The sequence below is a fragment of the Gnatocerus cornutus genome, chromosome 10 (assembly GCF_029298725.1).
Source record: "Gnatocerus cornutus isolate USDA-ARS CGAHR chromosome 10, icGnaCorn1.1, whole genome shotgun sequence".
Taxonomy (NCBI): domain Eukaryota; kingdom Metazoa; phylum Arthropoda; class Insecta; order Coleoptera; family Tenebrionidae; genus Gnatocerus; species Gnatocerus cornutus.
The window spans coordinates 64354-136442 of NC_142242.1; the positions used below are offsets into that span (position 1 = coordinate 64354).

The 72089-nt window shown below is 35.5% G+C and overlaps 2 protein-coding genes and 3 long non-coding RNA genes across 7 annotated transcripts; all 5 read right to left on the reverse strand.

Moving 5' to 3' along the window:
* Positions 1–21169: 21169 nt before the first annotated feature.
* LOC148166872 (uncharacterized) lies at positions 21170–22486 on the reverse strand. The gene is made up of 3 exons (XR_015770905.1): positions 22291–22486; positions 21996–22227; positions 21170–21944 (listed from the first exon to the last, which is right to left on the reverse strand). It is a non-coding gene; the product is annotated as an uncharacterized LOC148166872 (long non-coding RNA).
* A 7547-nt stretch (positions 22487–30033) lies between these two features.
* On the reverse strand, positions 30034–30605 carry LOC148166873 (uncharacterized). Its single transcript, XR_015770885.1, has 2 exons — positions 30398–30605; positions 30034–30334 (listed from the first exon to the last, which is right to left on the reverse strand). It is a non-coding gene; the product is annotated as an uncharacterized LOC148166873 (long non-coding RNA).
* A 9621-nt stretch (positions 30606–40226) lies between these two features.
* Positions 40227–42076, reverse strand: LOC148166874 (uncharacterized). Its single transcript, XR_015770908.1, has 2 exons — positions 40459–42076; positions 40227–40404 (listed from the first exon to the last, which is right to left on the reverse strand). It is a non-coding gene; the product is annotated as an uncharacterized LOC148166874 (long non-coding RNA).
* A 5115-nt stretch (positions 42077–47191) lies between these two features.
* LOC148166875 (kinase D-interacting substrate of 220 kDa-like) lies at positions 47192–48123 on the reverse strand. Of its 2 annotated transcripts, XM_088047995.1 has the most exons (3): positions 47897–48123; positions 47614–47842; positions 47453–47565 (listed from the first exon to the last, which is right to left on the reverse strand). In XM_088047995.1, exons 2-3 carry the CDS (start codon positions 47774–47776, stop codon positions 47543–47545), a joined length of 186 nt encoding a protein of 61 aa, XP_087904121.1. In that variant the 5' UTR covers positions 47777–47842; positions 47897–48123; the 3' UTR covers positions 47453–47542. The 2 variants fall into 2 exon arrangements, with proteins under 2 accessions (XP_087904120.1, XP_087904121.1); XM_088047994.1 differs by lacking the exon at positions 47897–48123 and having other exon boundaries at positions 47192–47565; positions 47614–47721.
* An 18463-nt stretch (positions 48124–66586) lies between these two features.
* On the reverse strand, positions 66587–67518 carry LOC148166876 (kinase D-interacting substrate of 220 kDa-like). 2 transcript variants are annotated; one of them, XM_088047984.1, is made up of 3 exons: positions 67292–67518; positions 67009–67237; positions 66848–66960 (listed from the first exon to the last, which is right to left on the reverse strand). In XM_088047984.1, exons 2-3 carry the CDS (start codon positions 67169–67171, stop codon positions 66938–66940), a joined length of 186 nt encoding a protein of 61 aa, XP_087904110.1. In that variant the 5' UTR covers positions 67172–67237; positions 67292–67518; the 3' UTR covers positions 66848–66937. The 2 variants fall into 2 exon arrangements, with proteins under 2 accessions (XP_087904109.1, XP_087904110.1); XM_088047983.1 differs by lacking the exon at positions 67292–67518 and having other exon boundaries at positions 66587–66960; positions 67009–67116.
* Between the last annotated feature and the right edge of the window lie 4571 nt (positions 67519–72089).

The following is a 72089-nucleotide window of genomic DNA, read 5'->3' on the forward strand; positions in this document are numbered from 1 at the left end:
TTTTGGGGTGATTTTCAATCAATGTTTTCAAAATGAAAATGACGTTTAATAGCTTTGAATTATATATCAGTCGAAAGAGGAGCTCAAAATCTATCTACTGGCTCAATTTGAGATCGATCAAACAAACGGTTTAGGAGTTATGCCCAAAAATAAAAAAAAATAAAAATTTTCATCGTTTGAGTCGCAATTTTTTTTCGCGAAAAATCGACTATCGAATTTTGGGCTTTTAAGCACTTTTTCTAACGTAAAATGAGCCGAGAAAAACGATGGCGCAAACCGCATCTCAATATCTCTAATAGTTTCCGAGATATTTAACTTTGAAAATTGGGAAAAATGACAAAAAATGAAAATCAACTATCCGAAACTTTGATCGGCCATAACTCAGTTATTTGTTGTCGGATCTGAATTTAAATCCCAGATTTGGAATCTGCGTAAAATTCTGCGTTCACTGATGTATAATAACTCGAGTTTACTCTAAAAAATAAGCGAGATATCGATATGAGAAATTTGGCCATAGTTTTAGTCATGAATTTTTGCGAAAATTTGCAAATTTCGACTTTTGGAAAATCTAAAAACGATTTCTTATGTAAAAAATCGCGAGAAAAACGATGCCGCAAACCGCATTCCAATATCTGAAATAGTTTTCGAGATATCGAGCATGAATTGTTTGGAACCTTCAAAAATTTGGCCATCTGGCGACAACCCAAAAATTCAAACGGCCATAACTCAGTTATTTGTTGTCGGATCTGAATTTAAATTCCAGATTCGGATTCAGCGTGAGATTCTGCGTAAAATGAGTCAAAATTTATTGAGTTTACCTACGAAATAAAGAAAGCATTGACCAAAAACTGTTTGGAAGTGGTCATTTTGGGGTGATTTTCAATCACTATTTTTAATGTAAAAACGACGTTTAATACCTTTGTATTATATATCATTCGAAAGAGGAGCTCGAAATCTATCTACTGGCTCAATTTGAGATCGATCAAACAAACGGTTTAGGAGTTATGGCCAAAAATAAAAAAAAATAAAAATTTTCATCGTTTGAGTCGCAATTTTTTTTCGCGAAAAATCGACTATCGAATTTTGGGCTTTTAAGCACTTTTTCTAACGTAAAATGAGCCGAGAAAAACGATGGCGCAAACCGCATCTCAATATCTCTAATAGTTTCCGAGATATTTAACTTTGAAAATTAGGAAAAATGAGAAAAAATGAAAATCAACTATCCGAAACTTTGATCGGCCATAACTCAGTTATTTGTTGTCGGATCTGAATTTAAATCCCAGATTTGGAATCTGCGTAAAATTCTGCGTTCACTGATGTATAATAACTCGAGTTTACTCTAAAAAATAAGCGAGATATCGATATGAGAAATTTGGCCATAGTTTTAGTCATGAATTTTTGCGAAAATTTGCAAATTTCGACTTTTGGAAAATCTAAAAACGATTTCTTATGTAAAAAATCGCGAGAAAAACGATGCCGCAAACCGCATTCCAATATCTGAAATAGTTTTCGAGATATCGAGCATGAATTGTTTGGAACCTTCAAAAATTTGGCCATCTGGCGACAACCCAAAAATTCAAACGGCCATAACTCAGTTATTTGTTGTCGGATCTGAATTTAAATTCCAGATTCGGATTCAGCGTGAGATTCTGCGTAAAATGAGTCAAAATTTATTGAGTTTACCTACGAAATAAAGAAAGCATTGACCAAAAACTGTTTGGAAGTGGTCATTTTGGGGTGATTTTCAATCACTATTTTTAATGTAAAAACGACGTTTAATACCTTTGTATTATATATCATTCGAAAGAGGAGCTCGAAATCTATCTACTGGCTCAATTTGAGATCGATCAAACAAACGGTTTAGGAGTTATGGCCAAAAATAAAAAAAAATAAAAATTTTCATCGTTTGAGTCGCAATTTTTTTTCGCGAAAAATCGACTATCGAATTTTGGGCTTTTAAGCACTTTTTCTAACGTAAAATGAGCCGAGAAAAACGATGGCGCAAACCGCATCTCAATATCTCTAATAGTTTCCGAGATATTTAACTTTGAAAATTAGGAAAAATGAGAAAAAATGAAAATCAACTATCCGAAACTTTGATCGGCCATAACTCAGTTATTTGTTGTCGGATCTGAATTTAAATCCCAGATTTGGAATCTGCGTAAAATTCTGCGTTCACTGATGTATAATAACTCGAGTTTACTCTAAAAAATAAGCGAGATATCGATATGAGAAGTTTGGCCATAATTTTAGTCATGAATTTTTGCGAAAATTTGCAAATTTCGACTTTTGGAAAATCTAAAAACGATTTCTTATGTAAAAAATCGCGAGAAAAACGATGCCGCAAACCGCATTCCAATATCTGAAATAGTTTTCGAGATATCGAGCATGAATTGTTTGGAACCTTCAAAAATTTGGCCATCTGGCGACAACCCAAAAATTCAAACGGCCATAACTCAGTTATTTGTTGTCGGATCTGAATTTAAATTCCAGATTCGGATTCAGCGTGAGATTCTGCGTAAAATGAGTCAAAATTTATTGAGTTTACCTACGAAATAAAGAAAGCATTGACCAAAAACTGTTTGGAAGTGGTCATTTTGGGGTGATTTTCAATCACTATTTTTAATGTAAAAACGACGTTTAATACCTTTGTATTATATATCATTCGAAAGAGGAGCTCGAAATCTATCTACTGGCTCAATTTGAGATCGATCAAACAAACGGTTTAGGAGTTATGGCCAAAAATAAAAAAAAATAAAAATTTTCATCGTTTGAGTCGCAATTTTTTTTCGCGAAAAATCGACTATCGAATTTTGGGCTTTTAAGCACTTTTTCTAACGTAAAATGAGCCGAGAAAAACGATGGCGCAAACCGCATCTCAATATCTCTAATAGTTTCCGAGATATTTAACTTTGAAAATTAGGAAAAATGAGAAAAAATGAAAATCAACTATCCGAAACTTTGATCGGCCATAACTCAGTTATTTGTTGTCGGATCTGAATTTAAATCCCAGATTTGGAATCTGCGTAAAATTCTGCGTTCACTGATGTATAATAACTCGAGTTTACTCTAAAAAATAAGCGAGATATCGATATGAGAAGTTTGGCCATAATTTTAGTCATGAATTTTTGCGAAAATTTGCAAATTTCGACTTTTGGAAAATCTAAAAACGATTTCTTATGTAAAAAATCGCGAGAAAAACGATGCCGCAAACCGCATTCCAATATCTGAAATAGTTTTCGAGATATCGAGCATGAATTGTTTGGAACCTTCAAAAATTTGGCCATCTGGCGACAACCCAAAAATTCAAACGGCCATAACTCAGTTATTTGTTGTCGGATCTGAATTTAAATTCCAGATTCGGATTCAGCGTGAGATTCTGCGTAAAATGAGTCAAAATTTATTGAGTTTACCTACGAAATAAAGAAAGCATTGACCAAAAACTGTTTGGAAGTGGTCATTTTGGGGTGATTTTCAATCACTATTTTTAATGTAAAAACGACGTTTAATACCTTTGTATTATATATCATTCGAAAGAGGAGCTCGAAATCTATCTACTGGCTCAATTTGAGATCGATCAAACAAACGGTTTAGGAGTTATGGCCAAAAATAAAAAAAAATAAAAATTTTCATCGTTTGAGTCGCAATTTTTTTTCGCGAAAAATCGACTATCGAATTTTGGGCTTTTAAGCACTTTTTCTAACGTAAAATGAGCCGAGAAAAACGATGGCGCAAACCGCATCTCAATATCTCTAATAGTTTCCGAGATATTTAACTTTGAAAATTAGGAAAAATGAGAAAAAATGAAAATCAACTATCCGAAACTTTGATCGGCCATAACTCAGTTATTTGTTGTCGGATCTGAATTTAAATCCCAGATTTGGAATCTGCGTAAAATTCTGCGTTCACTGATGTATAATAACTCGAGTTTACTCTAAAAAATAAGCGAGATATCGATATGAGAAATTTGGCCATAGTTTTAGTCATGAATTTTTGCGAAAATTTGCAAATTTCGACTTTTGGAAAATCTAAAAACGATTTCTTATGTAAAAAATCGCGAGAAAAACGATGCCGCAAACCGCATTCCAATATCTGAAATAGTTTTCGAGATATCGAGCATGAATTGTTTGGAACCTTCAAAAATTTGGCCATCTGGCGACAACCCAAAAATTCAAACGGCCATAACTCAGTTATTTGTTGTCGGATCTGAATTTAAATTCCAGATTTGGATTCAGCGTGAGATTCTGCGTAAAATGAGTCAAAATTTATTGAGTTTACCTACGAAATAAAGAAAGCATTGACCAAAAACTGTTTGGAAGTGGTCATTTTGGGGTGATTTTCAATCAATGTTTTCAAAATGAAAATGACGTTTAATAGCTTTGAATTATATATCAGTCGAAAGAGGAGCTCAAAATCTATCTACTGGCTCAATTTGAGATCGATCAAACAAACGGTTTAGGAGTTATGCCCAAAAATAAAAAAAAATAAAAATTTTCATCGTTTGAGTCGCAATTTTTTTTCGCGAAAAATCGACTATCGAATTTTGGGCTTTTAAGCACTTTTTCTAACGTAAAATGAGCCGAGAAAAACGATGGCGCAAACCGCATCTCAATATCTCTAATAGTTTCCGAGATATTTAACTTTGAAAATTGGGAAAAATGAGAAAAAATGAAAATCAACTATCCGAAACTTTGATCGGCCATAACTCAGTTATTTGTTGTCGGATCTGAATTTAAATCCCAGATTTGGAATCTGCGTAAAATTCTGCGTTCACTGATGTATAATAACTCGAGTTTACTCTAAAAAATAAGCGAGATATCGATATGAGAAATTTGGCCATAGTTTTAGTCATGAATTTTTGCGAAAATTTGCAAATTTCGACTTTTGGAAAATCTAAAAACGATTTCTTATGTAAAAAATCGCGAGAAAAACGATGCCGCAAACCGCATTCCAATATCTGAAATAGTTTTCGAGATATCGAGCATGAATTGTTTGGAACCTTCAAAAATTTGGCCATCTGGCGACAACCCAAAAATTCAAACGGCCATAACTCAGTTATTTGTTGTCGGATCTGAATTTAAATTCCAGATTCGGATTCAGCGTGAGATTCTGCGTAAAATGAGTCAAAATTTATTGAGTTTACCTACGAAATAAAGAAAGCATTGACCAAAAACTGTTTGGAAGTGGTCATTTTGGGGTGATTTTCAATCACTATTTTTAATGTAAAAACGACGTTTAATACCTTTGTATTATATATCATTCGAAAGAGGAGCTCGAAATCTATCTACTGGCTCAATTTGAGATCGATCAAACAAACGGTTTAGGAGTTATGGCCAAAAATAAAAAAAAATAAAAATTTTCATCGTTTGAGTCGCAATTTTTTTTCGCGAAAAATCGACTATCGAATTTTGGGCTTTTAAGCACTTTTTCTAACGTAAAATGAGCCGAGAAAAACGATGGCGCAAACCGCATCTCAATATCTCTAATAGTTTCCGAGATATTTAACTTTGAAAATTAGGAAAAATGAGAAAAAATGAAAATCAACTATCCGAAACTTTGATCGGCCATAACTCAGTTATTTGTTGTCGGATCTGAATTTAAATCCCAGATTTGGAATCTGCGTAAAATTCTGCGTTCACTGATGTATAATAACTCGAGTTTACTCTAAAAAATAAGCGAGATATCGATATGAGAAATTTGGCCATAGTTTTAGTCATGAATTTTTGCGAAAATTTGCAAATTTCGACTTTTGGAAAATCTAAAAACGATTTCTTATGTAAAAAATCGCGAGAAAAACGATGCCGCAAACCGCATTCCAATATCTGAAATAGTTTTCGAGATATCGAGCATGAATTGTTTGGAACCTTCAAAAATTTGGCCATCTGGCGACAACCCAAAAATTCAAACGGCCATAACTCAGTTATTTGTTGTCAGATCTGAATTTAAATTCCAGATTTGGATTCAGCGTGAGATTCCGCGTAAAATGAGTCAAAATTTATTGAGTTTACCTACGAAATAAAGAAAGCATTGACCAAAAACTGTTTGGAAGTGGTCATTTTGGGGTGATTTTCAATCAATGTTTTCAAAATGAAAATGACGTTTAATAGCTTTGAATTATATATCAGTCGAAAGAGGAGCTCAAAATCTATCTACTGGCTCAATTTGAGATCGATCAAACAAACGGTTTAGGAGTTATGCCCAAAAATAAAAAAAAATAAAAATTTTCATCGTTTGAGTCGCAATTTTTTTTCGCGAAAAATCGACTATCGAATTTTGGGCTTTTAAGCACTTTTTCTAACGTAAAATGAGCCAAGAAAAACGATGGCGCAAACCGCATCTCAATATCTCTAATAGTTTCCGAGATATTTAACTTTGAAAATTGGGAAAAATGAGAAAAAATGAAAATCAACTATCCGAAACTTTGATCGGCCATAACTCAGTTATTTGTTGTCGGATCTGAATTTAAATCCCAGATTTGGAATCTGCGTAAAATTCTGCGTTCACTGATGTATAATAACTCGAGTTTACTCTAAAAAATAAGCGAGATATCGATATGAGAAGTTTGGCCATAATTTTAGTCATGAATTTTTGCGAAAATTTGCAAATTTCGACTTTTGGAAAATCTAAAAACGATTTCTTATGTAAAAAATCGCGAGAAAAACGATGCCGCAAACCGCATTCCAATATCTGAAATAGTTTTCGAGATATCGAGCATGAATTGTTTGGAACCTTCAAAAATTTGGCCATCTGGCGACAACCCAAAAATTCAAACGGCCATAACTCAGTTATTTGTTGTCGGATCTGAATTTAAATTCCAGATTCGGATTCAGCGTGAGATTCTGCGTAAAATGAGTCAAAATTTATTGAGTTTACCTACGAAATAAAGAAAGCATTGACCAAAAACTGTTTGGAAGTGGTCATTTTGGGGTGATTTTCAATCACTATTTTTAATGTAAAAACGACGTTTAATACCTTTGTATTATATATCATTCGAAAGAGGAGCTCGAAATCTATCTACTGGCTCAATTTGAGATCGATCAAACAAACGGTTTAGGAGTTATGGCCAAAAATAAAAAAAAATAAAAATTTTCATCGTTTGAGTCGCAATTTTTTTTCGCGAAAAATCGACTATCGAATTTTGGGCTTTTAAGCACTTTTTCTAACGTAAAATGAGCCGAGAAAAACGATGGCGCAAACCGCATCTCAATATCTCTAATAGTTTCCGAGATATTTAACTTTGAAAATTGGGAAAAATGAGAAAAAATGAAAATCAACTATCCGAAACTTTGATCGGCCATAACTCAGTTATTTGTTGTCGGATCTGAATTTAAATCCCAGATTTGGAATCTGCGTAAAATTCTGCGTTCACTGATGTATAATAACTCGAGTTTACTCTAAAAAATAAGCGAGATATCGATATGAGAAATTTGGCCATAGTTTTAGTCATGAATTTTTGCGAAAATTTGCAAATTTCGACTTTTGGAAAATCTAAAAACGATTTCTTATGTAAAAAATCGCGAGAAAAACGATGCCGCAAACCGCATTCCAATATCTGAAATAGTTTTCGAGATATCGAGCATGAATTGTTTGGAACCTTCAAAAATTTGGCCATCTGGCGACAACCCAAAAATTCAAACGGCCATAACTCAGTTATTTGTTGTCGGATCTGAATTTAAATTCCAGATTCGGATTCAGCGTGAGATTCTGCGTAAAATGAGTCAAAATTTATTGAGTTTACCTACGAAATAAAGAAAGCATTGACCAAAAACTGTTTGGAAGTGGTCATTTTGGGGTGATTTTCAATCACTATTTTTAATGTAAAAACGACGTTTAATACCTTTGTATTATATATCATTCGAAAGAGGAGCTCGAAATCTATCTACTGGCTCAATTTGAGATCGATCAAACAAACGGTTTAGGAGTTATGGCCAAAAATAAAAAAAAATAAAAATTTTCATCGTTTGAGTCGCAATTTTTTTTCGCGAAAAATCGACTATCGAATTTTGGGCTTTTAAGCACTTTTTCTAACGTAAAATGAGCCGAGAAAAACGATGGCGCAAACCGCATCTCAATATCTCTAATAGTTTCCGAGATATTTAACTTTGAAAATTGGGAAAAATGAGAAAAAATGAAAATCAACTATCCGAAACTTTGATCGGCCATAACTCAGTTATTTGTTGTCGGATCTGAATTTAAATCCCAGATTTGGAATCTGCGTAAAATTCTGCGTTCACTGATGTATAATAACTCGAGTTTACTCTAAAAAATAAGCGAGATATCGATATGAGAAATTTGGCCATAGTTTTAGTCATGAATTTTTGCGAAAATTTGCAAATTTCGACTTTTGGAAAATCTAAAAACGATTTCTTATGTAAAAAATCGCGAGAAAAACGATGCCGCAAACCGCATTCCAATATCTGAAATAGTTTTCGAGATATCGAGCATGAATTGTTTGGAACCTTCAAAAATTTGGCCATCTGGCGACAACCCAAAAATTCAAACGGCCATAACTCAGTTATTTGTTGTCGGATCTGAATTTAAATTCCAGATTTGGATTCAGCGTGAGATTCTGCGTAAAATGAGTCAAAATTTATTGAGTTTACCTACGAAATAAAGAAAGCATTGACCAAAAACTGTTTGGAAGTGGTCATTTTGGGGTGATTTTCAATCAATGTTTTCAAAATGAAAATGACGTTTAATAGCTTTGAATTATATATCAGTCGAAAGAGGAGCTCAAAATCTATCTACTGGCTCAATTTGAGATCGATCAAACAAACGGTTTAGGAGTTATGCCCAAAAATAAAAAAAAATAAAAATTTTCATCGTTTGAGTCGCAATTTTTTTTCGCGAAAAATCGACTATCGAATTTTGGGCTTTTAAGCACTTTTTCTAACGTAAAATGAGCCGAGAAAAACGATGGCGCAAACCGCATCTCAATATCTCTAATAGTTTCCGAGATATTTAACTTTGAAAATTGGGAAAAATGAGAAAAAATGAAAATCAACTATCCGAAACTTTGATCGGCCATAACTCAGTTATTTGTTGTCGGATCTGAATTTAAATCCCAGATTTGGAATCTGCGTAAAATTCTGCGTTCACTGATGTATAATAACTCGAGTTTACTCTAAAAAATAAGCGAGATATCGATATGAGAAATTTGGCCATAGTTTTAGTCATGAATTTTTGCGAAAATTTGCAAATTTCGACTTTTGGAAAATCTAAAAACGATTTCTTATGTAAAAAATCGCGAGAAAAACGATGCCGCAAACCGCATTCCAATATCTGAAATAGTTTTCGAGATATCGAGCATGAATTGTTTGGAACCTTCAAAAATTTGGCCATCTGGCGACAACCCAAAAATTCAAACGGCCATAACTCAGTTATTTGTTGTCGGATCTGAATTTAAATTCCAGATTTGGATTCAGCGTGAGATTCTGCGTAAAATGAGTCAAAATTTATTGAGTTTACCTACGAAATAAAGAAAGCATTGACCAAAAACTGTTTGGAAGTGGTCATTTTGGGGTGATTTTCAATCACTATTTTTAATGTAAAAACGACGTTTAATACCTTTGTATTATATATCATTCGAAAGAGGAGCTCAAAATCTATCTACTGGCTCAATTTGAGATCGATCAAACAAACGGTTTAGGAGTTATGCCCAAAAATAAAAAAAAATAAAAATTTTCATCGTTTGAGTCGCAATTTTTTTTCGCGAAAAATCGACTATCGAATTTTGGGCTTTTAAGCACTTTTTCTAACGTAAAATGAGCCGAGAAAAACGATGGCGCAAACCGCATCTCAATATCTCTAATAGTTTCCGAGATATTTAACTTTGAAAATTGGGAAAAATGAGAAAAAATGAAAATCAACTATCCGAAACTTTGATCGGCCATAACTCAGTTATTTGTTGTCGGATCTGAATTTAAATCCCAGATTTGGAATCTGCGTAAAATTCTGCGTTCACTGATGTATAATAACTCGAGTTTACTCTAAAAAATAAGCGAGATATCGATATGAGAAGTTTGGCCATAGTTTTAGTCATGAATTTTTGCGAAAATTTGCAAATTTCGACTTTTGGAAAATCTAAAAACGATTTCTTATGTAAAAAATCGCGAGAAAAACGATGCCGCAAACCGCATTCCAATATCTGAAATAGTTTTCGAGATATCGAGCATGAATTGTTTGGAACCTTCAAAAATTTGGCCATCTGGCGACAACCCAAAAATTCAAACGGCCATAACTCAGTTATTTGTTGTCGGATCTGAATTTAAATTCCAGATTTGGATTCAGCGTGAGATTCTGCGTAAAATGAGTCAAAATTTATTGAGTTTACCTACGAAATAAAGAAAGCATTGACCAAAAACTGTTTGGAAGTGGTCATTTTGGGGTGATTTTCAATCACTATTTTTAATGTAAAAACGACGTTTAATACCTTTGTATTATATATCATTCGAAAGAGGAGCTCAAAATCTATCTACTGGCCCAATTTGAGATCGATCAAACAAACGGTTTAGGAGTTATGCCCAAAAATAAAAAAAAATAAAAATTTTCATCGTTTGAGTCGCAATTTTTTTTCGCGAAAAATCGACTATCGAATTTTCGACTTTTAAGCACTTTTTCTGACGTAAAATGAGCCGAAAAAAACGATGGCGCAAACCGCATCTCAATATCTCTAATAGTTTCCGAGATATTTAACTTTGAAAATTAGGAAAAATGAGAAAAAATGAAAATCAACTATCCGAAACTTTGATCGGCCATAACTCAGTTATTTGTTGTCGGATCTGAATTTAAATCCCAGATTTGGAATCTGCGTAAAATTCTGCGTTCACTGATGTATAATAACTCGAGTTTACTCTAAAAAATAAGCGAGATATCGATATGAGAAATTTGGACATAGTTTTAGTCATGAATTTTTGCGAAAATTTGCAAATTTCGACTTTTGGAAAATCTAAAAACGATTTCTTATGTAAAAAATCGCGAGAAAAACGATGCCGCAAACCGCATTCCAATATCTGAAATAGTTTTCGAGATATCGAGCATGAATTGTTTGGAACCTTCAAAAATTTGGCCATCTGGCGACAACCCAAAAATTCAAACGGCCATAACTCAGTTATTTGTTGTCGGATCTGAATTTAAATTCCAGATTTGGATTCAGCGTGAGATTCTGCGTAAAATGAGTCAAAATTTATTGAGTTTACCTACGAAATAAAGAAAGCATTGACCAAAAACTGTTTGGAAGTGGTCATTTTGGGGTGATTTTCAATCAATGTTTTCAAAATGAAAATGACGTTTAATAGCTTTGAATTATATATCAGTCGAAAGAGGAGCTCAAAATCTATCTACTGGCTCAATTTGAGATCGATCAAACAAACGGTTTAGGAGTTATGCCCAAAAATAAAAAAAAATAAAAATTTTCATCGTTTGAGTCGCAATTTTTTTTCGCGAAAAATCGACTATCGAATTTTGGGCTTTTAAGCACTTTTTCTAACGTAAAATGAGCCGAGAAAAACGATGGCGCAAACCGCATCTCAATATCTCTAATAGTTTCCGAGATATTTAACTTTGAAAATTGGGAAAAATGAGAAAAAATGAAAATCAACTATCCGAAACTTTGATCGGCCATAACTCAGTTATTTGTTGTCGGATCTGAATTTAAATCCCAGATTTGGAATCTGCGTAAAATTCTGCGTTCACTGATGTATAATAACTCGAGTTTACTCTAAAAAATAAGCGAGATATCGATATGAGAAGTTTGGCCATAGTTTTAGTCATGAATTTTTGCGAAAATTTGCAAATTTCGACTTTTGGAAAATCTAAAAACGATTTCTTATGTAAAAAATCGCGAGAAAAACGATGCCGCAAACCGCATTCCAATATCTGAAATAGTTTTCGAGATATCGAGCATGAATTGTTTGGAACCTTCAAAAATTTGGCCATCTGGCGACAACCGAAAAATTCAAACGGCCATAACTCAGTTATTTGTTGTCGGATCTGAATTTAAATTCCAGATTTGGATTCAGCGTGAGATTCTGCGTAAAATGAGTCAAAATTTATTGAGTTTACCTACGAAATAAAGAAAGCATTGACCAAAAACTGTTTGGAAGTGGTCATTTTGGGGCGATTTTCAATCAATGTTTTCAAAATGAAAATGACGTTTAATAGCATTGAATTATATATCAGTCGAAAGAGGAGCTCAAAATCTATCTACTGGCTCAATTTGAGATCGATCAAACAAACGGTTTAGGAGTTATGGCCAAAAATAAAAAAAAATAAAAATTTTCATCGTTTGAGTCGCAATTTTTTTTCGCGAAAAATCGACTATCGAATTTTGGGCTTTTAAGCACTTTTTCTAACGTAAAATGAGCCGAGAAAAACGATGGCGCAAACCGCATCTCAATATCTCTAATAGTTTCCGAGATATTTAACTTTGAAAATTGGGAAAAATGAGAAAAAATGAAAATCAACTATCCGAAACTTTGATCGGCCATAACTCAGTTATTTGTTGTCGGATCTGAATTTAAATCCCAGATTTGGAATCTGCGTAAAATTCTGCGTTCACTGATGTATAATAACTCGAGTTTACTCTAAAAAATAAGCGAGATATCGATATGAGAAGTTTGGCCATAGTTTTAGTCATGAATTTTTGCGAAAATTTGCAAATTTCGACTTTTGGAAAATCTAAAAACGATTTCTTATGTAAAAAATCGCGAGAAAAACGATGCCGCAAACCGCATTCCAAAATTACGAATTTTACTGCACGTGACCATCAAATGCACTCGTCTAAAGTTGGTAGCAGCCCCTAGGGATGTTTATTGGTAACAGTTAACGTCTAGCGCAGGTTTGCCAAAAACCATAAATGGAGAGAAAAGAAAACAAACCTTCCATCCTTCCTCAAACAAGCAGCGATGCATCCAGAATTCCAGATCTCGCGTTTTCAAAAAACCAATAAAAATTCTCTATAAACTTCCATTCCTTGATGTTTCTTTGACTTCACAAAATAGCTGACAAGACACCAGATGACCTTCAGAGCCTTTGTAGTATTTTCTTTCTTGACAACTGCATCTCGATGATACTTTGTTTCCGTTGGTTGAGTTCCTTTGAGCCTTCTCTGGAGAAACACTCGTTTTTTGCTCGTAGACTCATCAGGTTTGAAAACGTTGCAAACTTCGTGCTCCCGCAATGAAATCAGCAACACTCTGAACATTTCCCAGTCACTGAACGACATCTTCAACCACTGGAAAAAGAACATTTGACTTTGACTTAAAACATGTTTAAATTTAACCTTTTTCATCCACATTGCAGTAAAGCAGCACCTTTTTCATGATGTTATGCTCCTTGATCAATTCACTGTTCTCTGGGAGCACTGAATGGGTGGTTTCTTCAATTCTGTGCAATAACTTGCAGAGTCCTTTAGCGTTGAGCGACGACAACCGCCTTTTCGACATCTTAGGCTATGGGTATCATCCATCGATTCAGTCTCTTAATAATAAACTCTGGTAATGAAGTTGGAACCTGAAATACCACGAAACATTTCAAGGCTGGAATTCAAACAGTTTTCAGCTTACCTGCGTTTAAAAATTTCAATAAGACCCATCAATTTGTTGCAAATCAACTCCAACTAAAAATAGCTTCAAATGAACTTCTTAACTTGTGTAATTTCTTTGCTACCATGCCCAGAAGAACGAGAAAGTAAACAGTAAAGAATTCTGGTAGTCTCTTGTGCAAGCAGGATCGTTGTTAATCATTTGTTGTACTCTGAAAATAAGTTTAGTAAATCATGAACATAACCTCAATGTGTGCTGTCAAAATATTCAAGTTAAGACATACGTTAAGATAGAGACACAATACCATTTTTAAATAATTAATAGAATCGTAACCAAGTCGTGAATGTTAAATCAGACTTCAGATTCTTACTCCTGAGGACAAAATTAATAAAAAGAGTATTTTCTTGCTTTAATTTTCATCGAAAAACTGCAAGCCAAATAAAAGTTTCAAAAATTAATAAAAAATTAACGGAGCGTCGGATCGAAAAATCTTTGACGGATTCTTGTTCCTGAGGTCCAAATTGATGGAAAAAGTCGGTTTCAAAGAGATTTTATTTTTTGTCAAAATCGCCAAAATCCATGGATTAACCCCTTTGAACTTTTTTTGGCGAAAAACACGAAAGTTTTCAGATCGACACGAAACTTTGCACATGGCATAATTTGACATTTCTACATCCATTTCTGGTCTCCGTTCCTCGCTATCTGTGAGATTTTTTGAGAAAATGCAAATTAAAAATTTTAAAATTCAATTTCCCGCGTCAAGCAATCTGTCAACGAAGCATAGAAGCTAGGACATGCGTCAACAGTCTTTAGTCCATAAATAATATTAAATAAAATATTAACAAAGTCGTAAATCTTAAATCAAAGTTTTGATTCGTTTTTCTGAGGTTAAAATTAACAAGTTAAGTAGTTTATTGTATTTATTTACACCGAAAAATGAATGCATAATGTGTGTATAATTGGTTGCCTATCTACATTGCAAATTTTAAGTAAACTTATAATTACGTTTTGAATCCGACTTTAGAGTACAGAATCTTGTTCCTGAAGTCTAAATTAATAAAAAAAAATGTTTTAAGAAGGTTTCGATTAAATTTCAAATATCAGTCGCGAAGAAACCTGTTTAGTTTTCAACCAATCACACACAGCCCAAATAAGAACCGGCAAATTTAAAGAAATTTATTAATAACACGAACATTAACATGAATAAATTAATGAGTACAAAGTTTCTACTTAAAAACTACAACAGGACTTAGAAAGACGTTGAAAACCGCCTCGACTGCACTCCTTACATTAAATCTCGCTTCTTTCGGTCTTTTGACCGTCGTTAAATTGTTGTTACTACAAGCGAGACAGCCGATTTCGTCTAACCCGACTTGTACCTTAAACCCCCCACCTCGTTGTTGAAAAGTGTCCCCCCTTAAAATCCCCGCTTGCACTTTCGTGGTGATTTCGAACGTGTACAAGTTGTACCACTTGTCGATTTGATCGCGCTGTAAAACGAGCTGCACTCTTCGCGGACTGCTTGCGTGATCGAAGATGGTGCGAAAACTGTTCGAAACCGAGCGGATTTTAATATCGTTTTTCAGTTTTCTGGGTTGATTTCAGGAGGATTAGAACCGAGAAGACGACTTGGATGAAAGCCGTGAATTTCTTGTACCGTGTTTGGGCGGTGAGGACCACGAAGAGGCAGAGAGACTGAAGATGAGGCCGGTGAAAACGAAGAAGGGCTAAGCTTCCGCGGAGTCAACGTCACGTGCATCGGAAGTCGTGGAACTCTCGCTTCACCTGCAACATTTGGAACGTGACAACTTGTCACTAGCATCAGCACCACCAGCAGCTGCGTTTCTGACTTCGCCAAAAAGAAAAAGGCTAGGAACCATACCAACTTCAAGTACAAGATCTTAAGGGCTAGATGTGGGTGGAGAATCGACCTCTGGACGGACCAAAGGGATGTGATCCAAAGCCTTCAGATCAGGATGGGATTAACAATGGGTAAATGTCCGTGGGAATAATCCACCGTGGCCGATGGGTAAAATGATGTATAATAACGCAAGTTTACACCAAAAAACAAGCGAGATATCGATATGAGAAGTTTGGCATTGTTTTTTTAATCATGAATTTTCGCGAAAATTTGTTTCATAAAAATATTATAATCTTCTATAACTAGACATTTAACAATCGTAGATAATATATATTAAAGAGCCACTTTGGGGTGATAAAAAATGACATAATAATTAAGTAGAAGCGAAAATTGCAAACGATTTGAGCACTTGTTTAGAAATGATAAGACAACAACGCTCGAATTCTGTTTTCGTGTTTGACGATCATCGCCTTCAACTTTCTTATTTCGTCGGCGAATTCTGGCAACGTTTTCTCCTAAATCAACAAAATTAGTTTAAGAAAAACCACAAACCTAAACTTGTGTTTGGTTTTGAGTCTTCCCCGATTTCGAAGAGCTTCGACACAGAAATGATCGCTTTCGATTCCATCCTTGAGCGAAATCAACAGACTCTTCAGTCGACAGCGCGCGCGCGCGCGCGCCGCACTGTCACCCAAAGTATCTGGATAGTCCGGTCAGTCCGGAGTTGTTTAGCCTCTAAAACCTCGAGATTTCGCATCCTCTCTTCGGCATCATTCCTATGCCTGAGTTGAGTGTTGATGTAATATCACGCCTTCCACCATCTTCCTTCCTGCAAGAAGTGTAAAAAAGTTTCATCAAGAACATGTTTGTTTATCTCACCTGAAAAACTCTTCTTACTCTGTGCAGTCAATTGCTGTTTCTTCACGGCAAAGCTTTTAATTGCGCCTGCTTCTTGGCCAACAGGAAAGACAACAAAGTTGTGTTAAGCTGCAACTAAGAGATTAAGGTGAGACCATGAATGGAGAGAAAAGAAAACAAACAAACCTTCCATCCTTCCTGAACAAACAGATCTCGCGTTTTCAAGAAACCAATAAATGATGTTTCCTTGACTTCACAAAATAGCTCACAAGACACCAGATGACCTTCAGAGCCTTTGTAGTACATATTTTCTTTCTTGACAACTGCATCTCGATGATGCTCTGTTTCCGTTGGTTGAGTTCCTTTGGCTCTTCTCTAGAGGAGAATACTCGTTTTCTGCTCGTAGACTCAACATTGCAAACTTCGTGCTCCCGCAATGCAATAAGGCAACACTTGAAACATCTCCCAGTCACTGAACGACATCTTCAACCACTGGAAAAAGAACATTTGACTTTGAATTTAACCTTTTTCATCCATATTGCAGTAAAGCAGCACCTTTTTCGTGATGGATCAATTCACTGTACTCTGGGAGCACTGAATGGGTGGTTTCTTCAATTCTGTGCAATAACTTGCAGAGTCCTTCAGCGTTGAGCGACGACAACCGCCTTTTCGACATCTTAGGCTATGGGTATCATCCATCGATTCAGTCTCTTTAATAATAAACTCTGGTAATGAAGTTGGAACCTGGAAATACCACGAAACATTTCAAGGCTGGAATTCAAACAGTTTTCAGCTTACCTGCGTTTAAAAATTTCAATAAAGACCCATCAATTTGTTGCAAATCAACTCCAACTCTAAATAGCTTCAAATGAACTTCTTAACTTGTGTAATTTCTTTGCTACCATGCCCAGAAGAACGAGAAAGTAAACAGTAAAGAATTCTGGTAGTTTCTTGTTAAATCATGAACATAACCTCAATGTGTGCTGTCAAAATAGTCAAGTTAAGACATACGTTAAGATAGAGACACAATAATTTTTAATAATTAATAGAATCGTAACCAAGTCGTGAATGTTAAATCAGACTTTAGATTCTTACTCCTGAGGACAAAATTAATAAAAAGAGTATTTTCTTGCTTTAATTTTCATCGAAAAACTGCAAACCAAATAAAAGTTTGAAAAATTAATAAAACATTAACGGAGCGTCTGATCGAAAAATCTTTGACGGATTCTTGTTCCTGAGGTCCAAATTGATGGAAAAAGTCGGTTTCAAAGAGATTTTATTTTTTGTCGAAATCGCCAAAAATCCATGATGTTTAGTCTTTGAACTTTTTTTGGCGAAAAACGCGAAAGTTCGCAGATCGACACGAAACTATGCACATGGCATAATTTGACATTTCCACATCCATTTTTGGTCTCCGTTCCTCGCTATCTGCAAGATTTTTTGAGAAAATGCAAATTAAAAATTTTAAAATTCAATTTCCCGCGTCAAGCAATCTGTCAACGAAGCATAGAAGCTAGGACATGCGTCAACAGTCTTTAGTCCATAAATAATATTAAATAAAATATTAACAAAGTCGTAAATCTTAAATCAAAGTTCAGATTCGTTTTTCTGAGGTTAAAATTAACAAGTTAAGTAGTTTATTGTATTTATTTACACCGAAAAGTGAGAGAAGTTTTTCCATAAAAGCCACCTAGCGGAATAACGCCGAAGTTGATAGTTCACGCCTCCTCTCACCAGAGGGCTAAACTTTTGTTTTTAAAACTTACAATTTTTGAATCAAAACCATTTGCAGGAATAAGGAAGAATGATAAAAAACAATACCCTCAAATTAAACTAAAGGAGTATTAATAAAATAAAAAAACACAAACTCGACACTCTCCCTCCTTCTTGCAAAAAGTGTGAAAAAGTTTCATTAGTTTCATTCATGTTTGTTGGCTTACCTAAAAAAGACGAGGGAAACAATCTGAAATGGACGAAACTATCCATTCTTAATTAATGGTAATTGATTATTGCTCTAATTCCAACTGATCCAAGAGCCAAGAGCCAAGGTTAGTCCTTCGCAAGTGGCGCTTCCTCAAAAATATCTCATTTAACGACTTCTTCAATTCTTGTAGATCATTGTTGTTTTTATATGCTGATGTAACCGCAGCCAGCTTGTCGGACATTTCAGTGCTCATTTCTTTTTCCGACTAAAACAAACCAAATAGTTTTAGGTGTTCATCTTCCTCTGATACTACAAAAGCCATGACATCATAAAGACACTAAATTTAAATCCCAAATTTGCAATCTGCGTAAAATTCTGCGTTCACTGATGTATAATAACTCAAGTTTACTCTAAAAAATAAGCGAGATATCGATATGAGAAGTTTGGCCATAGTTTTAGTCATGAATTTTTGCGAAAATTTGCAAATTTCGACTTTTGGAAAATCTAAAAACGATTTCTTATGTAAAAAATCGCGAGAAAAACGATGCCGCAAACCGCATTCCAATATCTGAAATAGTTTTCGAGATATCGAGCATGAATTGTTTGGAACCTTCAAAAATTTGGCCATCTGGCGACAACCGAAAAATTCAAACGGCCATAACTCAGTTATTTGTTGTCGGATCTGAATTTAAATTCCAGATTTGGATTCAGCGTGAGATTCTGCGTAAAATGAGTCAAAATTTATTGAGTTTACCTACGAAATAAAGAAAGCATTGACCAAAAACTGTTTGGAAGTGGTCATTTTGGGGTGATTTTCAATCAATGTTTTCAAAATGAAAATGACGTTCAATAGCATTGAATTATATATCAGTCGAAAGAGGAGCTCAAAATCTATCCACTGGCCCAATTTGAGATCGATCGAACAAACGGTTTACGAGTTATGGTCAAAAATAAAAAAATTGAAAAATTTTTTTCGTTTGAGTCGCAATTTTTTTTCGCGAAAAATCGACTATCGAATTTTGGGCTTTTAAGCACTTTTTCTAACGTAAAATGAGCCGAGAAAAACGATAGCGCAAACCGCATCTCAATATCTCTAATAGTTTCCGAGATATTTAACTTTAAAATTCATGAACATAACCTGTTTGTGTGCTGTCAAAATAATCAAGTTCGGACATACGTTAAGATACCTGTCCTATGTTTAGACACTATAATTTTAAATAATTAATAGAATCGTAATCAAGTCGTGAATGTTAAATCAGACTTCAGATTCTTACTCCTGAGGACCAAATTAATAAAAAGAGTATTTTCTTGCTTTAATTTTCATCGAAAAAATGCAAGTCAAATAAAAGTTTCAAAAATTAATAAAAAATTAACGGAGCGTCGGATCGAAAAATCTTTGACGGATTCTTGTTCCTGAGGTCCAAATTGATGGAAAAAGTCGGTTTCAAAAAGATTTTATTTTTTGTCAAAATCGCCAAAATCCATGGGTTAACCCTTTGAACTTTTTTTGGCGAAAAACACGAAAGTTTTCAGATCGACACGAAACTTTGCACATGGCATAATTCGACATTTCTACATCGATTTCTGGTCTCCGTTCCTCGCTATCTGTGAGATTTTTTGAGAAAATGCAAATTAAAAATTTTAAAATTCAATTTCCCGCGTCAAGCAATCTGTCAACGAAGCATAGAAGCTAGGACATGCGTCAACAGTCTTTAGTCCATAAATAATATTAAATAAAATATTAACAAAGTCGTAAATCTTAAATCAAAGTTTTGATTCGTTTTTCTGAGGTTAAAATTAACAAGTTAAGTAGTTTATTGTATTTATTTACACCGAAAAATGAATGCATAATGTGTGTATAATTGGTTGCCTATCTACATTGCAAATTTTAAGTAAACTTATAATTACGTTTTGAATCCGACTTTAGAGTACAGAATCTTGTTCCTGAAGTCTAAATTAATAAAAAAAAATGTTTTAAGAAGGTTTCGATTAAATTTCAAATATCAGTCGCGAAGAAACCTGTTTAGTTTTCAACCAATCACACACAGCCCAAATAAGAACCGGCAAATTTAAAGAAATTTATTAATAACACGAACATTAACATGAATAAATTAATGAGTACAAAGTTTCTACTTAAAAACTACAACAGGACTTAGAAAGACGTTGAAAACCGCCTCGACTACACTCCTTACATTAAATCTCGCTTCTTTCGGTCTTTTGACCGTCGTTAAATTGTTGTTACTACAAGCGAGACAGCCGATTTCGTCTAACCCGACTTGTACCTTGAACCCCCCACCTCGTTGTTGAAAAGTGTCCCCCCTTAAAATCCCCGCTTGCACTTTCGTGGTGATTTCGAACGTGTACAAGTTGTACCTCTTGTCGATTTGATCGCGCTGTAAAACGAGCTGCACTCTTCGCGGACTGCTTGCGTGATCGAAGATGGTGCGAAAACTGTTCGAAACCGAGCGGATTTTAATATCGTTTTTCAGTTTTCTGGGTTGATTTCAGGAGGATTAGAACCGAGAAGACGACTTGGATGAAAGCCGTGAATTTCTTGTACCGTGATTGGGCGGTGAGGACCACGAAGAGGCAGAGAGACTGAAGATGAGGCCGGTGAAAACGAAGAAGGGCTAAGCTTCCGCGGAGTCAACGTCACGTGCATCGGAAGTCGTGGAACTCTCGCTTCACCTGCAACATTTGGAACGTGACAACTTGTCACTAGCATCAGCACCACCAGCAGCTGCGTTTCTGACTTCGCCAAAAAGAAAAAGGCTAGGAACCATACCAACTTCAAGTACAAGATCTTAAGGGCTAGATGTGGGTGGAGAATCGACCTCTGGACGGACCAAAGGGATGTGATCCAAAGCCTTCAGATCAGGATGGGATTAACAATGGGTAAATGTCCGTGGGAATAATCCACCGTGGCCGATGGGTAAAATGATGTATAATAACGCAAGTTTACACCAAAAAACAAGCGAGATATCGATATGAAAAGTTTGGCATTGTTTTTTTAATCATGAATTTTCGCGAAAATTTGTTTCATAAAAATATTATAATCTTCTATAACTAGACATTTAACAATCGTAGATAATATATATTAAAGAGCCACTTTGGGGTGATAAAAAATGACATAATAATTAAGTAGAAGCGAAAATTGCAAACGATTTGAGCACTTGTTTAGAAATGATAAGACAACAACGCTCGAATTCTGTTTTCGTGTTTGACGATCATCGCCTTCAACTTTCTTATTTCGTCGGCGAATTCTGGCAACGTTTTCTCCTAAATCAACAAAATTAGTTTAAGAAAAACCACAAACCTAAACTTGTGTTTGGTTTTGAGTCTTCCCCGATTTCGAAGAGCTTCGACACAGAAATGATCGCTTTCGATTCCATCCTTGAGCGAAATCAACAGACTCTTCAGTCGACAGCGCGCGCGCGCGCGCGCCGCACTGTCACCCAAAGTATCTGGATAGTCCGGTCAGTCCGGAGTTGTTTAGCCTCTAAAACCTCGAGATTTCGCATCCTCTCTTCGGCATCATTCCTATGCCTGAGTTGAGTGTTGATGTAATATCACGCCTTCCACCATCTTCCTTCCTGCAAGAAGTGTAAAAAAGTTTCATCAAGAACATGTTTGTTTATCTCACCTGAAAAACTCTTCTTACTCTGTGCAGTCAATTGCTGTTTCTTCACGGCAAAGCTTTTAATTGCGCCTGCTTCTTGGCCAACAGGAAAGACAACAAAGTTGTGTTAAGCTGCAACTAAGAGATTAAGGTGAGACCATGAATGGAGAGAAAAGAAAACAAACAAACCTTCCATCCTTCCTGAACAAACAGATCTCGCGTTTTCAAGAAACCAATAAATGATGTTTCCTTGACTTCACAAAATAGCTCACAAGACACCAGATGACCTTCAGAGCCTTTGTAGTACATAGAGAATACTCGTTTTCTGCTCGTAGACTCAACATTGCAAACTTCGTGCTCCCGCAATGCAATAAGGCAACACTTGAAACATCTCCCAGTCACTGAACGACATCTTCAACCACTGGAAAAAGAACATTTGACTTTGAATTTAACCTTTTTCATCCATATTGCAGTAAAGCAGCACCTTTTTCGTGATGGATCAATTCACTGTACTCTGGGAGCACTGAATGGGTGGTTTCTTCAATTCTGTGCAATAACTTGCAGAGTCCTTCAGCGTTGAGCGACGACAACCGCCTTTTCGACATCTTAGGCTATGGGTATCATCCATCGATTCAGTCTCTTTAATAATAAACTCTGGTAATGAAGTTGGAACCTGGAAATACCACGAAACATTTCAAGGCTGGAATTCAAACAGTTTTCAGCTTACCTGCGTTTAAAAATTTCAATAAAGACCCATCAATTTGTTGCAAATCAACTCCAACTCTAAATAGCTTCAAATGAACTTCTTAACTTGTGTAATTTCTTTGCTACCATGCCCAGAAGAACGAGAAAGTAAACAGTAAAGAATTCTGGTAGTTTCTTGTTAAATCATGAACATAACCTCAATGTGTGCTGTCAAAATAGTCAAGTTAAGACATACGTTAAGATAGAGACACAATAATTTTTAATAATTAATAGAATCGTAACCAAGTCGTGAATGTTAAATCAGACTTTAGATTCTTACTCCTGAGGACAAAATTAATAAAAAGAGTATTTTCTTGCTTTAATTTTCATCGAAAAACTGCAAACCAAATAAAAGTTTGAAAAATTAATAAAACATTAACGGAGCGTCTGATCGAAAAATCTTTGACGGATTCTTGTTCCTGAGGTCCAAATTGATGGAAAAAGTCGGTTTCAAAGAGATTTTATTTTTTGTCGAAATCGCCAAAAATCCATGATGTTTAGTCTTTGAACTTTTTTTGGCGAAAAACGCGAAAGTTCGCAGATCGACACGAAACTATGCACATGGCATAATTTGACATTTCCACATCCATTTTTGGTCTCCGTTCCTCGCTATCTGCAAGATTTTTTGAGAAAATGCAAATTAAAAATTTTAAAATTCAATTTCCCGCGTCAAGCAATCTGTCAACGAAGCATAGAAGCTAGGACATGCGTCAACAGTCTTTAGTCCATAAATAATATTAAATAAAATATTAACAAAGTCGTAAATCTTAAATCAAAGTTCAGATTCGTTTTTCTGAGGTTAAAATTAACAAGTTAAGTAGTTTATTGTATTTATTTACACCGAAAAGTGAGAGAAGTTTTTCCATAAAAGCCACCTAGCGGAATAACGCCGAAGTTGATAGTTCACGCCTCCTCTCACCAGAGGGCTAAACTTTTGTTTTTAAAACTTACAATTTTTGAATCAAAACCATTTGCAGGAATAAGGAAGAATGATAAAAAACAAACCCTCAAATTAAACTAAAGGAGTATTAATAAAATAAAAAAACACAAACTCGACACTCTCCCTCCTTCTTGCAAAAAGTGTGAAAAAGTTTCATTAGTTTCATTCATGTTTGTTGGCTTACCTAAAAAAGACGAGGGAAACAATCTGAAATGGACGAAACTATCCATTCTTAATTAATGGTAATTGATTATTGCTCTAATTCCAACTGATCCAAGAGCCAAGAGCCAAGGTTAGTCCTTCGCAAGTGGCGCTTCCTCAAAAATATCTCATTTAACGACTTCTTCAATTCTTGTAGATCATTGTTGTTTTTATATGCTGATGTAACCGCAGCCAGCTTGTCGGACATTTCAGTGCTCATTTCTTTTTCCGACTAAAACAAACCAAATAGTTTTAGGTGTTAATCTTCCTCTGATACTACAAAAGCCATGACATCATAAAGACACTAAATTTAAATCCCAAATTTGCAATCTGCGTAAAATTCTGCGTTCACTGATGTATAATAACTCAAGTTTACTCTAAAAAATAAGCGAGATATCGATATGAGAAGTTTGGCCATAGTTTTAGTCATGAATTTTTGCGAAAATTTGCAAATTTCGACTTTTGGAAAATCTAAAAACGATTTCTTATGTAAAAAATCGCGAGAAAAACGATGCCGCAAACCGCATTCCAATATCTGAAATAGTTTTCGAGATATCGAGCATGAATTGTTTGGAACCTTCAAAAATTTGGCCATCTGGCGACAACCCAAAAATTCAAACGGCCATAACTCAGTTATTTGTTGTCGGATCTGAATTTAAATTCCAGATTTGGATTCAGCGTGAGATTCTGCGTAAAATGAGTCAAAATTTATTGAGTTTACCCAAGAAATAAAGAAAGCATTGACCAAAAACTGTTTGGAAGTGGTCATTTTGGGGTGATTTTCAATCACTATTTTTAATGTAAAAACGACGTTTAATACCTTTGTATTATATATCATTCGAAAGAGGAGCTCGAAATCTATCTACTGGCTCAATTTGAGATCGATCAAACAAACGGTTTAGGAGTTATGGCCAAAAATAAAAAAAAATAAAAATTTTCATCGTTTGAGTCGCAATTTTTTTTCGCGAAAAATCGACTATCGAATTTTGGGCTTTTAAGCACTTTTTCTAACGTAAAATGAGCCGAGAAAAACGATGGCGCAAACCGCATCTCAATATCTCTAATAGTTTCCGAGATATTTAACTTTGAAAATTGGGAAAAATGAGAAAAAATGAAAATCAACTATCCGAAACTTTGATCGGCCATAACTCGGTTATTTGTTGTCGGATCTGAATTTAAATCCCAGATTTGGAATCTGCGTAAAATTCTGCGTTCACTGATGTATAATAACTCGAGTTTACTCTAAAAAATAAGCGAGATATCGATATGAGAAGTTTGGCCATAGTTTTAGTCATGAATTTTTGCGAAAATTTGCAAATTTCGACTTTTGGAAAATCTAAAAACGATTTCTTATGTAAAAAATCGCGAGAAAAACGATGCCGCAAACCGCATTCCAATATCTGAAATAGTTTTCGAGATATCGAGCATGAATTGTTTGGAACCTTCAAAAATTTGGCCATTTGGCGACAACCCAAAAATTCAAACGGCCATAACTCAGTTATTTGTTGTCGGATCTGAATTTAAATTCCAGATTTGGATTCAGCGTGAGATTCTGCGTAAAATGAGTCAAAATTTATTGAGTTTACCCAAGAAATAAAGAAAGCATTGACCAAAAACTGTTTGGAAGTGGTCATTTTGGGGTGATTTTCAATCACTATTTTTAATGTAAAAACGACGTTTAATACCTTTGTATTATATATCATTCGAAAGAGGAGCTCGAAATCTATCTACTGGCTCAATTTGAGATCGATCAAACAAACGGTTTAGGAGTTATGGCCAAAAATAAAAAAAAATAAAAATTTTCATCGTTTGAGTCGCAATTTTTTTTCGCGAAAAATCGACCATCGAATTTTGGGCTTTTAAGCACTTTTTCTAACGTAAAATGAGCCGAGAAAAACGATGGCGCAAACCGCATCTCAATATCTCTAATAGTTTCCGAGATATTTAACTTTGAAAATTGGGAAAAATGAGAAAAAATGAAAATCAACTATCCGAAACTTTGATCGGCCATAACTCGGTTATTTGTTGTCGGATCTGAATTTAAATCCCAGATTTGGAATCTGCGTAAAATTCTGCGTTCACTGATGTATAATAACTCGAGTTTACTCTAAAAAATAAGCGAGATATCGATATGAGAAGTTTGGCCATAGTTTTAGTCATGAATTTTTGCAAAAATTTGCAAATTTCGACTTTTGGAAAATCTAAAAACGATTTCTTATGTAAAAAATCGCGAGAAAAACGATGCCGCAAACCGCATTCCAATATCTGAAATAGTTTTCGAGATATCGAGCATGAATTGTTTGGAACCTTCAAAAATTTGGCCATCTGGCGACAACCGAAAAATTCAAACGGCCATAACTCAGTTATTTGTTGTCGGATCTGAATTTAAATTCCAGATTTGGATTCAGCGTGAGATTCTGCGTAAAATGAGTCAAAATTTATTGAGTTTACCTACGAAATAAAGAAAGCATTGACCAAAAACTGTTTGGAAGTGGTCATTTTGGGGTGATTTTCAATCACTATTTTTAATGTAAAAACGACGTTTAATTTCGACTTTTGGAAAATCTAAAAACGATTTCTTATGTAAAAAATCGCGAGAAAAACGATGCCGCAAACCGCATTCCAAAATTACGAATTTTACTGCACGTGACCATCAAATGCACTCGTCTAAAGTTGGTAGCAGCCCCTAGGGATGTTTATTGGTAACAGTTAACGTCTAGCGCAAGTTTGCCAAAAACCATAAATGGAGAGAAAAGAAAACAAACCTTCCATCCTTCCTCAAACAAGCAGCGATGCATCCAGAATTCCAGATCTCGCGTTTTCAAAAAACCAATAAAAATTCTCTATAAACTTCCATTCCTTGATGTTTCTTTGACTTCACAAAATAGCTGACAAGACACCAGATGACCTTCAGAGCCTTTGTAGTATTTTCTTTCTTGACAACTGCATCTCGATGATACTTTGTTTCCGTTGGTTGAGTTCCTTTGAGCCTTCTCTGGAGAAACACTCGTTTTTTGCTCGTAGACTCATCAGGTTTGAAAACGTTGCAAACTTCGTGCTCCCGCAATGAAATCAGCAACACTCTGAACATTTCCCAGTCACTGAACGACATCTTCAACCACTGGAAAAAGAACATTTGACTTTGACTTAAAACATGTTTAAATTTAACCTTTTTCATCCACATTGCAGTAAAGCAGCACCTTTTTCATGATGTTATGCTCCTTGATCAATTCACTGTTCTCTGGGAGCACTGAATGGGTGGTTTCTTCAATTCTGTGCAATAACTTGCAGAGTCCTTTAGCGTTGAGCGACGACAACCGCCTTTTCGACATCTTAGGCTATGGGTATCATCCATCGATTCAGTCTCTTAATAATAAACTCTGGTAATGAAGTTGGAACCTGAAATACCACGAAACATTTCAAGGCTGGAATTCAAACAGTTTTCAGCTTACCTGCGTTTAAAAATTTCAAAAAGACCCATCAATTTGTTGCAAATCAACTCCAACTCTAAATAGCTTCAAATGAACTTCTTAACTTGTGTAATTTCTTTGCTACCATGCCCAGAAGAACGAGAAAGTAAACAGTAAAGAATTCTGGTAGTCTCTTGTGCAAGCAGGATCGTTGTTAATCATTTGTTGTACTCTGAAAATAAGTTTAGTAAATCATGAACATAACCTCAATGTGTGCTGTCAAAATATTCAAGTTAAGACATACGTTAAGATAGAGACACAATACCATTTTTAAATAATTAATAGAATCGTAACCAAGTCGTGAATGTTAAATCAGACTTCAGATTCTTACTCCTGAGGACAAAATTAATAAAAAGAGTATTTTCTTGCTTTAATTTTCATCGAAAAACTGCAAACCAAATAAAAGTTTCAAAAATTAATAAAAAATTAACGGAGCGTCGGATCGAAAAATCTTTGACGGATTCTTGTTCCTGAGGTCCAAATTGATGGAAAAAGTCGGTTTCAAAGAGATTTTATTTTTTGTCAAAATCGCCAAAATCCATGGATTAACCCCTTTGAACTTTTTTTGGCGAAAAACACGAAAGTTTTCAGATCGACACGAAACTTTGCACATGGCATAATTTGACATTTCTACATCCATTTCTGGTCTCCGTTCCTCGCTATCTGTGAGATTTTTTGAGAAAATGCAAATTAAAAATTTTAAAATTCAATTTCCCGCGTCAAGCAATCTGTCAACGAAGCATAGAAGCTAGGACATGCGTCAACAGTCTTTAGTCCATAAATAATATTAAATAAAATATTAACAAAGTCGTAAATCTTAAATCAAAGTTTTGATTCGTTTTTCTGAGGTTAAAATTAACAAGTTAAGTAGTTTATTGTATTTATTTACACCGAAAAATGAATGCATAATGTGTGTATAATTGGTTGCCTATCTACATTGCAAATTTTAAGTAAACTTATAATTACGTTTTGAATCCGACTTTAGAGTACAGAATCTTGTTCCTGAAGTCTAAATTAATAAAAAAAAATGTTTTAAGAAGGTTTCGATTAAATTTCAAATATCAGTCGCGAAGAAACCTGTTTAGTTTTCAACCAATCACACACAGCCCAAATAAGAACCGGCAAATTTAAAGAAATTTATTAATAACACGAACATTAACATGAATAAATTAATGAGTACAAAGTTTCTACTTAAAAACTACAACAGGACTTAGAAAGACGTTGAAAACCGCCTCGACTACACTCCTTACATTAAATCTCGCTTCTTTCGGTCTTTTGACCGTCGTTAAATTGTTGTTACTACAAGCGAGACAGCCGATTTCGTCTAACCCGACTTGTACCTTGAACCCCCCACCTCGTTGTTGAAAAGTGTCCCCCCTTAAAATCCCCGCTTGCACTTTCGTGGTGATTTCGAACGTGTACAAGTTGTACCTCTTGTCGATTTGATCGCGCTGTAAAACGAGCTGCACTCTTCGCGGACTGCTCGCGTGATCGAAGATGGTGCGAAAACTGTTCGAAACCGAGCGGATTTTAATATCGTTTTTCAGTTTTCTGGGTTGATTTCAGGAGGATTAGAACCGAGAAGACGACTTGGATGAAAGCCGTGAATTTCTTGTACCGTGTTTGGGCGGTGAGGACCACGAAGAGGCAGAGAGACTGAAGATGAGGCCGGTGAAAACGAAGAAGGGCTAAGCTTCCGCGGAGTCAACGTCACGTGCATCGGAAGTCGTGGAACTCTCGCTTCACCTGCAACATTTGGAACGTGACAACTTGTCACTAGCATCAGCACCACCAGCAGCTGCGTTTCTGACTTCGCCAAAAAGAAAAAGGCTAGGAACCATACCAACTTCAAGTACAAGATCTTAAGGGCTAGATGTGGGTGGAGAATCGACCTCTGGACGGACCAAAGGGATGTGATCCAAAGCCTTCAGATCAGGATGGGATTAACAATGGGTAAATGTCCGTGGGAATAATCCACCGTGGCCGATGGGTAAAATGATGTATAATAACGCAAGTTTACACCAAAAAACAAGCGAGATATCGATATGAAAAGTTTGGCATTGTTTTTTTAATCATGAATTTTCGCGAAAATTTGTTTCATAAAAATATTATAATCTTCTATAACTAGACATTTAACAATCGTAGATAATATATATTAAAGAGCCACTTTGGGGTGATAAAAAATGACATAATAATTAAGTAGAAGCGAAAATTGCAAACGATTTGAGCACTTGTTTAGAAATGATAAGACAACAACGCTCGAATTCTGTTTTCGTGTTTGACGATCATCGCCTTCAACTTTCTTATTTCGTCGGCGAATTCTGGCAACGTTTTCTCCTAAATCAACAAAATTAGTTTAAGAAAAACCACAAACCTAAACTTGTGTTTGGTTTTGAGTCTTCCCCGATTTCGAAGAGCTTCGACACAGAAATGATCGCTTTCGATTCCATCCTTGAGCGAAATCAACAGACTCTTCAGTCGACAGCGCGCGCGCGCGCGCGCCGCACTGTCACCCAAAGTATCTGGATAGTCCGGTCAGTCCGGAGTTGTTTAGCCTCTAAAACCTCGAGATTTCGCATCCTCTCTTCGGCATCATTCCTATGCCTGAGTTGAGTGTTGATGTAATATCACGCCTTCCACCATCTTCCTTCCTGCAAGAAGTGTAAAAAAGTTTCATCAAGAACATGTTTGTTTATCTCACCTGAAAAACTCTTCTTACTCTGTGCAGTCAATTGCTGTTTCTTCACGGCAAAGCTTTTAATTGCGCCTGCTTCTTGACCAACAGGAAAGACAACAAAGTTGTGTTAAGCTGCAACTAAGAGATTAAGGTGAGACCATGAATGGAGAGAAAAGAAAACAAACAAACCTTCCATCCTTCCTGAACAAACAGATCTCGCGTTTTCAAGAAACCAATAAATGATGTTTCCTTGACTTCACAAAATAGCTCACAAGACACCAGATGACCTTCAGAGCCTTTGTAGTACATATTTTCTTTCTTGACAACTGCATCTCGATGTTGCTCTGTTTCCGTTGGTTGAGTTCCTTTGGCTCTTCTCTAGAGGAGAATACTCGTTTTCTGCTCGTAGACTCAACATTGCAAACTTCGTGCTCCCCGCAATGCAATAAGGCAACACTTGAAACATCTCCCAGTCACTGAACGACATCTTCAACCACTGGAAAAAGAACATTTGACTTTGAATTTAACCTTTTTCGTCCATATTGCAGTAAAGCAGCACCTTTTTCGTGATGGATCAATTCACTGTACTCTGGGAGCACTGAATGGGTGGTTTCTTCAATTCTGTGCAATAACTTGCAGAGTCCTTCAGCGTTGAGCGACGACAACCGCCTTTTCGACATCTTAGGCTATGGGTATCATCCATCGATTCAGTCTCTTTAATAATAAACTCTGGTAATGAAGTTGGAACCTGGAAATACCACGAAACATTTCAAGGCTGGAATTCAAACAGTTTTCAGCTTACCTGCGTTTAAAAATTTCAATAAAGACCCATCAATTTGTTGCAAATCAACTCCAACTCTAAATAGCTTCAAATGAACTTCTTAACTTGTGTAATTTCTTTGCTACCATGCCCAGAAGAACGAGAAAGTAAACAGTAAAGAATTCTGGTAGTTTCTTGTTAAATCATGAACATAACCTCAATGTGTGCTGTCAAAATAGTCAAGTTAAGACATACGTTAAGATAGAGACACAATAATTTTTAATAATTAATAGAATCGTAACCAAGTCGTGAATGTTAAATCAGACTTTAGATTCTTACTCCTGAGGACAAAATTAATAAAAAGAGTATTTTCTTGCTTTAATTTTCATCGAAAAACTGCAAACCAAATAAAAGTTTGAAAAATTAATAAAACATTAACGGAGCGTCTGATCGAAAAATCTTTGACGGATTCTTGTTCCTGAGGTCCAAATTGATGGAAAAAGTCGGTTTCAAAGAGATTTTATTTTTTGTCGAAATCGCCAAAAATCCATGATGTTTAGTCTTTGAACTTTTTTTGGCGAAAAACGCGAAAGTTCGCAGATCGACACGAAACTATGCACATGGCATAATTTGACATTTCCACATCCATTTTTGGTCTCCGTTCCTCGCTATCTGCAAGATTTTTTGAGAAAATGCAAATTAAAAATTTTAAAATTCAATTTCCCGCGTCAAGCAATCTGTCAACGAAGCATAGAAGCTAGGACATGCGTCAACAGTCTTTAGTCCATAAATAATATTAAATAAAATATTAACAAAGTCGTAAATCTTAAATCAAAGTTCAGATTCGTTTTTCTGAGGTTAAAATTAACAAGTTAAGTAGTTTATTGTATTTATTTACACCGAAAAGTGAGAGAAGTTTTTCCATAAAAGCCACCTAGCGGAATAACGCCGAAGTTGATAGTTCACGCCTCCTCTCACCAGAGGGCTAAACGTTTGTTTTTAAAACTTACAATTTTTGAATCAAAACCATTTGCAGGAATAAGGAAGAATGATAAAAAACAATACCCTCAAATTAAACTAAAGGAGTATTAATAAAATAAAAAAACACAAACTCGACACTCTCCCTCCTTCTTGCAAAAAGTGTGAAAAAGTTTCATTAGGAACATGTTTGTTGGCTTACCTAAAAAAGACGAGGGAAACAATCTGAAATGGACGAAACTATCCATTCTTAATTAATGGTAATTGATTATTGCTCTAATTCCAACTGATCCAAGAGCCAAGAGCCAAGGTTAGTCCTTCGCAAGTGGCGCTTCCTCAAAAATATCTCATTTAACGACTTCTTCAATTCTTGTAGATCATTGTTGTTTTTATATGCTGATGTAACCGCAGCCAGCTTGTCGGACATTTCAGTGCTCATTTCTTTTTCCGACTAAAACAAACCAAATAGTTTTAGGTGTTCATCTTCCTCTGATACTACAAAAGCCATGACATCATAAAGACACTAAATTTAAATCCCAGATTTGGAATCTGCGTAAAATTCTGCGTTCACTGATGTATAATAACTCGAGTTTACTCTAAAAAATAAGCGAGATATCGATATGAGAAGTTTGGCCATAGTTTTAGTCATGAATTTTGCGAAAATTTGCAAATTTCGACTTTTGGAAAATCTAAAAACGATTTCTTATGTAAAAAATCGCGAGAAAAACGATGCCGCAAACCGCATTCTAATATCTGAAATAGTTTTCGAGATATCGAGCATGAATTGTTTGGAACCTTCAAAAATTTGGCCATCTGGCGACAACCCAAAAATTCAAACGGCCATAACTCAGTTATTTGTTGTCGGATCTGAATTTAAATTCCAGATTTGGATTCAGCGTCAGATTCTGCGTAAAATGAGTCAAAATTTATTGAGTTTACCTACGAAATAAAGAAAGCATTGACCAAAAACTGTTTGGAAGTGGTCATTTTGGGGTGATTTTCAATCAATGTTTTCAAAATGAAAATGACGTTTAATAGCATTGAATTATATATCAGTCGAAAGAGGAGCTCAAAATCTATCCACTGGCCCAATTTGAGATCGATCAAACAAACGGTTTACGAGTTATGGTCAAAAATAAAAAAAAATAAAAATTTTCATCGTTTGAGTCGCAATTTTTTTTCGCGAAAAATCGACTATCGAATTTTGGGCTTTTAAGCACTTTTTCTAACGTAAAATGAGCCGAGAAAAACGATGGCGCAAACCGCATCTCAATATCTCTAATAGTTTCCGAGATATTTAACTTTGAAAATTGGGAAAAATGAGAAAAAATGAAAATCAACTATCCGAAACTTTGATCGGCCATAACTCAGTTATTTGTTGTCGGATCTGAATTTAAATCCCAGATTTGGAATCTGCGTAAAATTCTGCGTTCACTGATGTATAATAACTCGAGTTTACTCTAAAAAATAAGCGAGATATCGATATGAGAAGTTTGGCCATAGTTTTAGTCATGAATTTTTGCGAAAATTTGCAAATTTCGACTTTTGGAAAATCTAAAAACGATTTCTTATGTAAAAAATCGCGAGAAAAACGATGCCGCAAACCGCATTCCAATATCTGAAATAGTTTTCGAGATATCGAGCATGAATTGTTTGGAACCTTCAAAAATTTGGCCATCTGGCGACAACCCAAAAATTCAAACGGCCATAACTCAGTTATTTGTTGTCGGATCTGAATTTAAATTCCAGATTTGGATTCAGCGTGAGATTCTGCGTAAAATGAGTCGAAATTTATTGAGTTTACCTAAGAAATAAAGAAAGCATTGACCAAAAACTGTTTGGAAGTGGTCATTTTGGGGTGATTTTCAATCAATGTTTTCAAAATGAAAATGACGTTTAATAGCATTGAATTATATATCAGTCGAAAGAGGAGCTCAAAATCTATTTGAGATCGATCAAACAAACGGTTTACGAGTTATGGTCAAAAATAAAAAAATTGAAAAATTTTCATCGTTTGAGTCGCAATTTTTTTTCGCGAAAAATCGACTATCGAATTTTCGACTTTTAAGCACTTTTTCTGACGTAAAATGAGCCGAAAAAAACGATGGCGCAAACCGCATCTCAATATCTCTAATAGCTTCCGAGATATTTAACTTTGAAAATTGGGAAAAATGAGAAAAAATGAAAATCAACTATCCGAAACTTTGATCGGCCATAACTCAGTTATTTGTTGTCGGATCTGAATTTAAATCCCAGATTTGGAATCTGCGTAAAATTCTGCGTTCACTGATGTATAATAACTCGAGTTTACTCTAAAAAATAAGCGAGATATCGATATGAGAAGTTTGGCCATAGTTTTAGTCATGAATTTTTGCGAAAATTTGCAAATTTCGACTTTTGGAAAATCTAAAAACGATTTCTTATGTAAAAAATCGCGAGAAAAACGATGCCGCAAACCGCATTCCAATATCTGAAATAGTTTTCGAGATATCGAGCATGAATTGTTTGGAACCTTCAAAAATTTGGCCATCTGGCGACAACCCAAAAATTCAAACGGCCATAACTCAGTTATTTGTTGTCGGATCTGAATTTAAATTCCAGATTTGGATTCAGCGTGAGATTCTGCGTAAAATGAGTCAAAATTTATTGAGTTTACCTACGAAATAAAGAAAGCATTGACCAAAAACTGTTTGGAAGTGGTCATTTTGGGGTGATTTTCAATCACTATTTTTAATGTAAAAACGACGTTTAATACCTTTGTATTATATATCATTCGAAAGAGGAGCTCGAAATCTATCTACTGGCTCAATTTGAGATCGATCAAACAAACGGTTTAGGAGTTATGGCCAAAAATAAAAAAAAATAAAAATTTTCATCGTTTGAGTCGCAATTTTTTTTCGCGAAAAATCGACTATCGAATTTTGGGCTTTTAAGCACTTTTTTTAACGTAAAATGAGCCGAGAAAAACGATGGCGCAAACCGCATCTCAATATCTCTAATAGTTTCCGAGATATTTAACTTTGAAAATTGGGAAAAATGAGAAAAAATGAAAATCAACTATCCGAAACTTTGATCGGCCATAACTCAGTTATTTGTTGTCGGATCTGAATTTAAATCCCAGATTTGGAATCTGCGTAAAATTCTGCGTTCACTGATGTATAATAACTCGAGTTTACTCTAAAAAATAAGCGAGATATCGATATGAGAAGTTTGGCCATAGTTTTAGTCATGAATTTTTGCGAAAATTTGCAAATTTCGACTTTTGGAAAATCTAAAAACGATTTCTTATGTAAAAAATCGCGAGAAAAACGATGCCGCAAACCGCATTCCAATATCTGAAATAGTTTTCGAGATATCGAGCATGAATTGTTTGGAACCTTCAAAAATTTGGCCATCTGGCGACAACCCAAAAATTCAAACGGCCATAACTCAGTTATTTGTTGTCGGATCTGAATTTAAATTCCAGATTTGGATTCAGCGTGAGATTCTGCGTAAAATGAGTCAAAATTTATTGAGTTTACCCAAGAAATAAAGAAAGCATTGACCAAAAACTGTTTGGAAGTGGTCATTTTGGGGTGATTTTCAATCACTATTTTTAATGTAAAAACGACGTTTAATACCTTTGTATTATATATCATTCGAAAGAGGAGCTCGAAATCTATCTACTGGCTCAATTTGAGATCGATCAAACAAACGGTTTAGGAGTTATGGCCAAAAATAAAAAAAAATAAAAATTTTCATCGTTTGAGTCGCAATTTTTTTTCGCGAAAAATCGACCATCGAATTTTGGGCTTTTAAGCACTTTTTCTAACGTAAAATGAGCCGAGAAAAACGATGGCGCAAACCGCATCTCAATATCTCTAATAGTTTCCGAGATATTTAACTTTGAAAATTGGGAAAAATGAGAAAAAATGAAAATCAACTATCCGAAACTTTGATCGGCCATAACTCGGTTATTTGTTGTCGGATCTGAATTTAAATCCCAGATTTGGAATCTGCGTAAAATTCTGCGTTCACTGATGTATAATAACTCGAGTTTACTCTAAAAAATAAGCGAGATATCGATATGAGAAGTTTGGCCATAGTTTTAGTCATGAATTTTTGCAAAAATTTGCAAATTTCGACTTTTGGAAAATCTAAAAACGATTTCTTATGTAAAAAATCGCGAGAAAAACGATGCCGCAAACCGCATTCCAATATCTGAAATAGTTTTCGAGATATCGAGCATGAATTGTTTGGAACCTTCAAAAATTTGGCCATCTGGCGACAACCCAAAAATTCAAACGGCCATAACTCAGTTATTTGTTGTCGGATCTGAATTTAAATTCCAGATTTGGATTCAGCGTGAGATTCTGCGTAAAATGAGTCAAAATTTATTGAGTTTACCTACGAAATAAAGAAAGCATTGACCAAAAACTGTTTGGAAGTGGTCATTTTGGGGTGATTTTCAATCACTATTTTTAATGTAAAAACGACGTTTAATTTCGACTTTTGGAAAATCTAAAAACGATTTCTTATGTAAAAAATCGCGAGAAAAACGATGCCGCAAACCGCATTCCAAAATTACGAATTTTACTGCACGTGACCATCAAATGCACTCGTCTAAAGTTGGTAGCAGCCCCTAGGGATGTTTATTGGTAACAGTTAACGTCTAGCGCAAGTTTGCCAAAAACCATAAATGGAGAGAAAAGAAAACAAACCTTCCATCCTTCCTCAAACAAGCAGCGATGCATCCAGAATTCCAGATCTCGCGTTTTCAAAAAACCAATAAAAATTCTCTATAAACTTCCATTCCTTGATGTTTCTTTGACTTCACAAAATAGCTGACAAGACACCAGATGACCTTCAGAGCCTTTGTAGTATTTTCTTTCTTGACAACTGCATCTCGATGATACTTTGTTTCCGTTGGTTGAGTTCCTTTGAGCCTTCTCTGGAGAAACACTCGTTTTTTGCTCGTAGACTCATCAGGTTTGAAAACGTTGCAAACTTCGTGCTCCCGCAATGAAATCAGCAACACTCTGAACATTTCCCAGTCACTGAACGACATCTTCAACCACTGGAAAAAGAACATTTGACTTTGACTTAAAACATGTTTAAATTTAACCTTTTTCATCCACATTGCAGTAAAGCAGCACCTTTTTCATGATGTTATGCTCCTTGATCAATTCACTGTTCTCTGGGAGCACTGAATGGGTGGTTTCTTCAATTCTGTGCAATAACTTGCAGAGTCCTTTAGCGTTGAGCGACGACAACCGCCTTTTCGACATCTTAGGCTATGGGTATCATCCATCGATTCAGTCTCTTAATAATAAACTCTGGTAATGAAGTTGGAACCTGAAATACCACGAAACATTTCAAGGCTGGAATTCAAACAGTTTTCAGCTTACCTGCGTTTAAAAATTTCAAAAAGACCCATCAATTTGTTGCAAATCAACTCCAACTCTAAATAGCTTCAAATGAACTTCTTAACTTGTGTAATTTCTTTGCTACCATGCCCAGAAGAACGAGAAAGTAAACAGTAAAGAATTCTGGTAGTCTCTTGTGCAAGCAGGATCGTTGTTAATCATTTGTTGTACTCTGAAAATAAGTTTAGTAAATCATGAACATAACCTCAATGTGTGCTGTCAAAATATTCAAGTTAAGACATACGTTAAGATAGAGACACAATACCATTTTTAAATAATTAATAGAATCGTAACCAAGTCGTGAATGTTAAATCAGACTTCAGATTCTTACTCCTGAGGACAAAATTAATAAAAAGAGTATTTTCTTGCTTTAATTTTCATCGAAAAACTGCAAACCAAATAAAAGTTTCAAAAATTAATAAAAAATTAACGGAGCGTCGGATCGAAAAATCTTTGACGGATTCTTGTTCCTGAGGTCCAAATTGATGAAAAAAGTCGGTTTCAAAGAGATTTTATTTTTTGTCAAAATCGCCAAAATCCATGGATTAACCCCTTTGAACTTTTTTTGGCGAAAAACACGAAAGTTTTCAGATCGACACGAAACTTTGCACATGGCATAATTTGACATTTCTACATCCATTTCTGGTCTCCGTTCCTCGCTATCTGTGAGATTTTTTGAGAAAATGCAAATTAAAAATTTTAAAATTCAATTTCCCGCGTCAAGCAATCTGTCAACGAAGCATAGAAGCTAGGACATGCGTCAACAGTCTTTAGTCCATAAATAATATTAAATAAAATATTAACAAAGTCGTAAATCTTAAATCAAAGTTTTGATTCGTTTTTCTGAGGTTAAAATTAACAAGTTAAGTAGTTTATTGTATTTATTTACACCGAAAAATGAATGCATAATGTGTGTATAATTGGTTGCCTATCTACATTGCAAATTTTAAGTAAACTTATAATTACGTTTTGAATCCGACTTTAGAGTACAGAATCTTGTTCCTGAAGTCTAAATTAATAAAAAAAAATGTTTTAAGAAGGTTTCGATTAAATTTCAAATATCAGTCGCGAAGAAACCTGTTTAGTTTTCAACCAATCACACACAGCCCAAATAAGAACCGGCAAATTTAAAGAAATTTATTAATAACACGAACATTAACATGAATAAATTAATGAGTACAAAGTTTCTACTTAAAAACTACAACAGGACTTAGAAAGACGTTGAAAACCGCCTCGACTACACTCCTTACATTAAATCTCGCTTCTTTCGGTCTTTTGACCGTCGTTAAATTGTTGTTACTACAAGCGAGACAGCCGATTTCGTCTAACCCGACTTGTACCTTAAACCCCCCACCTCGTTGTTGAAAAGTGTCCCCCCTTAAAATCCCCGCTTGCACTTTCGTGGTGATTTCGAACGTGTACAAGTTGTACCTCTTGTCGATTTGATCGCGCTGTAAAACGAGCTGCACTCTTCGCGGACTGCTTGCGTGATCGAAGATGGTGCGAAAACTGTTCGAAACCGAGCGGATTTTAATATCGTTTTTCAGTTTTCTGGGTTGATTTCAGGAGGATTAGAACCGAGAAGACGACTTGGATGAAAGCCGTGAATTTCTTGTACCGTGTTTGGGCGGTGAGGACCACGAAGAGGCAGAGAGACTGAAGATGAGGCCGGTGAAAACGAAGAAGGGCTAAGCTTCCGCGGAGTCAACGTCACGTGCATCGGAAGTCGTGGAACTCTCGCTTCACCTGCAACATTTGGAACGTGACAACTTGTCACTAGCATCAGCACCACCAGCAGCTGCGTTTCTGACTTCGCCAAAAAGAAAAAGGCTAGGAACCATACCAACTTCAAGTACAAGATCTTAAGGGCTAGATGTGGGTGGAGAATCGACCTCTGGACGGACCAAAGGGATGTGATCCAAAGCCTTCAGATCAGGATGGGATTAACAATGGGTAAATGTCCGTGGGAATAATCCACCGTGGCCGATGGGTAAAATGATGTATAATAACGCAAGTTTACACCAAAAAACAAGCGAGATATCGATATGAAAAGTTTGGCATTGTTTTTTTATCATGAATTTTCGCGAAAATTTGTTTCATAAAAATATTATAATCTTCTATAACTAGACATTTAACAATCGTAGATAATATATATTAAAGAGCCACTTTGGGGTGATAAAAAATGACATAATAATTAAGTAGAAGCGAAAATTGCAAACGATTTGAGCACTTGTTTAGAAATGATAAGACAACAACGCTCGAATTCTGTTTTCGTGTTTGACGATCATCGCCTTCAACTTTCTTATTTCGTCGGCGAATTCTGGCAACGTTTTCTCCTAAATCAACAAAATTAGTTTAAGAAAAACCACAAACCTAAACTTGTGTTTGGTTTTGAGTCTTCCCCGATTTCGAAGAGCTTCGACACAGAAATGATCGCTTTCGATTCCATCCTTGAGCGAAATCAACAGACTCTTCAGTCGACAGCGCGCGCGCGCGCGCGCCGCACTGTCACCCAAAGTATCTGGATAGTCCGGTCAGTCCGGAGTTGTTTAGCCTCTAAAACCTCGAGATTTCGCATCCTCTCTTCGGCATCATTCCTATGCCTGAGTTGAGTGTTGATGTAATATCACGCCTTCCACCATCTTCCTTCCTGCAAGAAGTGTAAAAAAGTTTCATCAAGAACATGTTTGTTTATCTCACCTGAAAAACTCTTCTTACTCTGTGCAGTCAATTGCTGTTTCTTCACGGCAAAGCTTTTAATTGCGCCTGCTTCTTGACCAACAGGAAAGACAACAAAGTTGTGTTAAGCTGCAACTAAGAGATTAAGGTGAGACCATGAATGGAGAGAAAAGAAAACAAACAAACCTTCCATCCTTCCTGAACAAACAGATCTCGCGTTTTCAAGAAACCAATAAATGATGTTTCCTTGACTTCACAAAATAGCTCACAAGACACCAGATGACCTTCAGAGCCTTTGTAGTACATATTTTCTTTCTTGACAACTGCATCTCGATGATGCTCTGTTTCCGTTGGTTGAGTTCCTTTGGCTCTTCTCTAGAGGAGAATACTCGTTTTCTGCTCGTAGACTCAACATTGCAAACTTCGTGCTCCCGCAATGCAATAAGGCAACACTTGAAACATCTCCCAGTCACTGAACGACATCTTCAACCACTGGAAAAAGAACATTTGACTTTGAATTTAACCTTTTTCATCCATATTGCAGTAAAGCAGCACCTTTTTCGTGATGGATCAATTCACTGTACTCTGGGAGCACTGAACGGGTGGTTTCTTCAATTCTGTGCAATAACTTGCAGAGTCCTTCAGCGTTGAGCGACGACAACCGCCTTTTCGACATCTTAGGCTATGGGAATCATCCATCGATTCAGTCTCTTTAATAATAAACTCTGGTAATGAAGTTGGAACCTGGAAATACCACGAAACATTTCAAGGCTGGAATTCAAACAGTTTTCAGCTTACCTGCGTTTAAAAATTTCAATAAAGACCCATCAATTTGTTGCAAATCAACTCCAACTCTAAATAGCTTCAAATGAACTTCTTAACTTGTGTAATTTCTTTGCTACCATGCCCAGAAGAACGAGAAAGTAAACAGTAAAGAATTCTGGTAGTTTCTTGTTAAATCATGAACATAACCTCAATGTGTGCTGTCAAAATAGTCAAGTTAAGACATACGTTAAGATAGAGACACAATAATTTTTAATAATTAATAGAATCGTAACCAAGTCGTGAATGTTAAATCAGACTTTAGATTCTTACTCCTGAGGACAAAATTAATAAAAAGAGTATTTTCTTGCTTTAATTTTCATCGAAAAACTGCAAACCAAATAAAAGTTTGAAAAATTAATAAAACATTAACGGAGCGTCTGATCGAAAAATCTTTGACGGATTCTTGTTCCTGAGGTCCAAATTGATGGAAAAAGTCGGTTTCAAAGAGATTTTATTTTTTGTCGAAATCGCCAAAAATCCATGATGTTTACTCCTCATTTATTTTGAATACCACATTTCAAGATCATAATTTGCGGAAATTGTGGAGCTCTACGGCAAATTTGAGAAGATTTATTCACTAAATTGAACATAAACGAGTACTGGAACACCCAAAGACCTGTTCGTGATTGTTTTCAATACATAAATCCTCTTAAATTTGTCGTAGAGCTCCACAACTGTCACAAATTTTGACCTTGAAATGCGGTATTCAAAATAAATGAAAAGTAGTCTTTGAACTTTTTTTGGCGAAAAACGCGAAAGTTCGCAGATCGACACGAAACTATGCACATGGCATAATTTGACATTTCCACATCCATTTTTGGTCTCCGTTCCTCGCTATCTGCAAGATTTTTTGAGAAAATGCAAATTAAAAATTTTAAAATTCAATTTCCCGCGTCAAGCAATCTGTCAACGAAGCATAGAAGCTAGGACATGCGTCAACAGTCTTTAGTCCATAAATAATATTAAATAAAATATTAACAAAGTCGTAAATCTTAAATCAAAGTTCAGATTCGTTTTTCTGAGGTTAAAATTAACAAGTTAAGTAGTTTATTGTATTTATTTACACCGAAAAGTGAGAGAAGTTTTTCCATAAAAGCCCCCTAGCGGAATAACGCCGAAGTTGATAGTTCACGCCTCCTCTCACCAGAGGGCTAAACTTTTGTTTTTAAAACTTACAATTTTTGAATCAAAACCATTTGCAGGAATAAGGAAGAATGATAAAAAACAATACCCTCAAATTAAACTAAAGGAGTATTAATAAAATAAAAAAACACAAACTCGACACTCTCCCTCCTTCTTGCAAAAAGTGTGAAAAAGTTTCATTAGGAACATGTTTGTTGGCTTACCTAAAAAAGACGAGGGAAACAATCTGAAATGGACGAAGCTATCCATTCTTAATTAATGGTAATTGATTATTGCTCTAATTCCAACTGATCCAAGAGCCAAGAGCCAAGGTTAGTCCTTCGCAAGTGGCGCTTCCTCAAAAATATCTCATTTAACGACTTCTTCAATTCTTGTAGATCATTGTTGTTTTTATATGCTGATGTAACCGCAGCCAGCTTGTCGGACATTTCAGTGCTCATTTCTTTTTCCGACTAAAACAAACCAAATAGTTTTAGGTGTTCATCTTCCTCTGATACTACAAAAGCCATGACATCATAAAGACACTAAATTTAAATCCCAAATTTGCAATCTGCGTAAAATTCTGCGTTCACTGATGTATAATAACTCAAGTTTACTCTAAAAAATAAGCGAGATATCGATATGAGAAGTTTGGCCATAGTTTTAGTCATGAATTTTTGCGAAAATTTGCAAATTTCGACTTTTGGAAAATCTAAAAACGATTTCTTATGTAAAAAATCGCGAGAAAAACGATGCCGCAAACCGCATTCCAATATCTGAAATAGTTTTCGAGATATCGAGCATGAATTGTTTGGAACCTTCAAAAATTTGGCCATCTGGCGACAACCGAAAAATTCAAACGGCCATAACTCAGTTATTTGTTGTCGGATCTGAATTTAAATTCCAGATTTGGATTCAGCGTGAGATTCTGCGTAAAATGAGTCAAAATTTATTGAGTTTACCTACGAAATAAAGAAAGCATTGACCAAAAACTGTTTGGAAGTGGTCATTTTGGGGTGATTTTCAATCAATGTTTTCAAAATGAAAATGACGTTTAATAGCATTGAATTATATATCAGTCGAAAGAGGAGCTCAAAATCTATCCACTGGCCCAATTTGAGATCGATCAAACAAACGGTTTACGAGTTATGGTCAAAAATAAAAAAAAATAAAAATTTTCATCGTTTGAGTCGCAATTTTTTTTCGCGAAAAATCGACTATCGAATTTTGGGCTTTTAAGCACTTTTTCTAACGTAAAATGAGCCGAGAAAAACGATGGCGCAAACCGCATCTCAATATCTCTAATAGTTTCCGAGATATTTAACTTTGAAAATTGGGAAAAATGAGAAAAAAATGAAAATCAACTATCCGAAACTTTGATCGGCCATAACTCGGTTATTTGTTGTCGGATCTGAATTTAAATCCCAGATTTGGAATCTGCGTAAAATTCTGCGTTCACTGATGTATAATAACTCGAGTTTACTCTAAAAAATAAGCGAGATATCGATATGAGAAGTTTGGCCATAGTTTTAGTCATGAATTTTTGCGAAAATTTGCAAATTTCGACTTTTGGAAAATCTAAAAACGATTTCTTATGTAAAAAATCGCGAGAAAAACGATGCCGCAAACCGCATTCCAATATCTGAAATAGTTTTCGAGATATCGAGCATGAATTGTTTGGAACCTTCAAAAATTTGACCATCTGGCGACAACCCAAAAATTCAAACGGCCATAACTCAGTTATTTGTTGTCGGATCTGAATTTAAATTCCAGATTTGGATTCAGCGTGAGATTCTGCGTAAAATGAGTCAAAATTTATTGAGTTTACCTACGAAATAAAGAAAGCATTGACCAAAAACTGTTTGGAAGTGGTCATTTTGGGGTGATTTTCAATCAATGTTTTCAAAATGAAAATGACGTTTAATAGCATTGAATTATATATCAGTCGAAAGAGGAGCTCAAAATCTATCCACTGGCCCAATTTGAGATCGATCAAACAAACGGTTTACGAGTTATGGTCAAAAATAAAAAAATTGAAAAATTTTCATCGTTTGAGTCGCAATTTTTTTTCGCGAAAAATCGACTATCAAATTTTCGACTTTTAAGCACTTTTTCTGACGTAAAATGAGCCGAGAAAAACGATGGCGCAAACCGCATCTCAATATCTCTAATAGTTTCCGAGATATTTAACTTTGAAAATTGGGAAAAATGAGAAAAAATGAAAATCAACTATCCGAAATTTTGATCAGCCATAACTCAGTTATTTGTTGTCGGATCTGAATTTAAATCCCAGATTTGGAATCTGCGTAAAGTTCTGCGTTCAACGATGTATAATAACTCGAGTTTACTCTAAAAAATAAGCGAGATATCGATATGAGAAGTTTGGCCATAGTTTTAGTCATGAATTTTTGCGAAAATTTGCAAATTTCGACTTTTGGAAAATCTAAAAACGATTTCTTATGTAAAAAATCGCGAGAAAAACGATGCCGCAAACCGCATTCCAATATCTGAAATAGTTTTCGAGATATCGAGCATGAATTGTTTGGAACCTTCAAAAATTTGGCCATCTGGCGACAACCCAAAAATTCAAACGGCCATAACTCAGTTATTTGTTGTCGGATATGAATTTAAATTCCAGATTTGGATTCAGCGTGAGATTCTGCGTAAAATGAGTCAAAATTTATTGAGTTTACCCAAGAAATAAAGAAAGCATTGACCAAAAACTGTTTGGAAGTGGTCATTTTGGGGTGATTTTCAATCACTATTTTTAATGTAAAAACGACGTTTAATACCTTTGTATTATATATCATTCGAAAGAGGAGCTCGAAATCTATCCACTGGCCCAATTTGAGATCGATCAAACAAACGGTTTACGAGTTATGGTCAAAAATAAAAAAAAATAAAAATTTTCATCGTTTGAGTCGCAATTTTTTTTCGCGAAAAATCGACTATCGAATTTTGGGCTTTTAAGCACTTTTTCTAACGTAAAATGAGCCGAGAAAAACGATGGCGCAAACCGCATCTCAATATCTCTAATAGTTTCCGAGATATTTAACTTTGAAAATTGGGAAAAATGAGAAAAAATGAAAATCAACTATCCGAAACTTTGATCGGCCATAACTCGGTTATTTGTTGTCGGATCTGAATTTAAATCCCAGATTTGGAATCTGCGTAAAATTCTGCGTTCACTGATGTATAATAACTCGAGTTTACTCTAAAAAATAAGCGAGATATCGATATGAGAAGTTTGGCCATAGTTTTAGTCATGAATTTTTGCGAAAATTTGCAAATTTCGACTTTTGGAAAATCTAAAAACGATTTCTTATGTAAAAAATCGCGAGAAAAACGATGCCGCAAACCGCATTCCAATATCTGAAATAGTTTTCGAGATATCGAGCATGAATTGTTTGGAACCTTCAAAAATTTGACCATCTGGCGACAACCCAAAAATTCAAACGGCCATAACTCAGTTATTTGTTGTCGGATCTGAATTTAAATTCCAGATTTGGATTCAGCGTGAGATTCTGCGTAAAATGAGTCAAAATTTATTGAGTTTACCTACGAAATAAAGAAAGCATTGACCAAAAACTGTTTGGAAGTGGTCATTTTGGGGTGATTTTCAATCAATGTTTTCAAAATGAAAATGACGTTTAATAGCATTGAATTATATATCAGTCGAAAGAGGAGCTCAAAATCTATCCACTGGCCCAATTTGAGATCGATCAAACAAACGGTTTACGAGTTATGGTCAAAAATAAAAAAATTGAAAAATTTTCATCGTTTGAGTCGCAATTTTTTTTCGCGAAAAATCGACTATCAAATTTTCGACTTTTAAGCACTTTTTCTGACGTAAAATGAGCCGAGAAAAACGATGGCGCAAACCGCATCTCAATATCTCTAATAGTTTCCGAGATATTTAACTTTGAAAATTGGGAAAAATGAGAAAAAATGAAAATCAACTATCCGAAATTTTGATCAGCCATAACTCAGTTATTTGTTGTCGGATCTGAATTTAAATCCCAGATTTGGAATCTGCGTAAAGTTCTGCGTTCAACGATGTATAATAACTCGAGTTTACTCTAAAAAATAAGCGAGATATCGATATGAGAAGTTTGGCCATAGTTTTAGTCATGAATTTTTGCGAAAATTTGCAAATTTCGACTTTTGGAAAATCTAAAAACGATTTCTTATGTAAAAAATCGCGAGAAAAACGATGCCGCAAACCGCATTCCAATATCTGAAATAGTTTTCGAGATATCGAGCATGAATTGTTTGGAACCTTCAAAAATTTGGCCATCTGGCGACAACCCAAAAATTCAAACGGCCATAACTCAGTTATTTGTTGTCGGATATGAATTTAAATTCCAGATTTGGATTCAGCGTGAGATTCTGCGTAAAATGAGTCAAAATTTATTGAGTTTACCCAAGAAATAAAGAAAGCATTGACCAAAAACTGTTTGGAAGTGGTCATTTTGGGGTGATTTTCAATCACTATTTTTAATGTAAAAACGACGTTTAATACCTTTGTATTATATATCATTCGAAAGAGGAGCTCGAAATCTATCTACTGGCTCAATTTGAGATCGATCAAACAAACGGTTTAGGAGTTATGGCCAAAAATAAAAAAAAATAAAAATTTTCATCGTTTGAGTCGCAATTTTTTTTCGCGAAAAATCGACCATCGAATTTTGGGCTTTTAAGCACTTTTTCTAACGTAAAATGAGCCGAGAAAAACGATGGCGCAAACCGCATCTCAATATCTCTAATAGTTTCCGAGATATTTAACTTTGAAAATTGGGAAAAATGAGAAAAAATGAAAATCAACTATCCGAAACTTTGATCGGCCATAACTCGGTTATTTGTTGTCGGATCTGAATTTAAATCCCAGATTTGGAATCTGCGTAAAATTCTGCGTTCACTGATGTATAATAACTCGAGTTTACTCTAAAAAATAAGCGAGATATCGATATGAGAAGTTTGGCCATAGTTTTAGTCATGAATTTTTGCAAAAATTTGCAAATTTCGACTTTTGGAAAATCTAAAAACGATTTCTTATGTAAAAAATCGCGAGAAAAACGATGCCGCAAACCGCATTCCAATATCTGAAATAGTTTTCGAGATATCGAGCATGAATTGTTTGGAACCTTCAAAAATTTGGCCATCTGGCGACAACCGAAAAATTCAAACGGCCATAACTCAGTTATTTGTTGTCGGATCTGAATTTAAATTCCAGATTTGGATTCAGCGTGAGATTCTGCGTAAAATGAGTCAAAATTTATTGAGTTTACCTACGAAATAAAGAAAGCATTGACCAAAAACTGTTTGGAAGTGGTCATTTTGGGGTGATTTTCAATCACTATTTTTAATGTAAAAACGACGTTTAATTTCGACTTTTGGAAAATCTAAAAACGATTTCTTATGTAAAAAATCGCGAGAAAAACGATGCCGCAAACCGCATTCCAAAATTACGAATTTTACTGCACGTGACCATCAAATGCACTCGTCTAAAGTTGGTAGCAGCCCCTAGGGATGTTTATTGGTAACAGTTAACGTCTAGCGCAAGTTTGCCAAAAACCATAAATGGAGAGAAAAGAAAACAAACCTTCCATCCTTCCTCAAACAAGCAGCGATGCATCCAGAATTCCAGATCTCGCGTTTTCAAAAAACCAATAAAAATTCTCTATAAACTTCCATTCCTTGATGTTTCTTTGACTTCACAAAATAGCTGACAAGACACCAGATGACCTTCAGAGCCTTTGTAGTATTTTCTTTCTTGACAACTGCATCTCGATGATACTTTGTTTCCGTTGGTTGAGTTCCTTTGAGCCTTCTCTGGAGAAACACTCGTTTTTTGCTCGTAGACTCATCAGGTTTGAAAACGTTGCAAACTTCGTGCTCCCGCAATGAAATCAGCAACACTCTGAACATTTCCCAGTCACTGAACGACATCTTCAACCACTGGAAAAAGAACATTTGACTTTGACTTAAAACATGTTTAAATTTAACCTTTTTCATCCACATTGCAGTAAAGCAGCACCTTTTTCATGATGTTATGCTCCTTGATCAATTCACTGTTCTCTGGGAGCACTGAATGGGTGGTTTCTTCAATTCTGTGCAATAACTTGCAGAGTCCTTTAGCGTTGAGCGACGACAACCGCCTTTTCGACATCTTAGGCTATGGGTATCATCCATCGATTCAGTCTCTTAATAATAAACTCTGGTAATGAAGTTGGAACTTGAAATACCACGAAACATTTCAAGGCTGGAATTCAAACAGTTTTCAGCTTACCTGCGTTTAAAAATTTCAAAAAGACCCATCAATTTGTTGCAAATCAACTCCAACTCTAAATAGCTTCAAATGAACTTCTTAACTTGTGTAATTTCTTTGCTACCATGCCCAGAAGAACGAGAAAGTAAACAGTAAAGAATTCTGGTAGTCTCTTGTGCAAGCAGGATCGTTGTTAATCATTTGTTGTACTCTGAAAATAAGTTTAGTAAATCATGAACATAACCTCAATGTGTGCTGTCAAAATATTCAAGTTAAGACATACGTTAAGATAGAGACACAATACCATTTTTAAATAATTAATAGAATCGTAACCAAGTCGTGAATGTTAAATCAGACTTCAGATTCTTACTCCTGAGGACAAAATTAATAAAAAGAGTATTTTCTTGCTTTAATTTTCATCGAAAAACTGCAAACCAAATAAAAGTTTCAAAAATTAATAAAAAATTAACGGAGCGTCGGATCGAAAAATCTTTGACGGATTCTTGTTCCTGAGGTCCAAATTGATGGAAAAAGTCGGTTTCAAAGAGATTTTATTTTTTGTCAAAATCGCCAAAATCCATGGGTTAACCCCTTTGAACTTTTTTTGGCGAAAAACACGAAAGTTTTCAGATCGACACGAAACTTTGCACATGGCATAATTCGACATTTCTACATCCATTTCTGGTCTCCGTTCCTCGCTATCTGTGAGATTTTTTGAGAAAATGCAAATTAAAAATTTCAAAATTCAATTTCCCGCGTCAAGCGATATGTCAACGAAGCATAGAATCTTGGACATGCGTCAACAGATCTGTCCTATCTTTAGTCCATAAATAATATTAAATAAAATATTAACAAAGTCGTAAATCTTAAATCAAAGTTTTGATTCGTTTTTCTGAGGTTAAAATTAACAAGTTAAGTAGTTTATTGTATTTATTTACACTGAAAAATGAATGCATAATGTGTGTATAATTGGTTGCCTACCTACATTGCAAATTTTAAGTAAACTTATAATTACGTTTTGAATCCGACTTTAGAGTACAGAATCTTGTTCCTGAAGTCTAAATTAATGAAAAAAAAATGTTTCAAGAGGGTTTCGATTAAATTTCAAATATCAGTCGCGAAGAAACCTGTTTAGTTTTCAACCAATCACACACAGCCCAAATAAGAACCGGCAAATTTAAAGAAATTTATTAATAACACAAACATTAACATGAATAAATTAATGAGTACAAAGTTTCTACTTAAAAACTACAACAGGACTGAGAAAGACGTTGAAAACCGCCTCGACTACACTCCTTACATTAAATCTCGCTTCTTTCGGTCTTTTGACCGTCGTTAAATTGTTGTTACTACAAGCGAGACAGCCGATTTCGTCTAACCCGACTTGTACCTTGAACCCCCCACCTCGTTGTTGAAAAGTGTCCCCCCTTAAAATCCCCGCTTGCACTTTCGTGGTGATTTCGAACGTGTACAAGTTGTACCTCTTGTCGATTTGATCGCGCTGTAAAACGAGCTGCACTCTTCGCGGACTGCTTGCGTGATCGAAGATGGTGCGAAAACTGTTCGAAACCGAGCGGATTTTAATATCGTTTTTCAGTTTTCTGGGTTGATTTCAGGAGGATTAGAACCGAGAAGACGACTTGGATGAAAGCCGTGAATTTCTTGTACCGTGTTTGGGCGGTGAGGACCACGAAGAGGCAGAGAGACTGAAGATGAGGCCGGTGAAAACGAAGAAGGGCTAAGCTTCCGCGGAGTCAACGTCACGTGCATCGGAAGTCGTGGAACTCTCGCTTCACCTGCAACATTTGGAACGTGACAACTTGTCACTAGCATCAGCACCACCAGCAGCTGCGTTTCTGACTTCGCCAAAAAGAAAAAGGCTAGGAACCATACCAACTTCAAGTACAAGATCTTAAGGGCTAGATGTGGGTGGAGAATCGACCTCTGGACGGACCAAAGGGATGTGATCCAAAGCCTTCAGATCAGGATGGGATTAACAATGGGTAAATGTCCGTGGGAATAATCCACCGTGGCCGATGGGTAAAATGATGTATAATAACGCAAGTTTACACCAAAAAACAAGCGAGATATCGATATGAGAAGTTTGGCATTGTTTTTTTAATCATGAATTTTCGCGAAAATTTGTTTCATAAAAATATTATAATCTTCTATAACTAGACATTTAACAATCGTAGATAATATATATTAAAGAGCCACTTTGGGGTGATAAAAAATGACATAATAATTAAGTAGAAGCGAAAATTGCAAACGATTTGAGCACTTGTTTAGAAATGATAAGACAACAACGCTCGAATTCTGTTTTCGTGTTTGACGATCATCGCCTTCAACTTTCTTATTTCGTCGGCGAATTCTGGCAACGTTTTCTCCTAAATCAACAAAATTAGTTTAAGAAAAACCACAAACCTAAACTTGTGTTTGGTTTTGAGTCTTCCCCGATTTCGAAGAGCTTCGACACAGAAATGATCGCTTTCGATTCCATCCTTGAGCGAAATCAACAGACTCTTCAGTCGACAGCGCGCGCGCGCGCGCGCCGCACTGTCACCCAAAGTATCTGGATAGTCCGGTCAGTCCGGAGTTGTTTAGCCTCTAAAACCTCGAGATTTCGCATCCTCTCTTCGGCATCATTCCTATGCCTGAGTTGAGTGTTGATGTAATATCACGCCTTCCACCATCTTCCTTCCTGCAAGAAGTGTAAAAAAGTTTCATCAAGAACATGTTTGTTTATCTCACCTGAAAAACTCTTCTTACTCTGTGCAGTCAATTGCTGTTTCTTCACGGCAAAGCTTTTAATTGCGCCTGCTTCTTGACCAACAGGAAAGACAACAAAGTTGTGTTAAGCTGCAACTAAGAGATTAAGGTGAGACCATGAATGGAGAGAAAAGAAAACAAACAAACCTTCCATCCTTCCTGAACAAACAGATCTCGCGTTTTCAAGAAACCAATAAATGATGTTTCCTTGACTTCACAAAATAGCTCACAAGACACCAGATGACCTTCAGAGCCTTTGTAGTACATATTTTCTTTCTTGACAACTGCATCTCGATGATGCTCTGTTTCCGTTGGTTGAGTTCCTTTGGCTCTTCTCTAGAGGAGAATACTCGTTTTCTGCTCGTAGACTCAACATTGCAAACTTCGTGCTCCCGCAATGCAATAAGGCAACACTTGAAACATCTCCCAGTCACTGAACGACATCTTCAACCACTGGAAAAAGAACATTTGACTTTGAATTTAACCTTTTTCATCCATATTGCAGTAAAGCAGCACCTTTTTCGTGATGGATCAATTCACTGTACTCTGGGAGCACTGAATGGGTGGTTTCTTCAATTCTGTGCAATAACTTGCAGAGTCCTTCAGCGTTGAGCGACGACAACCGCCTTTTCGACATCTTAGGCTATGGGTATCATCCATCGATTCAGTCTCTTTAATAATAAACTCTGGTAATGAAGTTGGAACCTGGAAATACCACGAAACATTTCAAGGCTGGAATTCAAACAGTTTTCAGCTTACCTGCGTTTAAAAATTTCAATAAAGACCCATCAATTTGTTGCAAATCAACTCCAACTCTAAATAGCTTCAAATGAACTTCTTAACTTGTGTAATTTCTTTGCTACCATGCCCAGAAGAACGAGAAAGTAAACAGTAAAGAATTCTGGTAGTCTCTTGTGCAAGCAGGATCGTTGTTAATCATTTGTTGTACTCTGAAAATAAGTTTAGTAAATCATGAACATAACCTCAATGTGTGCTGTCAAAATATTCAAGTTAAGACATACGTTAAGATAGAGACACAATACCATTTTTAAATAATTAATAGAATCGTAACCAAGTCGTGAATGTTAAATCAGACTTCAGATTCTTACTCCTGAGGACAAAATTAATAAAAAGAGTATTTTCTTGCTTTAATTTTCATCGAAAAACTGCAAACCAAATAAAAGTTTCAAAAATTAATAAAAAATTAACGGAGCGTCGGATCGAAAAATCTTTGACGGATTCTTGTTCCTGAGGTCCAAATTGATGGAAAAAGTCGGTTTCAAAGAGATTTTATTTTTTGTCAAAATCGCCAAAATCCATGGATTAACCCCTTTGAACTTTTTTTGGCGAAAAACACGAAAGTTTTCAGATCGACACGAAACTTTGCACATGGCATAATTTGACATTTCTACATCCATTTCTGGTCTCCGTTCCTCGCTATCTGTGAGATTTTTTGAGAAAATGCAAATTAAAAATTTTAAAATTCAATTTCCCGCGTCAAGCAATCTGTCAACGAAGCATAGAAGCTAGGACATGCGTCAACAGTCTTTAGTCCATAAATAATATTAAATAAAATATTAACAAAGTCGTAAATCTTAAATCAAAGTTTTGATTCGTTTTTCTGAGGTTAAAATTAACAAGTTAAGTAGTTTATTGTATTTATTTACACCGAAAAATGAATGCATAATGTGTGTATAATTGGTTGCCTATCTACATTGCAAATTTTAAGTAAACTTATAATTACGTTTTGAATCCGACTTTAGAGTACAGAATCTTGTTCCTGAAGTCTAAATTAATAAAAAAAATGTTTTAAGAAGGTTTCGATTAAATTTCAAATATCAGTCGCGAAGAAACCTGTTTAGTTTTCAACCAATCACACACAGCCCAAATAAGAACCGGCAAATTTAAAGAAATTTATTAATAACACGAACATTAACATGAATAAATTAATGAGTACAAAGTTTCTACTTAAAAACTACAACAGGACTTAGAAAGACGTTGAAAACCGCCTCGACTACACTCCTTACATTAAATCTCGCTTCTTTCGGTCTTTTGACCGCCGTTAAATTGTTGTTACTACAAGCGAGACAGCCGATTTCGTCTAACCCGACTTGTACCTTGAACCCCCCACCTCGTTGTTGAAAAGTGTCCCCCCTTAAAATCCCCGCTTGCACTTTCGTGGTGATTTCGAACGTGTACAAGTTGTACCTCTTGTCGATTTGATCGCGCTGTAAAACGAGCTGCACTCTTCGCGGACTGCTTGCGTGATCGAAGATGGTGCGAAAACTGTTCGAAACCGAGCGGATTTTAATATCGTTTTTCAGTTTTCTGGGTTGATTTCAGGAGGATTAGAACCGAGAAGACGACTTGGATGAAAGCCGTGAATTTCTTGTACCGTGTTTGGGCGGTGAGGACCACGAAGAGGCAGAGAGACTGAAGATGAGGCCGGTGAAAACGAAGAAGGGCTAAGCTTCCGCGGAGTCAACGTCACGTGCATCGGAAGTCGTGGAACTCTCGCTTCACCTGCAACATTTGGAACGTGACAACTTGTCACTAGCATCAGCACCACCAGCAGCTGCGTTTCTGACTTCGCCAAAAAGAAAAAGGCTAGGAACCATACCAACTTCAAGTACAAGATCTTAAGGGCTAGATGTGGGTGGAGAATCGACCTCTGGACGGACCAAAGGGATGTGATCCAAAGCCTTCAGATCAGGATGGGATTAACAATGGGTAAATGTCCGTGGGAATAATCCACCGTGGCCGATGGGTAAAATGATGTATAATAACGCAAGTTTACACCAAAAAACAAGCGAGATATCGATATGAAAAGTTTGGCATTGTTTTTTTAATCATGAATTTTCGCGAAAATTTGTTTCATAAAAATATTATAATCTTCTATAACTAGACATTTAACAATCGTAGATAATATATATTAAAGAGCCACTTTGGGGTGATAAAAAATGACATAATAATTAAGTAGAAGCGAAAATTGCAAACGATTTGAGCACTTGTTTAGAAATGATAAGACAACAACGCTCGAATTCTGTTTTCGTGTTTGACGATCATCGCCTTCAACTTTCTTATTTCGTCGGCGAATTCTGGCAACGTTTTCTCCTAAATCAACAAAATTAGTTTAAGAAAAACCACAAACCTAAACTTGTGTTTGGTTTTGAGTCTTCCCCGATTTCGAAGAGCTTCGACACAGAAATGATCGCTTTCGATTCCATCCTTGAGCGAAATCAACAGACTCTTCAGTCGACAGCGCGCGCGCGCGCGCGCCGCACTGTCACCCAAAGTATCTGGATAGTCCGGTCAGTCCGGAGTTGTTTAGCCTCTAAAACCTCGAGATTTCGCATCCTCTCTTCGGCATCATTCCTATGCCTGAGTTGAGTGTTGATGTAATATCACGCCTTCCACCATCTTCCTTCCTGCAAGAAGTGTAAAAAAGTTTCATCAAGAACATGTTTGTTTATCTCACCTGAAAAACTCTTCTTACTCTGTGCAGTCAATTGCTGTTTCTTCACGGCAAAGCTTTTAATTGCGCCTGCTTCTTGACCAACAGGAAAGACAACAAAGTTGTGTTAAGCTGCAACTAAGAGATTAAGGTGAGACCATGAATGGAGAGAAAAGAAAACAAACAAACCTTCCATCCTTCCTGAACAAACAGATCTCGCGTTTTCAAGAAACCAATAAATGATGTTTCCTTGACTTCACAAAATAGCTCACAAGACACCAGATGACCTTCAGAGCCTTTGTAGTACATATTTTCTTTCTTGACAACTGCATCTCGATGATGCTCTGTTTCCGTTGGTTGAGTTCCTTTGGCTCTTCTCTAGAGGAGAATACTCGTTTTCTGCTCGTAGACTCAACATTGCAAACTTCGTGCTCCCGCAATGCAATAAGGCAACACTTGAAACATCTCCCAGTCACTGAACGACATCTTCAACCACTGGAAAAAGAACATTTGACTTTGAATTTAACCTTTTTCATCCATATTGCAGTAAAGCAGCACCTTTTTCGTGATGGATCAATTCACTGTACTCTGGGAGCACTGAATGGGTGGTTTCTTCAATTCTGTGCAATAACTTGCAGAGTCCTTCAGCGTTGAGCGACGACAACCGCCTTTTCGACATCTTAGGCTATGGGTATCATCCATCGATTCAGTCTCTTTAATAATAAACTCTGGTAATGAAGTTGGAACCTGGAAATACCACGAAACATTTCAAGGCTGGAATTCAAACAGTTTTCAGCTTACCTGCGTTTAAAAATTTCAATAAAGACCCATCAATTTGTTGCAAATCAACTCCAACTCTAAATAGCTTCAAATGAACTTCTTAACTTGTGTAATTTCTTTGCTACCATGCCCAGAAGAACGAGAAAGTAAACAGTAAAGAATTCTGGTAGTTTCTTGTTAAATCATGAACATAACCTCAATGTGTGCTGTCATAATAGTCAAGTTAAGACATACGTTAAGATAGAGACACAATAATTTTTAATAATTAATAGAATCGTAACCAAGTCGTGAATGTTAAATCAGACTTTAGATTCTTACTCCTGAGGACAAAATTAATAAAAAGAGTATTTTCTTGCTTTAATTTTCATCGAAAAACTGCAAACCAAATAAAAGTTTGAAAAATTAATAAAACATTAACGGAGCGTCTGATCGAAAAATCTTTGACGGATTCTTGTTCCTGAGGTCCAAATTGATGGAAAAAGTCGGTTTCAAAGAGATTTTATTTTTTGTCGAAATCGCCAAAAATCCATGATGTTTAGTCTTTGAACTTTTTTTGGCGAAAAACGCGAAAGTTCGCAGATCGACACGAAACTATGCACATGGCATAATTTGACATTTCCACATCCATTTTTGGTCTCCGTTCCTCGCTATCTGCAAGATTTTTTGAGAAAATGCAAATTAAAAATTTTAAAATTCAATTTCCCGCGTCAAGCAATCTGTCAACGAAGCATAGAAGCTAGGACATGCGTCAACAGTCTTTAGTCCATAAATAATATTAAATAAAATATTAACAAAGTCGTAAATCTTAAATCAAAGTTCAGATTCGTTTTTCTGAGGTTAAAATTAACAAGTTAAGTAGTTTATTGTATTTATTTACACCGAAAAGTGAGAGAAGTTTTTCCATAAAAGCCACCTAGCGGAATAACGCCGAAGTTGATAGTTCACGCCTCCTCTCACCAGAGGGCTAAACTTTTGTTTTTAAAACTTACAATTTTTGAATCAAAACCATTTGCAGGAATAAGGAAGAATGATAAAAAACAATACCCTCAAATTAAACTAAAGGAGTATTAATAAAATAAAAAAACACAAACTCGACACTCTCCCTCCTTCTTGCAAAAAGTGTGAAAAAGTTTCATTAGGAACATGTTTGTTGGCTTACCTAAAAAAGACGAGGGAAACAATCTGAAATGGACGAAGCTATCCATTCTTAATTAATGGTAATTGATTATTGCTCTAATTCCAACTGATCCAAGAGCCAAGAGCCAAGGTTAGTCCTTCGCAAGTGGCGCTTCCTCAAAAATATCTCATTTAACGACTTCTTCAATTCTTGTAGATCATTGTTGTTTTTATATGCTGATGTAACCGCAGCCAGCTTGTCGGACATTTCAGTGCTCATTTCTTTTTCCGACTAAAACAAACCAAATAGTTTTAGGTGTTCATCTTCCTCTGATACTACAAAAGCCATGACATCATAAAGACACTAAATTTAAATCCCAAATTTGCAATCTGCGTAAAATTCTGCGTTCACTGATGTATAATAACTCAAGTTTACTCTAAAAAATAAGCGAGATATCGATATGAGAAGTTTGGCCATAGTTTTAGTCATGAATTTTTGCGAAAATTTGCAAATTTCGACTTTTGGAAAATCTAAAAACGATTTCTTATGTAAAAAATCGCGAGAAAAACGATGCCGCAAACCGCATTCCAATATCTGAAATAGTTTTCGAGATATCGAGCATGAATTGTTTGGAACCTTCAAAAATTTGGCCATCTGGCGACAACCGAAAAATTCAAACGGCCATAACTCAGTTATTTGTTGTCGGATCTGAATTTAAATTCCAGATTTGGATTCAGCGTGAGATTCTGCGTAAAATGAGTCAAAATTTATTGAGTTTACCTACGAAATAAAGAAAGCATTGACCAAAAACTGTTTGGAAGTGGTCATTTTGGGGTGATTTTCAATCAAGGTTTTCAAAATGAAAATGACGTTTAATAGCATTGAATTATATATCAGTCGAAAGAGGAGCTCAAAATCTATCCACTGGCCCAATTTGAGATCGATCAAACAAACGGTTTACGAGTTATGGTCAAAAATAAAAAAATTGAAAAATTTTCATCGTTTGAGTCGCAATTTTTTTTCGCGAAAAATCGACTATCAAATTTTCGACTTTTAAGCACTTTTTCTGACGTAAAATGAGCCGAGAAAAACGATGGCGCAAACCGCATCTCAATATCTCTAATAGTTTCGGAGATATTTAACTTTGAAAATTGGGAAAAATGAGAAAAAATGAAAATCAACTATCCGAAATTTTGATCGGCCATAACTCAGTTATTTGTTGTCGGATCTGAATTTAAATCCCAGATTTGGAATCTGCGTAAAATTCTGCGTTCACTGATGTATAATAACTCAAGTTTACTCTAAAAAATAAGCGAGATATCGATATGAGAAGTTTGGCCATAGTTTTAGTCATGAATTTTTGCGAAAATTTGCAAATTTCGACTTTTGGAAAATCTAAAAACGATTTCTTATGTAAAAAATCGCGAGAAAAACGATGCCGCAAACCGCATTCCAATATCTGAAATAGTTTTCGAGATATCGAGCATGAATTGTTTGGAACCTTCAAAAATTTGGCCATCTGGCGACAACCGAAAAATTCAAACGGCCATAACTCAGTTATTTGTTGTCGGATCTGAATTTAAATTCCAGATTTGGATTCAGCGTGAGATTCTGCGTAAAATGAGTCAAAATTTATTGAGTTTACCTACGAAATAAAGAAAGCATTGACCAAAAACTGTTTGGAAGTGGTCATTTTGGGGTGATTTTCAATCAATGTTTTCAAAATGAAAATGACGTTTAATAGCATTGAATTATATATCAGTCGAAAGAGGAGCTCAAAATCTATCCACTGGCCCAATTTGAGATCGATCAAACAAACGGTTTACGAGTTATGGTCAAAAATAAAAAAATTGAAAAATTTTCATCGTTTGAGTCGCAATTTTTTTTCGCGAAAAATCGACTATCAAATTTTCGACTTTTAAGCACTTTTTCTGACGTAAAATGAGCCGAGAAAAACGATGGCGCAAACCGCATCTCAATATCTCTAATAGTTTCGGAGATATTTAACTTTGAAAATTGGGAAAAATGAGAAAAAATGAAAATCAACTATCCGAAATTTTGATCGGCCATAACTCAGTTATTTGTTGTCGGATCTGAATTTAAATCCCAGATTTGGAATCTGCGTAAAATTCTGCGTTCACTGATGTATAATAACTCAAGTTTACTCTAAAAAATAAGCGAGATATCGATATGAGAAGTTTGGCCATAGTTTTAGTCATGAATTTTTGCGAAAATTTGCAAATTTCGACTTTTGGAAAATCTAAAAACGATTTCTTATGTAAAAAATCGCGAGAAAAACGATGCCGCAAACCGCATTCCAATATCTGAAATAGTTTTCGAGATATCGAGCATGAATTGTTTGGAACCTTCAAAAATTTGGCCATCTGGCGACAACCGAAAAATTCAAACGGCCATAACTCAGTTATTTGTTGTCGGATCTGAATTTAAATTCCAGATTTGGATTCAGCGTGAGATTCTGCGTAAAATGAGTCAAAATTTATTGAGTTTACCTACGAAATAAAGAAAGCATTGACCAAAAACTGTTTGGAAGTGGTCATTTTGGGGTGATTTTCAATCAATGTTTTCAAAATGAAAATGACGTTTAATAGCATTGAATTATATATCAGTCGAAAGAGGAGCTCAAAATCTATCCACTGGCCCAATTTGAGATCGATCAAACAAACGGTTTACGAGTTATGGTCAAAAATAAAAAAATTGAAAAATTTTCATCGTTTGAGTCGCAATTTTTTTTCGCGAAAAATCGACTATCGAATTTTCGACTTTTAAGCACTTTTTCTGACGTAAAATGAGCCGAAAAAAACGATGGCGCAAACCGCATCTCAATATCTCTAATAGTTTCCGAGATATTTAACTTTGAAAATTGGGAAAAATGAGAAAAAATGAAAATCAACTATCCGAAACTTTGATCGGCCATAACTCCGTTATTTGTTGTCGGATCTGAATTTAAATCCCAGATTTGGAATTTGCGTAAAATTCTGCGTTCACTGATGTATAATAACTCGAGTTTACTCTAAAAAATAAGCGAGATATCGATATGAGAAGTTTGGCCATAGTTTTAGTCATGAATTTTTGCGAAAATTTGCAAATTTCGACTTTTGGAAAATCTAAAAACGATTTCTTATGTAAAAAATCGCGAGAAAAACGATGCCGCAAACCGCATTCCAATATCTGAAATAGTTTTCGAGATATCGAGCATGAATTGTTTGGAACCTTCAAAAATTTGGCCATCTGGCGACAACCCAAAAATTCAAACGGCCATAACTCAGTTATTTGTTGTCGGATCTGAATTTAAATTCCAGATTTGGATTCAGCGTGAGATTCTGCGTAAAATGAGTCAAAATTTATTGAGTTTACCTACGAAATAAAGAAAGCATTGACCAAAAACTGTTTGGAAGTGGTCATTTTGGGGTGATTTTCAATCACTATTTTTAATGTAAAAACGACGTTTAATACCTTTGTATTATATATCATTCGAAAGAGGAGCTCAAAATCTATCCACTGGCCCAATTTGAGATCGACCAAACAAACGGTTTACGAGTTATGGTCAAAAATAAAAAAAAATAAAAATTTTCATCGTTTGAGTCGCAATTTTTTTTCGCGAAAAATCGACTATCGAATTTTCGACTTTTAAGCACTTTTTCTAACGTAAAATGAGCCGAGAAAAACGATGGCGCAAACCGCATCTCAATATCTCTAATAGTTTCCGAGATATTTAACTTTGAAAATTGGGAAAAATGAGAAAAAATGAAAATCAACTATCCGAAACTTTGATCGGCCATAACTCAGTTATTTGTTGTCGGATCTGAATTTAAATCCCAGATTTGGAATCTGCGTAAAATTCTGCGTTCACTGATGTAAATAACTCGAGTTTACTCTAAAAAATAAGCGAGATATCGATATGAGAAGTTTGGCCATAGTTTTAGTCATGAATTTTTGCGAAAATTTGCAAATTTCGACTTTTGGAAAATCTAAAAACGATTTCTTATGTAAAAAATCGCGAGAAAAACGATGCCGCAAACCGCATTCCAATATCTGAAATAGTTTTCGAGATATCGAGCATGAATTGTTTGGAACCTTCAAAAATTTGGCCATCTGGCGACAACCCAAAAATTCAAACGGCCATAACTCAGTTAATTGTTGTCGGATCTGAATTTAAATTCCAGATTTGGATTCAGCGTGAGATTCTGCGTAAAATGAGTCGAAATTTATTGAGTTTACCTAAGAAATAAAGAAAGCATTGACCAAAAACTGTTTGGAAGTGGTCATTTTGGGGTGATTTTCAATCAATGTTTTCAAAATGAAAATGACGTTTAATAGCATTGAATTATATATCAGTCGAAAGAGGAGCTCAAAATCTATCTCCTGGCCCAATTTGAGATCGATCAAACAAACGGTTTAGGAGTTATGCCCAAAAATAAAAAAAAATAAAAATTTTCATCGTTTGAGTCGCAATTTTTTTTCGCGAAAAATCGACTATCGAATTTTGGGCTTTTAAGCACTTTTTCTAACGTAAAATGAGCCGAGAAAAACGATGGCGCAAACCGCATCTCAATATCTCTAATAGTTTCCGAGATATTTAACTTTGAAAATTGGGAAAAATGCGAAAAAATGAAAATCAACTATCCGAAACTTTGATCGGCCATAACTCAGTTATTTGTTGTCGAATCTGAATTTAAATCCCAGATTTGGAATCTGCGTAAAATTCTGCGTTCACTGATGTATAATAACTCGAGTTTACTCTAAAAAATAAGCGAGATATCGATATGAGAAGTTTGGCCATAGTTTTAGTCATGAATTTTTGCGAAAATTTGCTTATTTCGACTTTTGGAAAATCTAAAAACGATTTCTTATGTAAAAAATCGCGAGAAAAACGATGCCGCAAACCGCATTCCAATATCTGAAATAGTTTTCGAGATATCGAGCATGAATTGTTTGGAACCTTCAAAAATTTGGCCATCGGGCGACAACCCAAAAATTCAAACGGCCATAACTCAGTTAATTGTTGTCGGATCTGAATTTAAATTCCAGATTTGGATTCAGCGTGAGATTCTGCGTAAAATGAGTCGAAATTTATTGAGTTTACCTAAGAAATAAAGAAAGCATTGACCAAAAACTGTTTGGAAGTGGTCATTTTGGGGTGATTTTCAATCAATGTTTTCAAAATGAAAATGACGTTTAATAGCATTGAATTATATATCAGTCGAAAGAGGAGCTCAAAATCTATCTACTGGCTCAATTTGAGATCGATCAAACAAACGGTTTAGGAGTTATGCCCAAAAATAAAAAAAAATAAAAATTTTCATCGTTTGAGTCGCAATTTTTTTTCGCGAAAAATCGACTATCGAATTTTGGGCTTTTAAGCACTTTTTCTAACGTAAAATGAGCCGAGAAAAACGATGGCGCAAACCGCATCTCAATATCTCTAATAGTTTCCGAGATATTTAACTTTGAAAATTGGGAAAAATGCGAAAAAATGAAAATCAACTATCCGAAACTTTGATCGGCCATAACTCAGTTATTTGTTGTCGGATCTGAATTTAAATCCCAGATTTGGAATCTGCGTAAAATTCTGCGTTCACTGATGTATAATAACTCGAGTTTACTCTAAAAAATAAGCGAGATATCGATATGAGAAGTTTGGCCATAGTTTTAGTCATGAATTTTTGCGAAAATTTGCTTATTTCGACTTTTGGAAAATCTAAAAACGATTTCTTATGTAAAAAATCGCGAGAAAAACGATGCCGCAAACCGCATTCCAATATCTGAAATAGTTTTCGAGATATCGAGCATGAATTGTTTGGAACCTTCAAAAATTTGGCCATCTGGCGACAACCGAAAAATTCAAACGGCCATAACTCAGTTATTTGTTGTCGGATCTGAATTTAAATTCCAGATTTGGATTCAGCGTGAGATTCTGCGTAAAATGAGTCAAAATTTATTGAGTTTACCTACGAAATAAAGAAAGCATTGACCAAAAACTGTTTGGAAGTGGTCATTTTGGGGTGATTTTCAATCAATGTTTTCAAAATGAAAATGACGTTTAATAGCATTGAATTATATATCAGTCGAAAGAGGAGCTCAAAATCTATCCACTGGCCCAATTTGAGATCGATCAAACAAACGGTTTACGAGTTATGGTCAAAAATAAAAAAAAATAAAAATTTTCATCGTTTGAGTCGCAATTTTTTTTCGCGAAAAATCGACTATCGAATTTTGGGCTTTTAAGCACTTTTTCTAACGTAAAATGAGCCGAGAAAAACGATGGCGCAAACCGCATCTCAATATCTCTAATAGTTTCCGAGATATTTAACTTTGAAAATTGGGAAAAATGAGAAAAAAATGAAAATCAACTATCCGAAACTTTGATCGGCCATAACTCGGTTATTTGTTGTCGGATCTGAATTTAAATCCCAGATTTGGAATCTGCGTAAAATTCTGCGTTCACTGATGTATAATAACTCGAGTTTACTCTAAAAAATAAGCGAGATATCGATATGAGAAGTTTGGCCATAGTTTTAGTCATGAATTTTTGCGAAAATTTGCAAATTTCGACTTTTGGAAAATCTAAAAACGATTTCTTATGTAAAAAATCGCGAGAAAAACGATGCCGCAAACCGCATTCCAATATCTGAAATAGTTTTCGAGATATCGAGCATGAATTGTTTGGAACCTTCAAAAATTTGACCATCTGGCGACAACCCAAAAATTCAAACGGCCATAACTCAGTTATTTGTTGTCGGATCTGAATTTAAATTCCAGATTTGGATTCAGCGTGAGATTCTGCGTAAAATGAGTCAAAATTTATTGAGTTTACCTACGAAATAAAGAAAGCATTGACCAAAAACTGTTTGGAAGTGGTCATTTTGGGGTGATTTTCAATCAATGTTTTCAAAATGAAAATGACGTTTAATAGCATTGAATTATATATCAGTCGAAAGAGGAGCTCAAAATCTATCCACTGGCCCAATTTGAGATCGATCAAACAAACGGTTTACGAGTTATGGTCAAAAATAAAAAAATTGAAAAATTTTCATCGTTTGAGTCGCAATTTTTTTTCGCGAAAAATCGACTATCAAATTTTCGACTTTTAAGCACTTTTTCTGACGTAAAATGAGCCGAGAAAAACGATGGCGCAAACCGCATCTCAATATCTCTAATAGTTTCCGAGATATTTAACTTTGAAAATTGGGAAAAATGAGAAAAAATGAAAATCAACTATCCGAAATTTTGATCAGCCATAACTCAGTTATTTGTTGTCGGATCTGAATTTAAATCCCAGATTTGGAATCTGCGTAAAGTTCTGCGTTCAACGATGTATAATAACTCGAGTTTACTCTAAAAAATAAGCGAGATATCGATATGAGAAGTTTGGCCATAGTTTTAGTCATGAATTTTTGCGAAAATTTGCAAATTTCGACTTTTGGAAAATCTAAAAACGATTTCTTATGTAAAAAATCGCGAGAAAAACGATGCCGCAAACCGCATTCCAATATCTGAAATAGTTTTCGAGATATCGAGCATGAATTGTTTGGAACCTTCAAAAATTTGGCCATCTGGCGACAACCCAAAAATTCAAACGGCCATAACTCAGTTATTTGTTGTCGGATATGAATTTAAATTCCAGATTTGGATTCAGCGTGAGATTCTGCGTAAAATGAGTCAAAATTTATTGAGTTTACCCAAGAAATAAAGAAAGCATTGACCAAAAACTGTTTGGAAGTGGTCATTTTGGGGTGATTTTCAATCACTATTTTTAATGTAAAAACGACGTTTAATACCTTTGTATTATATATCATTCGAAAGAGGAGCTCGAAATCTATCCACTGGCCCAATTTGAGATCGATCAAACAAACGGTTTACGAGTTATGGTCAAAAATAAAAAAAAATAAAAATTTTCATCGTTTGAGTCGCAATTTTTTTTCGCGAAAAATCGACTATCGAATTTTGGGCTTTTAAGCACTTTTTCTAACGTAAAATGAGCCGAGAAAAACGATGGCGCAAACCGCATCTCAATATCTCTAATAGTTTCCGAGATATTTAACTTTGAAAATTGGGAAAAATGAGAAAAAATGAAAATCAACTATCCGAAACTTTGATCGGCCATAACTCGGTTATTTGTTGTCGGATCTGAATTTAAATCCCAGATTTGGAATCTGCGTAAAATTCTGCGTTCACTGATGTATAATAACTCGAGTTTACTCTAAAAAATAAGCGAGATATCGATATGAGAAGTTTGGCCATAGTTTTAGTCATGAATTTTTGCGAAAATTTGCAAATTTCGACTTTTGGAAAATCTAAAAACGATTTCTTATGTAAAAAATCGCGAGAAAAACGATGCCGCAAACCGCATTCCAATATCTGAAATAGTTTTCGAGATATCGAGCATGAATTGTTTGGAACCTTCAAAAATTTGACCATCTGGCGACAACCCAAAAATTCAAACGGCCATAACTCAGTTATTTGTTGTCGGATCTGAATTTAAATTCCAGATTTGGATTCAGCGTGAGATTCTGCGTAAAATGAGTCAAAATTTATTGAGTTTACCTACGAAATAAAGAAAGCATTGACCAAAAACTGTTTGGAAGTGGTCATTTTGGGGTGATTTTCAATCAATGTTTTCAAAATGAAAATGACGTTTAATAGCATTGAATTATATATCAGTCGAAAGAGGAGCTCAAAATCTATCCACTGGCCCAATTTGAGATCGATCAAACAAACGGTTTACGAGTTATGGTCAAAAATAAAAAAATTGAAAAATTTTCATCGTTTGAGTCGCAATTTTTTTTCGCGAAAAATCGACTATCAAATTTTCGACTTTTAAGCACTTTTTCTGACGTAAAATGAGCCGAGAAAAACGATGGCGCAAACCGCATCTCAATATCTCTAATAGTTTCCGAGATATTTAACTTTGAAAATTGGGAAAAATGAGAAAAAATGAAAATCAACTATCCGAAATTTTGATCAGCCATAACTCAGTTATTTGTTGTCGGATCTGAATTTAAATCCCAGATTTGGAATCTGCGTAAAGTTCTGCGTTCAACGATGTATAATAACTCGAGTTTACTCTAAAAAATAAGCGAGATATCGATATGAGAAGTTTGGCCATAGTTTTAGTCATGAATTTTTGCGAAAATTTGCAAATTTCGACTTTTGGAAAATCTAAAAACGATTTCTTATGTAAAAAATCGCGAGAAAAACGATGCCGCAAACCGCATTCCAATATCTGAAATAGTTTTCGAGATATCGAGCATGAATTGTTTGGAACCTTCAAAAATTTGGCCATCTGGCGACAACCCAAAAATTCAAACGGCCATAACTCAGTTATTTGTTGTCGGATATGAATTTAAATTCCAGATTTGGATTCAGCGTGAGATTCTGCGTAAAATGAGTCAAAATTTATTGAGTTTACCCAAGAAATAAAGAAAGCATTGACCAAAAACTGTTTGGAAGTGGTCATTTTGGGGTGATTTTCAATCACTATTTTTAATGTAAAAACGACGTTTAATACCTTTGTATTATATATCATTCGAAAGAGGAGCTCGAAATCTATCTACTGGCTCAATTTGAGATCGATCAAACAAACGGTTTAGGAGTTATGGCCAAAAATAAAAAAAAATAAAAATTTTCATCGTTTGAGTCGCAATTTTTTTTCGCGAAAAATCGACCATCGAATTTTGGGCTTTTAAGCACTTTTTCTAACGTAAAATGAGCCGAGAAAAACGATGGCGCAAACCGCATCTCAATATCTCTAATAGTTTCCGAGATATTTAACTTTGAAAATTGGGAAAAATGAGAAAAAATGAAAATCAACTATCCGAAACTTTGATCGGCCATAACTCGGTTATTTGTTGTCGGATCTGAATTTAAATCCCAGATTTGGAATCTGCGTAAAATTCTGCGTTCACTGATGTATAATAACTCGAGTTTACTCTAAAAAATAAGCGAGATATCGATATGAGAAGTTTGGCCATAGTTTTAGTCATGAATTTTTGCAAAAATTTGCAAATTTCGACTTTTGGAAAATCTAAAAACGATTTCTTATGTAAAAAATCGCGAGAAAAACGATGCCGCAAACCGCATTCCAATATCTGAAATAGTTTTCGAGATATCGAGCATGAATTGTTTGGAACCTTCAAAAATTTGGCCATCTGGCGACAACCGAAAAATTCAAACGGCCATAACTCAGTTATTTGTTGTCGGATCTGAATTTAAATTCCAGATTTGGATTCAGCGTGAGATTCTGCGTAAAATGAGTCAAAATTTATTGAGTTTACCTACGAAATAAAGAAAGCATTGACCAAAAACTGTTTGGAAGTGGTCATTTTGGGGTGATTTTCAATCACTATTTTTAATGTAAAAACGACGTTTAATTTCGACTTTTGGAAAATCTAAAAACGATTTCTTATGTAAAAAATCGCGAGAAAAACGATGCCGCAAACCGCATTCCAAAATTACGAATTTTACTGCACGTGACCATCAAATGCACTCGTCTAAAGTTGGTAGCAGCCCCTAGGGATGTTTATTGGTAACAGTTAACGTCTAGCGCAAGTTTGCCAAAAACCATAAATGGAGAGAAAAGAAAACAAACCTTCCATCCTTCCTCAAACAAGCAGCGATGCATCCAGAATTCCAGATCTCGCGTTTTCAAAAAACCAATAAAAATTCTCTATAAACTTCCATTCCTTGATGTTTCTTTGACTTCACAAAATAGCTGACAAGACACCAGATGACCTTCAGAGCCTTTGTAGTATTTTCTTTCTTGACAACTGCATCTCGATGATACTTTGTTTCCGTTGGTTGAGTTCCTTTGAGCCTTCTCTGGAGAAACACTCGTTTTTTGCTCGTAGACTCATCAGGTTTGAAAACGTTGCAAACTTCGTGCTCCCGCAATGAAATCAGCAACACTCTGAACATTTCCCAGTCACTGAACGACATCTTCAACCACTGGAAAAAGAACATTTGACTTTGACTTAAAACATGTTTAAATTTAACCTTTTTCATCCACATTGCAGTAAAGCAGCACCTTTTTCATGATGTTATGCTCCTTGATCAATTCACTGTTCTCTGGGAGCACTGAATGGGTGGTTTCTTCAATTCTGTGCAATAACTTGCAGAGTCCTTTAGCGTTGAGCGACGACAACCGCCTTTTCGACATCTTAGGCTATGGGTATCATCCATCGATTCAGTCTCTTAATAATAAACTCTGGTAATGAAGTTGGAACTTGAAATACCACGAAACATTTCAAGGCTGGAATTCAAACAGTTTTCAGCTTACCTGCGTTTAAAAATTTCAAAAAGACCCATCAATTTGTTGCAAATCAACTCCAACTCTAAATAGCTTCAAATGAACTTCTTAACTTGTGTAATTTCTTTGCTACCATGCCCAGAAGAACGAGAAAGTAAACAGTAAAGAATTCTGGTAGTCTCTTGTGCAAGCAGGATCGTTGTTAATCATTTGTTGTACTCTGAAAATAAGTTTAGTAAATCATGAACATAACCTCAATGTGTGCTGTCAAAATATTCAAGTTAAGACATACGTTAAGATAGAGACACAATACCATTTTTAAATAATTAATAGAATCGTAACCAAGTCGTGAATGTTAAATCAGACTTCAGATTCTTACTCCTGAGGACAAAATTAATAAAAAGAGTATTTTCTTGCTTTAATTTTCATCGAAAAACTGCAAACCAAATAAAAGTTTCAAAAATTAATAAAAAATTAACGGAGCGTCGGATCGAAAAATCTTTGACGGATTCTTGTTCCTGAGGTCCAAATTGATGGAAAAAGTCGGTTTCAAAGAGATTTTATTTTTTGTCAAAATCGCCAAAATCCATGGGTTAACCCCTTTGAACTTTTTTTGGCGAAAAACACGAAAGTTTTCAGATCGACACGAAACTTTGCACATGGCATAATTCGACATTTCTACATCCATTTCTGGTCTCCGTTCCTCGCTATCTGTGAGATTTTTTGAGAAAATGCAAATTAAAAATTTCAAAATTCAATTTCCCGCGTCAAGCGATATGTCAACGAAGCATAGAATCTTGGACATGCGTCAACAGATCTGTCCTATCTTTAGTCCATAAATAATATTAAATAAAATATTAACAAAGTCGTAAATCTTAAATCAAAGTTTTGATTCGTTTTTCTGAGGTTAAAATTAACAAGTTAAGTAGTTTATTGTATTTATTTACACTGAAAAATGAATGCATAATGTGTGTATAATTGGTTGCCTACCTACATTGCAAATTTTAAGTAAACTTATAATTACGTTTTGAATCCGACTTTAGAGTACAGAATCTTGTTCCTGAAGTCTAAATTAATGAAAAAAAAATGTTTCAAGAGGGTTTCGATTAAATTTCAAATATCAGTCGCGAAGAAACCTGTTTAGTTTTCAACCAATCACACACAGCCCAAATAAGAACCGGCAAATTTAAAGAAATTTATTAATAACACAAACATTAACATGAATAAATTAATGAGTACAAAGTTTCTACTTAAAAACTACAACAGGACTGAGAAAGACGTTGAAAACCGCCTCGACTACACTCCTTACATTAAATCTCGCTTCTTTCGGTCTTTTGACCGTCGTTAAATTGTTGTTACTACAAGCGAGACAGCCGATTTCGTCTAACCCGACTTGTACCTTGAACCCCCCACCTCGTTGTTGAAAAGTGTCCCCCCTTAAAATCCCCGCTTGCACTTTCGTGGTGATTTCGAACGTGTACAAGTTGTACCTCTTGTCGATTTGATCGCGCTGTAAAACGAGCTGCACTCTTCGCGGACTGCTTGCGTGATCGAAGATGGTGCGAAAACTGTTCGAAACCGAGCGGATTTTAATATCGTTTTTCAGTTTTCTGGGTTGATTTCAGGAGGATTAGAACCGAGAAGACGACTTGGATGAAAGCCGTGAATTTCTTGTACCGTGTTTGGGCGGTGAGGACCACGAAGAGGCAGAGAGACTGAAGATGAGGCCGGTGAAAACGAAGAAGGGCTAAGCTTCCGCGGAGTCAACGTCACGTGCATCGGAAGTCGTGGAACTCTCGCTTCACCTGCAACATTTGGAACGTGACAACTTGTCACTAGCATCAGCACCACCAGCAGCTGCGTTTCTGACTTCGCCAAAAAGAAAAAGGCTAGGAACCATACCAACTTCAAGTACAAGATCTTAAGGGCTAGATGTGGGTGGAGAATCGACCTCTGGACGGACCAAAGGGATGTGATCCAAAGCCTTCAGATCAGGATGGGATTAACAATGGGTAAATGTCCGTGGGAATAATCCACCGTGGCCGATGGGTAAAATGATGTATAATAACGCAAGTTTACACCAAAAAACAAGCGAGATATCGATATGAGAAGTTTGGCATTGTTTTTTTAATCATGAATTTTCGCGAAAATTTGTTTCATAAAAATATTATAATCTTCTATAACTAGACATTTAACAATCGTAGATAATATATATTAAAGAGCCACTTTGGGGTGATAAAAAATGACATAATAATTAAGTAGAAGCGAAAATTGCAAACGATTTGAGCACTTGTTTAGAAATGATAAGACAACAACGCTCGAATTCTGTTTTCGTGTTTGACGATCATCGCCTTCAACTTTCTTATTTCGTCGGCGAATTCTGGCAACGTTTTCTCCTAAATCAACAAAATTAGTTTAAGAAAAACCACAAACCTAAACTTGTGTTTGGTTTTGAGTCTTCCCCGATTTCGAAGAGCTTCGACACAGAAATGATCGCTTTCGATTCCATCCTTGAGCGAAATCAACAGACTCTTCAGTCGACAGCGCGCGCGCGCGCGCGCCGCACTGTCACCCAAAGTATCTGGATAGTCCGGTCAGTCCGGAGTTGTTTAGCCTCTAAAACCTCGAGATTTCGCATCCTCTCTTCGGCATCATTCCTATGCCTGAGTTGAGTGTTGATGTAATATCACGCCTTCCACCATCTTCCTTCCTGCAAGAAGTGTAAAAAAGTTTCATCAAGAACATGTTTGTTTATCTCACCTGAAAAACTCTTCTTACTCTGTGCAGTCAATTGCTGTTTCTTCACGGCAAAGCTTTTAATTGCGCCTGCTTCTTGACCAACAGGAAAGACAACAAAGTTGTGTTAAGCTGCAACTAAGAGATTAAGGTGAGACCATGAATGGAGAGAAAAGAAAACAAACAAACCTTCCATCCTTCCTGAACAAACAGATCTCGCGTTTTCAAGAAACCAATAAATGATGTTTCCTTGACTTCACAAAATAGCTCACAAGACACCAGATGACCTTCAGAGCCTTTGTAGTACATATTTTCTTTCTTGACAACTGCATCTCGATGATGCTCTGTTTCCGTTGGTTGAGTTCCTTTGGCTCTTCTCTAGAGGAGAATACTCGTTTTCTGCTCGTAGACTCAACATTGCAAACTTCGTGCTCCCGCAATGCAATAAGGCAACACTTGAAACATCTCCCAGTCACTGAACGACATCTTCAACCACTGGAAAAAGAACATTTGACTTTGAATTTAACCTTTTTCATCCATATTGCAGTAAAGCAGCACCTTTTTCGTGATGGATCAATTCACTGTACTCTGGGAGCACTGAATGGGTGGTTTCTTCAATTCTGTGCAATAACTTGCAGAGTCCTTCAGCGTTGAGCGACGACAACCGCCTTTTCGACATCTTAGGCTATGGGTATCATCCATCGATTCAGTCTCTTTAATAATAAACTCTGGTAATGAAGTTGGAACCTGGAAATACCACGAAACATTTCAAGGCTGGAATTCAAACAGTTTTCAGCTTACCTGCGTTTAAAAATTTCAATAAAGACCCATCAATTTGTTGCAAATCAACTCCAACTCTAAATAGCTTCAAATGAACTTCTTAACTTGTGTAATTTCTTTGCTACCATGCCCAGAAGAACGAGAAAGTAAACAGTAAAGAATTCTGGTAGTCTCTTGTGCAAGCAGGATCGTTGTTAATCATTTGTTGTACTCTGAAAATAAGTTTAGTAAATCATGAACATAACCTCAATGTGTGCTGTCAAAATATTCAAGTTAAGACATACGTTAAGATAGAGACACAATACCATTTTTAAATAATTAATAGAATCGTAACCAAGTCGTGAATGTTAAATCAGACTTCAGATTCTTACTCCTGAGGACAAAATTAATAAAAAGAGTATTTTCTTGCTTTAATTTTCATCGAAAAACTGCAAACCAAATAAAAGTTTCAAAAATTAATAAAAAATTAACGGAGCGTCGGATCGAAAAATCTTTGACGGATTCTTGTTCCTGAGGTCCAAATTGATGGAAAAAGTCGGTTTCAAAGAGATTTTATTTTTTGTCAAAATCGCCAAAATCCATGGATTAACCCCTTTGAACTTTTTTTGGCGAAAAACACGAAAGTTTTCAGATCGACACGAAACTTTGCACATGGCATAATTTGACATTTCTACATCCATTTCTGGTCTCCGTTCCTCGCTATCTGTGAGATTTTTTGAGAAAATGCAAATTAAAAATTTTAAAATTCAATTTCCCGCGTCAAGCAATCTGTCAACGAAGCATAGAAGCTAGGACATGCGTCAACAGTCTTTAGTCCATAAATAATATTAAATAAAATATTAACAAAGTCGTAAATCTTAAATCAAAGTTTTGATTCGTTTTTCTGAGGTTAAAATTAACAAGTTAAGTAGTTTATTGTATTTATTTACACCGAAAAATGAATGCATAATGTGTGTATAATTGGTTGCCTATCTACATTGCAAATTTTAAGTAAACTTATAATTACGTTTTGAATCCGACTTTAGAGTACAGAATCTTGTTCCTGAAGTCTAAATTAATAAAAAAAATGTTTTAAGAAGGTTTCGATTAAATTTCAAATATCAGTCGCGAAGAAACCTGTTTAGTTTTCAACCAATCACACACAGCCCAAATAAGAACCGGCAAATTTAAAGAAATTTATTAATAACACGAACATTAACATGAATAAATTAATGAGTACAAAGTTTCTACTTAAAAACTACAACAGGACTTAGAAAGACGTTGAAAACCGCCTCGACTACACTCCTTACATTAAATCTCGCTTCTTTCGGTC